Consider the following 72089-nt stretch of genomic DNA (forward strand, 5'->3'; position numbering starts at 1 on the left):
ATCCTTTACATTTAACTTCAAACCTTGTCCAGGCTTTTCTAACTCTGACCACAGTAACATATGATCTATATTTATCTGCAAAAAATAAACTTTCCAATGAGAACCAAGACAAATGTTGCTAGTTTGGGCATTTAGAAGAAAAAGGCCTCCTTTCTTCAGTGGGAGATTTTAAAAATATAGATATATTTAAGTACTGTTTTTGCATCCTGATTAATTCTTGAATGTGTGTAATTTGACATTTTAGGATAAAGAATAAGTATTAGAATCCACAATGAAAACAACAGTAGATGAGCAGACCAATGAAGACCATTAAATCAGAAGACACCTTAATAAGCCCTGACATTGGGTCTATCATTTGTACTCTATACTTGTACTTAAATGTTTGTAAAACATTAGTTTTGGACTTTCATTATTGACAAATAACTATCTGCAGTAACAAATACACTAGAGAACCAATAGTTGGCCCCAACAGTGGAGGAGTTGTTATATGCTATCTTGGGCTAAGACTTTCAAAACTTTTAAGGAACTTGGATGTTCAGTTCTGATTAAATCTAGAAAATGTGACCAGGTTCCTCAGGCAGCTTAAAAACGGTAATCTCAGTAATAATATCTGAATTTTCCTTTCTATTTTTTTTTTTACTTTATCTAATAGAAAAGCAATACAGTTGTAACCGCCTGGCTGAATATTTGGCTGAAATATTTTTCTCAAGGTAGTCAATCATAAACAAAGTTGCACTTTCCCTGATCACCTGTCATAAACCTTGTGTGGTGACATGTCATGTTATTGAGACTTCAGCATTTATCTCCAATTACATTCCACAAACTGTTTTCTGTACAGTGATGTGGGGGTTATTTTTGTTTTTTTGTGTTTACATTCATGCCATAAAGGAAGTAAGTAAAGAAGATTATTTTGTCCACTATATAGGAAGATCACAGGAAATCTAGTGCTAAATTATTTGCAGGCAATCTGATTTGGGTGACTGTAACAGATAGAAGCTAAGCCTGTCCTGAAATTCTCTTGTTCAATTTAGATTCTTACTATAAATTCTGATATACATTTTAGGTTGTAAACAGGAATTTTCTCCTACTCATTTCACAAGTCATGGTCAAATAAATTTACAATGCAACAAAAAGCAACACACTGTAAGGAGTTGGAGTTTTTTGTGTAACCAGTAAAAAAAGATTGAAAATAAAACTTATGTTCTCAACCATGCTGAAGAAAAATTGCAACATATCCATTTATGTGAAATGAACTATAAAACACATTGAAATTTTTCATTCAGATTACCTAGTTTCATATCACATAGTTTGTTTGCCTTAAAAAAATCCTACTCCACGCATGTGATTATTCAGGTTGTACCTTCCTAAACTAGTGTGATTTACATTTGAATGAAGTTTCCAATTTTACTGAGTGACATGGAATCTAATTAGATTCTGTAAGAGAAGAGTGTCAATTATAAAAAGTAAGGCTCTGGAAAATTAGCCTAAATAAAATTTTACTGAACAGAACATGCAATTACAATATACATCAGAGTGCTTCGGTTGTTACTTGTAGATTATTATTATTTTATTTTCTCATGAAGAAATGAAGAGTCAACCTCTGGAATATTAGCAGTGTGTTATTGATGACACTAGAACAACTTCTTATATAGTGCAAAATAATGTGCAGTTTTAGCGGTATCAAATCTGAAACATCCCTCTGCAAGGACTTATTAATAGAACCTGAAATATACAGGATTTGATCAATAAAGTTAATATATAACATGTGCAATACTATTGTGGGTGTCTGCTACAGACTGCCTGATTGGGAAGAAGTAAATGAGACCTTTATACAATTGGAAGAAGTCTCACAGTTGTAGGTCCCAGTCCTTATGGAGGACTTGAACCTCCCGAGTATATGCTAGAAGGACAAAACAACAAGGCAGCAGTAACACAGGAGGTTTCTGATGTGTATTGATGACACCTTCCTAACACAGGTGATAAAGATGAAGAGGGGAGATGCTCTACTGAACATGATACAAACAAAGAAGAAATTCTCAGAATGTGTAGACTGAGAGCAGCCTTGGCTGCAGTGACCATGGACTAGTGGAGTCGAGATCCGGAGAGGAAAGCACAAGGCTAAAAGCAGTATCACAACTATGGACTTCTTTAGAGATTTTGGCCTTTTCAAAGATCTGCTTGGAAAAATCCCATGGTATACGATCCTGTAGAGAAAAAGAGGCCAGAAGTGTTGGTTGATTTTTAAGGGTCACCTCCTCCAAGCTCAAGAATGATCCATCTTGAAGTCTGCAGTGCTGAACAAGGAGCTGCTGATATCTCAAATATAAAGAAGTGTATGAGATATGTAAACATGGTCAGGTGATCTACAAGGGATATAGAGACACTGTCCTATGTGAGAACTGGAAAAAAGAACATGTCACTGCTGTCTTCAAGAGGGTTAAGACAGAAAATCCTGGGAGCTACAGGTTGATCATTTCAATCCCTGGGAAGATGAGGGAGGAAATATTCCTGGTAACCATTTCCAGATATATGAAGCATAGGAGGTTGACTGGAGAAGTCAGCAAAAATTTATGAAGGGTAAATCATGCTTAACCAACCTAAGAGCCTTCTGTAATTAGGTAACTAGCTTGATACATGACAAAAGAACAGCAGGCTTTTTTTTTTATTTTAGTATGGCTTTCAACCATCTCCCATAACATCCTCATTGACAAACAGTGAAGTATGGAATAGATAAGTGAACAGGTAAGTGAATTGAAAATTAGCTAAACTGTGAGGCTCAAAGGTTTGTAATCAATACCAAAAAGTCCTTAGCCATCTGGAGAAATGGGACAACTGGAACCTAGCAAACTTCTGCAAGGCCACATACCAAGACCTGCACTTGGGAAGAAATAATCTAACAACACTGGGGATGGACCAATTAGAGAGCAGCTTTTCAGAAAATGAACAGTAAGTCAGCGATATGCTCATGGTATCTTTTCTGTTTCTGGGGGAAAAAACAAACAAACAAATAAACAAACAAAAAAAAAAATCAAAACCCAACAACAACCAGTGTGCCTTCATGGTAAAGAAGGCCAACAGTATCCTGCATTAGGTTGCATTTGGAAGAGCATTCCCATCAGGTTATTAATGTGCAGAAGTGTATTACAGTCTTACTACATGCATCTAGTACCTGCCTGTGCAACCTGTTCCAGTATTTTACCACCATCATCATAAAAGCTTCTTCCTTATGTGACAACTTCTTCCTTATATCTAATCTAAATCAGCCCTTCTTCAGTTTAAAACCTTAACCCCTTGTCCTAACGCAACAGTCCCTGCTAAAATATTTGCCCCCATCTTTCTTGTAAGCCTCCTTTAAATATTGAAAAGCCTTCAAGAAGGTCTCCCTAGAGCCCTCTCTTGTCAAGGCTGAACAACCTCAAGTCTCTCAACCTTTTCTCATTAGAGTGGTGCTCCATCCCATCTAATCATCTTCCCTCCTCTGGATTTGCTCCAACGGGTCCATGTCCTTCCTGTGCTGAGGACCCCAGTGCTGGATGAAGCATTCCAGATAGGATCTCATCACAGCAGGGTAGAGGGGCAGAACCCCCTCCCTCACCCTGCTGGCAACACTGCTTTTGGTGCAGCCAAGGGTACAATTGGCTTTCTGGGCTACAAGTGCACATTTTTGGCTCAAGTCCAACCCCCGATCTACCAGCATTCTGAAGTCTTTCTTTGAAGGGCTGTTCATTTCCATTTACAAAAGAAGTGCTAGGTGTTAGTATTTTCTCTGTTCCTTATTTGAGTGATGTCACCATGAGACTGCTATCAGCTTTTAAAGGCCATGGTGACTGGGAAAGGTTTCTGGTGACTAGAAAAGTCACATCCATCTTGAAGAAGCAGAGGAGAAGAACCAAGGAAATGTAGTCTGGTTGGCCTCACATCAGTCCCTGTGAAGTCTGTCCATCAAAATCCTCTTTGAATTTATTTCTAATACGAAGAGCAAAATGTGCCTGAGAACCAGATAGAATGGATTTAACAAGGGATGTCTCACATGGTCAGCCTAATTGTTTTCTATTATAAAATGACAGGATCTGTAGTCAATGGGATGTCAGTGGATTTTATTTACTTTGACTTCAGCAAGTCTTTTGGTATGGTTTTCTGTAAAATGAGATGAGATATAGACATGATAAGGCACTGAAAATTTGACTACATTTTCAGGCTCCAAGGCTTATGTTCAGCAATACAATGTCCAAGTTTCAGCCATTTACTGGTATCTGTCCTAAAGAATCAGTAATAGGTCAATATAGAGGTACTTCAGTATCTTTATATTACATAGACCTATCGATTTATGAAGACATCTGCAAATACAGTTATTGATATCATCCGTCTCTCTCACTTTCTCTTGCTATATGTAGTTCCTCCATGAAATTGCTGAAAGCACACTCTAGCCCATTATCCATGTATCAGACATAAATATATGTCCATAGATACAGATACATCTTTAAAAATATCTGTAGACACAGATACAGAGTCAGCAAAGTGCCCTTGCTGCAGAGGAGGCTGTCTGTGTACTGTGATGGATCTGCATTTATCTGGTCTCACCTCTATCTGACACTTGGGAGACCACGTTTAGAGTTTCATGCCCAGGTCTGGACTTCCCAGTACCAAAAAGACGTTGACATACTGGAGTGAGCCCAACAAAGGTCCAATAAGATTGTTTGGTTCTGGAGTACTTGACATATGAGCAAAGCCTGAGAAAGCTGGTTCATTCATCCTGGAGATGAGACAAGACTAGAGGGACTCTAACGAGGGATACCTATTGGAACAGAGTAGAAAACTTGAAACAGAGTCTTCCTGAAGATGTATAACAATATGACGAGCAAAAGAAAACTTGTTTCAGGAAAACCTCTGTCTGTATGTAAGAGTAAAAAGATCTTAACTCTGAGGACAATTGAACAGTGGGATAGGCTGCCCAGAGAAGTGATGGAATTTTTCTTGTTGAAAGTATTCATGACTCAGCCAGACAAGGCTAAGATCTAATCTATGACCCCCCTCTCAACAGAGAGGTGAAGTAGCTGTTATCCAGAGGCTCCCTTCCAAAGTAGACTCATATGAATCTAGGATTCTAAGATGTAATATAAGAAATTCCTCTTAAACATAAAAAAGAAAATTTTTCTCTATGAGTCTGATTAAACACTGGCAAAGATGTCCATAGAGTCTGTGAGATGTGTACAAAACTCAGTTGGATAACAACCTGAGAAAGACCTCTAACAGGACCTAGTTCAAGTGGGAGGTTGGACTAAATGACTTCCAGAGGCCCTCCTAACTTAAATGGTCTTGTGATTCCAATATTCCTCACATGATGATTACTTATTGTGATATTTCCTCTCTGACTTTCCATAAATATTCAGGTTGAAGTCAGATGTATTGAATTTTCTGGACCTTTACAGTGTAGCTATAGCTGTTCAGTTCAAGGATATGTGAATAGAAAGGTGATGTACTTCAGGGGCAAACACAAATTAATTTGGTATTTCCTCTATGTTCTCCATACAAGCCTTAATGTGAAATGATACAATAATTTGTAATTATAGAGATTATTAAATTAAGAAGTTGAAGACATTTGCTTTCAATCCTTATCAGTAGAATGTGCCATTAAATTTGACATGTCTTGCATTTCAAACATAAATTGCCAAACAAAACAGAATTAATTGCTCAATTCCTTAATAAAGTATATAAGTCCAAGGTCAATATGCTGCTATGTTTATTCATATTTTTAAGAATTACATATTCATTATTGCCTAATATAAGAGATTCATCATCTTACAATGAAATAGAGAAGGGGAAAAGTCAGGTTAAAGTTGAAGCATTAATTTAGAAATTTCTAATAAAACTTTATATTGTCATCACTTTCAGTTGCTTACTTTGTAGTCACAGCAAATTTTTCAGGAACTACCTCTTTGTGCTTATACACCACACAGAGTCAAATGAAAGGCAGCAGGATTTTTACACATCTTGTTTACAAAGTAGCCCCAAACATAATGATGTTGATACAAAGTTGCATTTATAATGAATAATTTGAGTGTTATATTACTGCAAAAATAAACTGTTTAACTAGCTTAATAGGAGCCTGTCCAAATGCAGAGAGGCAAACTCAGAATTGTTTCTTTGGGCTTTTTTTTCATTTTTTTTCCCATCCACAATGCGATATTACAACACCCTGCAGACAGTAAACTCTCTCTTGCTGTGACAAGTTATTGATCTTGTTTTCCTCTGAGAACCCTAACAAGTCAAACTGCAGCTTCCTGAAAGCTATAGCTGGAGCTGTACTTTGCAAGGATTTTGAGAAGAAATCTTCTCTCTAGTATTTAGCAGAAAAACGAAATTACCTTAGTATAAAACTGTGCAGTTCTCTCTGGGAAGAGTAAGGATTGTCTGAAGCTTAGCAAGCCTATTCAGTCCATCAGTGATGATAGGACCTACTCTTCTCCCAAGGGTTATCCTGACCAAAATCCTAAATTCTGAGAGTGAAGGGGATGGTAAGGGAACACTGGGATATTACTCGATTGTCTCAAGATGAGGACAGGAGAAGGTCTCTCCTGGTCTAATAGAGAGTTAAAATTACTCTGAATGCTGTTGTAGCCCATGTTTATTCCCTCAGATCACAATCAGCTGTAATCAACACAGAAAATGTGACAGTATCATGTAAATGTGATATTAAAGGTGAAAGAAAAATTTTCTTTGAGTTCAAGTTGCCTTTTTGGCTGTTAAAAACCTCATAAACCTTGCAGGTAAATTATCTTAAGCAACAGTCAAGATAGATTGGCTTTTAAAACGGCTAGTAGATTATAATTTTCAGTCTACATATAAAGTCTTAAAACTTAGCATAATTGACATTTCTATTTAGTCCTTACGGTAGCAAATAAACTGTATTGTCTTTGCAAATACAGTGCTGTATTATATGTATGCTCAGCTAAGCATATGTACACTTTGCACAGCTTTTATCAGATTTTAGTTTGTGAGACTAAAGTTCTAATGTTCTCTTATTATTAGTATCAGTACACAGCTGCATATTGTCTTGTCTTTATAATGTAGTAAAAACATTTTTGTAGATCTGGGAACCTCATCATGTGAGAAAAGGTGCAAGCAAAAAGGACCCCAACTATCACAAATATCTCACAGTTCCCTTTAGTGACACGATGCCACAGATTGATGATACAAGCACTTAGAAAGCTTGATATATAAAGATCACAGAAAAGACTGTGAAACAAATATTCTTCACACAATCAGCTAAACCATATCCTCAACTTGCCTCTGTCTGACTGTACTAAATTATTTTGAAGGCATTGCCACAGTGTAGAATCTGAAGTAAAGATAGGAGGCAGAATAACACACTTATGTTTTGCATCTGTAAGAAGCTTTGGAAGCGAAAGTGTTTAGGGTTCTCTGACAGAGACACTTTCTGATGTATTTTAAGGCTGGAGAGGTTCTTTTTACAGGGATATGTAGTGATAGGACAAGGGGAAACGGCTGTAAGTGAAAGTGGGTAGGTTCAGATTAAATATTAGGTAAATATTTTTTACTGTAAGGGTGTTGAAGCACTGGAGCAGGATGCCCAGAGTGTGGTGATGCGATGTTTTTATTGTGGTTTTATATGTTCTTTGTATATTCTTTGTACCCCAATGGTCCATCCCTACCTTCCGCACTTCCATTCCCAGTTGGTTTGTCCCAGACCCAAGCCGCTCCCCCAGTGCTCCCTATATGGTTGTTCTCCTCCCCTTGTTCTAGTTGGTTCCCCATCAATCACCCAACCCCCTCCTGTTATTCCCGAAGGTTCAGTGTCTATCACCTAAGCCCTCCCTAATTACCCTTATATGGTCCTTGTCAATCCCCTGAGATCCTGCCCCTTCTGATACCGCCCCTCTGGAAATCCCCTAAACCTCGACGCCCCATTGGAGCATGTGACCCCTCTCCCTCCACCCACCAAGACCATTGGACCAGATGTGAGTCCATCCCTCCAGCGTCCCTCCCTCCTAATCCGCTTATTGGTCCCTGGTTGGTGTACTCCCCTTGTTCAACCCCCCTTTGTAAGGCATGGGCGCGCGGCAGGCGGGGCTTGTCCTCTGTGGATACCCTTCAATAAAGTTGGATTATGTCCCAGGGCAAGCCTCCTCGCTACTTTTTATCTCTCCCTTCCTCCAGGGCTGCTGACTGCTACAGCGCCTGGAGCCGGTGCTCCCCTGGGTAGAGCAGAGGCTTCAGAAGAGCAGCTTTAAAGCTCCGTGCCTCCGGCTGCTCCCCACTCCTGCCGCACACCGCTGGAGCCAGCCTGGGCAGTGGACAGTAGCGGTCACTAGTGGTCACTGCGACACCAGAGAAGTTGTGGATGCCCCAACCTTGGAAGTGTTCCAGGACAGGTTGAACAGGACTTTGAGCAACCTGGTCTAGTGAAAGGTGTCCCTGCCCATGGAGGGGGTTGGAACTAGATGATCTTTAAAGTCCCTTCCAACCCAAACCATTCTATGATTCTGTGATCTATAGGCACGGTAATTTTGAGTTTTGGACAGCATTTAACTCTGTTAATCTGCAGTATGATTCATATTTTCCTGCTAGGAACAGATTCTTTCACTTTCTTTGGTAATTAGGATTCAGGTTAGCTTCTCTTATTTTTTCCCTGTATACTTGTCATAATCTCCCCAAAATACATTACAACATAGCACTGTATTCTAAAAGACTAATTATGTAGCAGAATAGTGATTATCTGTGCTATAGATACAAAAAATCTAAATGATGACTTTGTTCACTCAAGTTTTTGTGGTTTTTATTCTTATAATCAAGTGCATATTTCCAGAATTATTCTTCTCCTAAAAATATCATAAGCCTAAGGAAAAGAAATAGAAGAATAAAAATATTTTTAGAGAGAAGGGAAATTTCCTATTCCTATCTAAATTGGTGGGAAAAGTACTCAAGAAATTGTATTTTTGAATATCTTTTAAATGTTTCGTTGTTTTCTAGGAGGCTGAGGCATAAATCTGAGTGAGATTAGAGGAGGCTAAAACAATTACTCCCCACCCCTACGTAAATCAGAGCTGTAGCCAGGTAATGTGTTCACGTCAGTGAAATAGAGAAGCTTTGGGACATGTGGAGGAACAAAACTTTTGGTACTAAATAGTGTATTCACCTTGAATTTCACTTGAAATTATATGGCCATATTTAGTCCTTTCGGTACACTTCAGAATAAGAAGGCATGAGATTCTAAAATGGCTAAGACACCCAGATGTTTAAAAGCACAAACTTTTCTGCAGAAACTCATGTCAGGATTGTGAACAAACCAAAGTAGCAGAAATTCTAACCAGTGTGAAAGAGAAGTAAAAAGGGGAAAAGTAGCTAGCAATTAAATAAATATTAGGAAATTACCTTCTAAGATTTGAAATGTGTTTGCATTGATGAAGTACAGATAAAATAGGCAAGGGATAAAATGAAGTAATGCTGCAAACACCTACTTCACAAGCATTCCTGTAATGATAAAGCACCTACTACCAAATCATACAATGTGGAGCTCATTGATGGCAACAGAGCTCTGAATGTTAACAAAGGGAAAAATGTTAACACAAAGAGGAACGTTTGTCATTTTGTGGGAATCAGACATTTTATCAGTGTAATAATTAAAGGTACAAAAAACCCTGAAGCAGATTATAACCAAAGAACGTTTTTTATAAACTTGATAATTTGTGCTACTAAGAATTCAAAACTTGAGTTCAAACTTGACTAGAAAGGATGTAATAGACATTTCTATTTTTTTCATTGAAATGTCCAATGTGGGACAACGGAAAAAGACTCTGAAGAACAGGTGCACATAATAATATGCTTGTCAGCATACACAATAAACAAATGGAAAAATGAGAAAAAAAGGAGAATGATGATGCAAGGGCTCTTATGAATCAGTCAATCAAATAAAGTCATCCTGCAGAGAAATGACACGTTCTTTACATTTTTAATTCCTAATATCTCAGAGGACAAACAAAAGCAATTGAAACCAAGGAAGATATTAATTTGAAAAGAAGAAACATTTTCATGGATGCAGGGAGTCTAAAAAATATATGGAAAGATTTAAAGGTATGGCAGAACAATAAAGCAAGATTAGGGATTAATTTTGTTGGTTAAACATGAACAGGCAACCTGAAAAATAATTAAAGAAAAAGATCAAAGATTATTGTATTTGAATGAAGCACCTGATACAGAGCTGTGAAAAAGAGATGATAATTCATGATGCATTTAGTCATTCCAGACAGCAGTTTGAAACTAATTTATTCACACAGATGTGTCCAGTAGTCACCAGTAGCTGATAATTATAGTTAAGTGTTTTGTTTTGTTTTCCAATAACTTTACTAAGCAACATATTAACTGTCAATCTATCACATTACTCTCATACAATTTTTACTTACACAGGTTTTGCAGTGAGATTTTTGTGAGTAACAGAAGACATGTCTGAAAAACTGTGAAAGTTTGAAAAGGATTGATTTCTGGCTATAACGAGCAGTCTGTGCTATCAGCAATCCAACAATCAGAGGAGCTGAAAAAAACATGCACAACTAACCAGATAACAACCAAGTCAAAAAAAGAGTCACAGCACTTCTTTTTATTTATTTTGCTGTTGGATCACACTATTCAAGACTTCATTTGTGTAATTAATGAATGGATAGTATAATTCAAAAATCAAAACCACCTACAAAAATGGGGGTTTGTTTGTTTGTTTGTTTTTTATATCCACACTTATATATCCAGTAGACTGGACAATAGAAAGCAGAAAGAGAAGGAATAAAAGCATAAAACAGTGTTGAAATAGCTGATGATACCGTGGCACAGTAACTGAAGAAGAAAGGACACAGGCATTACAGTATGGAATGCTCTTGGTCACTGTTTTTATTTTCTCCTTTTTGTGTTCAGCTGCTGAAACAGAATATGTGTGTTCTAGTGCTCTGAGCAGCTTAACCCTGCTCCTCTTCCCCTCTGCCAACACAGGCTGGGACAAAGAGAGAAAGAGAGAGAGAGAGATTGATCCTCTCAGATCACATAAAGAATTGAAAGGGCATCTGAGCACAACTAAAACATTTACATGGCAGATTCTAATTTGGTGGAAATCAACTGAAAGCTGAAATGGCAATTTCCAGTAGCTAAGCACCCAAGCCTTAATACATTCATCACAGTTTAGAGTAAAAAAGTGTCTTAACTGTAGGGAAAAAAACTTTTTCAACTTAAATAAACCAGTTCTGCAGAAATATTTTTAATAGATAGATTCCATACTAGAAATTAGATACAAGCAGAAATAACTCTCATTTGGGAAACAGGAAAAACCTTATTTCCCAATATTTTACAGTTAATGGTCAACTAGTTAGGCTGGTCATTTGGTAGAGTTGCTAAACCTGAATGTGCTGCAAAAATATTAGAATGTTTCCTTTAGATATTTCTTCCTTAAATAATGAAACAGGCCCTCTGACTAAGAAATATTGTCATGTCAGTTGTACATGTTATGTTTTCTGCTTAAAGCACTTTAACACTAAATGTAAAAGAAATATTTTGTAGACTATAAATGTGTTCATGTGTTTGAATGTTTATATATATTGAGGATTTTAGTCACAGAGCTACTTGCGTAGATAAACCAGTTAATAGTAATAAATCAATATATTGGTCTAATGAACTTAGAGCATCTACATTATTTTAATAACTGAACTTGTGACCCTTCACATGTAAAAGGCTTGCAGCCTTCTGGCAGCAGAGTTAGACATAGGACAGCTCAGCTGCTGCCCTCCTGAGCGTGAGGAGCCTGTCTGGAGGTTGTGTCTGCACTGCCAGTGCACCTCTGGGCCGCTGCTGTTGCGGGAGCAAGAAGGCCATTAATGAGGTGAGTAGGTGTGTAACAAACAGTCCTTATGAAGCAAAGAACAGTATCAACAGGACAGATCCAGACAATAATAAACACGATACCATGTGCTATCCACACTATTTCTCAGCTGTCATATTATGTAAATCAATACAGTAGTTCTGTGCATAAATGAACTACCAGATGTCAGGACATAGAGGATTTGTTCCTGCTCCCTTTCAAAATTGTGGATTTGTGATCTCTCCTCCAGGCTGAACAAGCCCAGGTCCCTCAGCCCCTCCTCACAGAGAGGCTCACATATCCCATCCATCTCAGAAGCTTTCTGCTGGACATGTTCCAGCATTTGTTCACTATTTTGCCTGTACTGAGGGAGCTTAAAATTTGGGCAAAGAATCCAGATGGGATGTCATGAATGTTGCGCAGAGGGGTATAATCCTTCCTCTCCATGTCCTGACTGTGTCCCTGTGAATACTGCCCAGGGTGCTTTCAGCCATTCCTGTAACTGGGACATGCTGCTGTCTCACACTCAGCTTCCATCTGCCAAGATCCTCAGGCAGGAGGATCTCTTATCTCTTCCCAGAGAGCTGCTCCCCATCAGGCAAAAGCCAGTGCTTTCTTCCCCAGAGTAATCCTTGGTGTTTTTCCTTGCTGAATTGAATATCCTGTTGGCCTGTTCCTCCAAACTGTGTAGGTCTCTTTGCATGATAGCCCTGCCCTCAGGTTTGCAGCTCTCCTTCCAAATGGATGTCATCTGCAACTGTGACAACAGTGCACTTTCATTGCCTCCTCCAGGTTACTGACATAGGTGTCAAACAGATATGGTGTGTTGATCCTGACTGGATGCCAAATGCCCACCAAAGCTGGTCTATCACTCCCCTTCTCAGATGGACAACGGAGAGAAAATATGTAATGAAATGTTCGTGAGTGGAGATAAGGAGAGATTGTCACAGGCAAAGCAGAGTAGATTTTATTACCAAACAAATCAGAGCAGGTAATGAGGAGTAAGCCCAAATCTTAAAAGAAGTACTTCCCCCACCCCTCCCACTTTATGGGCTTAACTTTATCCTTCATTCTCTACCTCCTTCCCTCCCATGGTGCAGGGGAAAAGGAACGGTGTTTGTGGTCAGTCATCTCACATTGTCTCTGCCTCTCCTTCCTCAGGGAGAGCAGTCCTTTCCCTCCTCTAATGTAGGGTCCCTCCCACCAGAGACAGTCCTCCATGAACTTCTCCAAAGTGAATACTTCCCACAGGCTGCAGTTGTTCATGAACTGCTCCAGTGTGTGTCTCCCATGGGATGACAAGTCCTGCCAGAAAACCTACTCTGGTGTGAGCTCCTCTCTCCATGGGTCCACAGGTCCTGCCAGGAGCCTGCTCCAACATGAGTTTCTACCGGGTTCACAGTCTCCTTTAGGCATCCACTTGCTCAAGTGCGGGGTTCTCCATAGGCTGCAGGGGGATCTCTGCTCCTCTGTGGACCTTCATGGGCTGCAGGGAGACAGCCTGTCTCACTATGGTCTTCACTCAAGCTGGAGAGGAACCTCTGCTCCAGAACCTGGAGCACCTCTTCCACCTCCTTCTACAGTGACCTTGGTGTCTGCAGAGTTGTTTCAAGTTTTCTCACTCTCTTCAATGGCTACCATTTGCTTCTGCACAATAACCCTGTTTTCCTTCTTAAATATGTTATCACAAAGATGTTACTACCATCACTGATGGGCTTGGCCTTGGCCAGCAGTAGATCTGTCTTGGAGACAGCTGACATTGGTTCTATCAGGTGAAGAGGAAGGTTCTAGCTTCTTCTTCATGATGATCTTTTCAAGTATAAATAGTAAATTTTCATGTCCTGATACTGTTTCTTTGAAATCTCTTTTGGCTTGTCTAATCCTGTTGTCAAGATCACAGTTATTTATCATCTGCTCTCTCTCTCTCTCATACATGTTACTAGAAAATATATGCAACTATGGATAGGTTCTTTATAACAATGTTTTTAAAACTGAAAAAACATGATTTTCAGTTCAATAATACTCAATATGGCCCTGCATTTGTAATGGTACAATTCAATCCAATTATGATCCACACTCCACATGAGTGTTTAAAGTTTCTCAAGTACAATTATCTGGTTCCACTACAATTGCTTGTATTTTTCAGGCACCTGAATTACTTCCCATAATGACCCGGCCTATTTGTCTGTAGTATATTACCCAGCAGAGGAAAACATATCTAACTTTGACTAATGTTACCAGAATTTCTAAAAATAATCCTCTGTTTTTTCTAAAAAATGTTCTCTAAAAATACTTTGTCAGAATAATGAGTACAGACATTATTTTTTTTCTGCTGATATTTCTTCAGTGATGTCCCATCATTCCTCACTGCTTCCACATTGCTTTAAATTTATTCTTAGAATAACTTTTCTTCATCTACATTTTCAGTTGCATTTTCAGCAAATGCCTTGTGGATCCCAACACTGCAAGCCTGCAGTGTGACAAAGCTATATGCTTGAGCCCTAGCTGATGAACAGATGGGCAGAGAAGAGACGATTTCTCTGACTTCTCACACGATCTCCAGAGATACTCCCTCTCTGACTTCCTTCTGCTATTTCTCCTTCTCTGAGGATGGAAGTGTCACTCAGAGATACCACATACAATTGCTGTGAAGACACCAAGTTCTAAAAAATGTGCTCTCAGAAGACAAAGACAGAATAGTAAGCTGACTGCTACTTAGAAGTCTGCATATAAGAACAGATTCCAACCCAAAGTGTAGAGGTTAGCTTAATTTTGAAGCACATTATATCCATGATCCAGGAGAAATGTTCTCAACAGAGACAAATTCCCCTGAGCAATTTTTAGTTGAGATAATTTGGTCAACGATACATTACAAATAGGACACTGTTGAGTCACTCTTCCAAAGCTAGGAATGTAGGCAGGTTTCTTCAGCACAAGCTGAAATCTCTCTATTATTTGTGATACATGATTAGAGCTAAGGAATTCTTAAACTCAGGGATTTTTGCCTGTTTAAAAGAAACATAGACTACTGACGTGGGAAGTCACTCAGCAGATAGTAAAGATCATTTGAATGGAGTAGCTTTGAAGCAGGTGGCAAAAGCTCAGCAAGTTCCTGTGGGGCACAAATAGTTTCACCAGAAGGCTGAAGAAAGTTTTTGTTGTTCCACATAAGTCTGCTTCAATGCTCCAAGTTCATGAATAATAATGTAGGCAGTGTCAAACACAACAGCTGTTCTTTGTTCATTGGTTTCACACACACTGAAGAAAAATAACCCCAAACAAACCAGAAACAAAAGAAAAAACTCCACCTCCTCCCCACAACAGAAAAAAAAAAATTGCAAAACACAGTGGAATCTGGAATGCTTGGAATCAGAAGAAATTTTAATCTCGTTTTGAGAACATATCACTGAATATATGCATGGTAACCATAATGTGAATAATATGTAAGTTTTGAAAACTTTTTCTTTTGTTGCAAATGTAATGGTTCTGTTTTATCTCTTGCACTGTTTGGAATGAAGTATTTAAGACAACACTGTGCATGGAATTTTTTCAGAGAAGAACTTTTAGAGATACATGACCATTTGAAATGAATGCTACCTGTCAGGCTTGAATTAAACCAAAAATTAAGAAATTATCTTGGATTCAGGAGATATTTCATAGCTATATATACATATTTCATCAGGAATAGTCCCAAGATACCTTCTTTTGTGTGTGTGTTTGTGTGTGTTTGTTACCATAGTAACAATATTACTTTTGTTAATAAGAAATAAAGCTGAAAACCTCTGTATTGGCTTGAATGGCCAGACTCCTTAGAGACAATTACTACGTTGAAATCCCCTCTCTAAAAAGTGTTTTGTGGTCCCTCTATGAAATTTTTTCTCTAAATTTATTTTACAGACAGTATTTTAATTGAATAGATTTTGTTCAATCATGTTTTAAATACACATTGCTAGAACACAAACTGCATTGCATCAGATTAGACTGCATTGCACTTTGACCACCTAATAGAAAACCTGAAAATAAACAAAAGGAAAAATTAAACCAACTGTTGATATTTGTGTAATAGGTCTCAAGTCAGCCCCAGTTTTGAGGCTTGTGCATCTACGTATTCTGGTCTGATATCTTTCCAAAAAGAAGTATAATAAAATTCAGGACTCTAATTTCTTACATAGAGAAAATGCAAAGTGGCTATGTTGGACAAGTAAAAAAAAATGGACTTATATAGAAGTCTCCCTGGCCTATTGTGTTCTTGCCAGTAAATCCTTGCTACTGCCTTTAGCCTTTTAATTTAGCACAAAACATTAAAAGTTCCCCGTTTCCAAGGAATCTTGTGTTTCAATAAGTGCTGAGACGTGTCACTGATCCTTGCTACTTTCAGTAATCCCTCTCTTCTACCTGACATCCTCCTTCTTTCCATGTTTCTTTCAGTGCTGTCTTCTGTCTGCTATATCCTGCAAGGTCTAGAAACACTTCTCCTGCATGCTCAATTGTTAGCAAGGAAAGTAAAAATATCTTTCTCTCCAGAGAGTTTCCCCAGAGCCACAATTGTATTGCAAGGAACAGCATGAAGCCAGAAACAAATAGCTCAACCTTACAGAATTTCACACTTCTTTACATCTGACCAGAGGCATATGTTTCCTCCACTTGAATGTCACCATTTACTCAAGTTCATGTTCAAGTACAAATCATGAACATAACTGCTCCAACAAGGACAAGAAAGAATTTTCCAGATTAGCTTGCTAAAACTTCACTCGTCCTCTCCCATTGTCTATAAGTCTTTCTTTACACTGTCCCTGCTTGTATGTTATTCATACTGTACCTGATTAATTTCTTCAGTTCCTGAACTGAACATATGGTTTATATGGTTTGCTTGTCAGCAAGCTGGTGGATGACACAAAGCTGGGAGGAGTGGTCAATACCCTGGAGGGCTGTACAGCCTTTCAGAAGGACCTTGACAGGTTGGAGAGAGAGGCAGAGCTCAACTGTCTGAAATTCAACAAAGGCAATTGCAGGGTCCTCAGCCTGGAGTAGAATAAATCTGTACAGCAACACAAGCCAGAGGAAGGTATGTGCTGGAAAGCAGCTCTGCGGAGAAAGACCTGGGGTCCTGGTGGACAACAAGTTGTCCATGAGCCAGCAGTGTGTCCTTGTGACCAAGAAGGTCATGGTTATCCTGGGCTGCATTAGGAAGAGCATTGCCAGCAGGTTGAGGGAGGTGATCCTGCCCTCTACTCAGCCCTGGTGAGGCCACATCTGGAGAGCTGTGTCCAGTTCTGGGCTCTGCAGTACAAGAGAGACATGGAGCTCCTGGAGCTGGTCCAGTGGAGGGCTGTGAAGATGATTAAGGGACTGGAACAATGGTTTTATGAGGAAAGGCTGAGGGAATTGTGCCTGTTCAGCCTTGAGAAGAGATGACTGGGAAGGTACCTCATCAATGTATATAAATATCTGAAGGAAGGGTGTCATGCCAGACTAAGGGAGCTGGGTCTGTTTAGTCTAGAGAAGAGCAGACTGAGAGGGGACCTCATTAATACATATAAATATCTCAAATACATTTGTCAAGAGGAAGGTGCCAGACTCTTTTCAGTGGTGCACAGTGACATGACAAGGAACGACGGCTATAAACTAAAACACAAGAAGTTCCACTCCAACATCAGGAAGTACTTCTTTACCTTGAGGGTGGCAGAACAGTGGAAAAGGCTGCCTAGGCAGGTTGTGGAATCTCCCCCTCTGGAGACATTCAAACCTCACTTGGACATGTTCCTATGTAATCTGCTTAAGGTGACCCAGACTTGGCAGAGGGGTTGGACTAGATGATCTCCAGAGGTCCCTTCCAACCCAAACTAATCTGTGATTCTGTCGCTCTGTGAAGAGGATGAAGCCAGGCACTTCTAGGTGGTGCCAATCAGTAGAACAAAAGGTGACAGGCAGGCAGAAACTGATGCACAGGAAGTCCCACCTGAATATGAAGAACTTTCCTGTGTGTGTGACAGAGCACTGAAACAGATTGCCCAGAGAGATTGTGGACTCTCTGTCATGAATGATCAGAATTGTACAGTGTTGTTTTAAGACAGTGAAGAATTATTGAGGCAGGTTGAGAAAAACCTGAAGTGAGCCCCTTGCTGATCTTGTACCTGCTCGAGCAAGGGCTGACAAATGAATGGTGTCTGGGGTGAAGCAGAGGCCCAATGTTATTTCAGTGAGGCACAGAAGAGCATCCACATACCTGTACCAGCCATTAGACTCACTCCCTTCGCTGTGCAAAAAAAGCATTGCTAAAAATCTGGTTCATTAAGGAAACAAGGGAGCACACAAAGACTCTCCAATGAAGGTCAGACAGCCTTTATCGCTGCTTCCGTGCATGAGGAAAGACCAAAGTGTTTATTGTACCTTTTTTGTCAACTATAAATTCTCACCAAATGTAACCAAGACCCTCATTAAGCCCCATTAACATTATTCACCTTATTCACTCTTCAAGATGTGAATAAAGGAGAATGTGGGACATGTAATACGTGTATGACCAAAATCACCAAACCTCATCTAGAATATTCAGTTGTTGCATCCCACTGGGACAGACCCAAATTAATACATAAAAGTGGAACTTTGGGTCAGAAACGGCTGGAGAGGAAAACCACTTCTGTCTGCTTGGAATTGGTAGATGGACTGTGTCTCCGCTTCTCTCCCAGTGACTTCTCCTGAAGCCTTTAGATGAACTTCACACCTCCAACTGTGTTGGAGAACACCTGGGAATATTTATTTATATATATATATATATGTATAAATATCTCGCTATTAGATATGTGTTACTATACTTTCTGTCACAACACGTGTAACACTGTAGTTAGTGCATTTATCATGGGCAATCCTGAACCTGCTTTCCTATTTTTTCAAAAAGCCATATTAATCATGAATCTGGACCATGCTAGTCCTTACTGAATGTAATCAGACCTGATCAATAAATTTCATTATTTGTGCATCTGTCCTCGTGCCAGGTCCTTTGAACATGACCAGACTTATAGTGCTGAATTGGCTATAATCAGAACTTAAACCAGGCCACACTCAGCCCTTCTGATCTCTCAGGACCAGCTGTAATACATGGAGCAGAAGATATTTTCTGCTAAATTCCTGTAAACTTAATGCAACAGTCTCTCTCAGTGGAGATATTCAAAAGCCATCTGGACATACTGAGTAACATGCTCCAAGGAACCCTGCTTAATCAAAGAGGTTGGGCTAGAAGATTTCCAGTGGTCTCTTCCAATATTAACCATCATGGGATTCTGTGAATTATAACAGAAGGAAACAACAAGATTAAAGTGAACAACAAAAAAGCCCTTATCACAACCATTAAAAAAAAAAAAAATCCTTAGTTACAATTGATAAGTCATTACCATTATTTGTTACAAGGAAAAAAATAAAAAGCTGACTTACCAAATAGTCACAGTTAAAGAAAGATACTTCTGTGGAAACACAGTGCAAAAGTAAAATCCGTTTATGACAGGATAGGTAGGCATGCTGTGAAGAACCCAGCTACAGATGAATGTGGAGAGGTTTTAGTTCAGGTAGCCCACAGAAAGCAATAATGTTCTTTCTAGTGAAAAGTGGGAGGACTGTGACAGAAAGAGAAACAGAGAAAAAGTGAGCTTTTATTGCTGAGGATATGACTTAAGCATGTTTTGCTCTTAAGGCTACAAGGCAAGGCAAAGATGGTTTTTATATTGTGATACCTTTTCTCTGCTGCCTATTGAAGTCCATACACTAACTCCTGGTATGCATGATGAACTACCACATTTTAGATGGGTAGTATTCATGTATTACAGCTGGTGATGGGGTCAGTGGCTCTGACCCAGGAAGAGGCGACCGGTCTGGGGAGATGGTCCCAAAAGGAATCGCCTTCCCGAGGCCCGGTGTCTTCCCTCAGCTGCTGGCAGAGGGGCCCTTGCAGAGACTGTCAGCTCTTTAGTGATTATCAGCTCGTGATTCCAGCTCAGCTCTGCAGGGCAGCCTCCAGGCCAAGCTAGACCAGAGAGAGAGACGAGAGGTTCGTGTGACTGGTTCCGCACGAAGGGAGCTTTATTGTGGGTCCCCTCCAGCGAAGGGGAGAGCCAGGGACGAGAACTCTCCCTGCACAGGGGCAGAGGGCTAGCTTTTATAGGGATACAGGGGATGGGTGAAGGCCAATGGGTTACAAAGGATCTGCATAGGGTCTCCTAAAGGATTGTGGGTCTGTCTTTTCTCGCTGTGACCAAAGAAGTGGTTGCCTTTCCAGGGAGTTCTGCTGGGCGATTGCAAAATCTCTTATCTCAGCAGAGATCCCTCCAGGGCAGGGGCTGGGCATACCCCACATTCATGGGCTGTAAATCTGTTCTCTAGCCCATCTAATGATACTTCAGGAGGAATATGGCTGTGGCTAAGCATGTTGTAACAGGAACAATAGAAGCAAACTCAACAAAAAAATAGAGACAAAAACCTTTTATTGTGGTACAAAGGTGCGGACTGATTACATCTCAGTGAATACAAATATTCTCCAGGAATATTTTATTTTTCTAAAAAATAAAAAAGCAGATTAAAGTCAAATGAAAGAAATCACAAAATTATTTTCATAGACTAAAATTTTCTCAGTTAAAACGAAGGGTTATATGGTCATGCTCACAGATCTAAACAGGCTACACAAAGTACATAGGCAAGTCATTTTTTCTGTTAGACATAGGGGAAGGTAATATCAAATGAAAGTGTATCAGTCTGGAAGTGCTGCTATTAACCATTAAGGGCAAACACAAACACATGAAGAATATCACACAGCTACTCTGTGTAAACTCTCTGAATCACTGGTACATCACTGAAATAATGAAAACAATTGCTTGAGATATTACAACAGCATCTCTAGAGTATCTCAATGCCATTTCTACATTACAGTCTAGGCACAAAACCCCATGACATCCTGAAACATGAATAATTCCCATTCTGGGCAGTTGAGCTCAGGTGAGTTACAGCAGTTCAGACAGGCTGAACTAGTGAGAAAAGCAATTACACTGCAAGCCCAAAGTAGTCCGTACATGATACAATGAACATTTTATAGCCCTGTATGTTGGTTTTTTGGTCTTTATAAAGAGTCCTCACTGATTTCAAGTATTAATACTGTACTTATGCCATGATTTGCTATTAATACATTATTTTTAAAACATTTTCTTTACATTCAGTTTCTGTATTACGAATTTAAAGTCCTTTAGAGAGCACTTCTGTGCCACAGTGTTTTGAGGTTTTTTAAACCTGTAAGAGTAAGAAAATCTAGTTGTTCACCTATAATTTTTTGCTTGTGAAACAAGCCAGGTCACTTCCAATCTTTCCTACATTTTCTAAGCCTTTTATAAAATAGCAATGACTAATTTTATCAGTATTTATTCTATTTTCTGTCTAAATTGGAAACTCTTTGTTGGTATTAATGACCACTTATAGGGTGGGAGTTTTTTTCACTACTTTTACAAAGAAATAACTCACACTTTCAGATCAATGGGACTACCCACGCGGGCAATTGCATCCCAGTTGGGAATAAAGCTGCACCATTTATTTCTAACAGTGTAATAGAAGTCATAAACAGTGTTTTTGCTCTCCACAAGATTTGTTTCATTGGAGAAGTTGAAGCCTATAGTGTAAATAGGAATGAGCCATTTCATTGCTCTGAAATCCAAATTATTCTCAGAGCAGAGACAGACCATATAACGAATTATGAGAACATACTTCCTTTATGCACTGTTTTCTACTGGCAATCTCTAAAACAAAATTTGGGGTACACTTTTTGGTCTTGTACTATTTCATTAAATTTAATGAAATGTTAAAATTTATTCTGTGCATCAGAATCAGTAGAGAGCTTTTTTCCTGTATACCTTGCAAAATTTCACAATGTGAATTTGATGAATTGCAGGCTAATATTAGTAATATGATGAATGGAAAATTTACATGAAAAAATACAGAACTACAGACAGACGGAATTAAAGGAATACTTTTCCTCAATTTTTCTGTAAGAATTACAATGTTACACAAGGCAACTATCATTAAAAATGGAATTTGCTTTCTGACAGTGTAACAAAACCATTTACCACTGCAATAAGGACATATCAATGCTTTCTTGGGCAATTTTATAATTTAATCACAATTATATGATTAAAATGTTATGTGCAGCTGTAGTTATTCAGGTTGATGAGGAATCATTTCCGATGGGAGCCACCTGTATCAAAAGGTGAGTGGATGTTAAGAAGCAAAATGAGCCTAAATGATGGTGAGTGTGTGTGTGATAATTCTTCATTCTTCACATCTATACTCTCACAGACTAGGGGCTGAGAGAGGATAAAGTAATTTTTATAAGTACACAAGGGAATAACAATAAAGAGGTTACAGGAAAAGAAGAATTTGAGTAAATTGGGCTGTGGGTTAAGGAGGAAATTGAATAATTTGCATCTAGGAAAGTGAGTATACACTCTGGGAGAAGAGCAGTGCTTGGTGTCTGCATAGACTTCCAGAATCTGGCAGACAAATGCTGTAATGAGATCGGTACTGTAAGACATACAAGGCTGGAAAGTAGGCTAGAAATCAGAAGAGAAGTTTCAGACCAGCCACTCTAGATGCAATAGGGCAAGGAAATCTAACCAGTTTTAAGATAACACTCTGAAAAAGGGTTATATGAGGGAGCTGTATTGCACTCAAAAATCTCATTATGGTCTAAAGCAGATGCATAAGGTATACAGACCTAAAACTTTGTCCAGGTAAAATCTTTACAGACAAAATACAATGAAAAGGTATTATTAGTCCAGCTACAACACTACTATCACAGTCTAAAATAATGAGGAAATATAGAATTAATAATACCATTTAAACCCTGGTACACAAACCCCATTTCTAGTTCTTTGCCCATTTTCCTTGGAGAGGTGCTCATTCTTTCAGGGATCTGTGTGGGTTGTCCAAGTCCTGAACTCTTCTTGAGCAGCTCCATGCTGGTTCTGGTGCTCCCTTCCTTCTTTGTACGAGGGTCTGCTTCTTCTTTTATTTGCACAATTTTTTAACACTTTCTTCTTCCCTGGTTGCTAGCTTACAGTTTGAAAGTAGAACACTGACTTTCCCAGACTCGACATAAAGGAGTAGTACTTGTTCTACAATAACTACTGAGGTTGGTCAGACCTTTGAGATATGTATAGTGGTCACGGATTTACATAAAAACAAGTTAAGCGATAACAAGTTGGTCATTAGACAGTTGTTATCACAGCCAAAACAAGGGGAAACCTCTGCAGTCCCAGACAGGACAAGATAAATCCAGAAACTCCATGGTACAGGTTTAGTACAACTACCGTGGTCTAATGGCAAAACCATATTCCTTGCAATAATAGGGGACTGAATTCCCCGCATGAAACAGATGGATGTAGCTTTGTCCTTATGCATGGAGACACATCCAGTTTACTAGCATAAATGAAATAATTTTTAGCCCTTCTTGGTCCATCACCATAATAAAAAAAAAATTAGTTTTCTGGTTATAGCAGGTGGGATTGTCCACTGTCATAAATAATATTAAGACACACACTGAGCAGGCTAATATGCAAGGTTTTTAATCCCTTTGAAGGGACATGCTTCTGTTTGCATCACAAGAATTTCTACACTTCCATCAAAAGTCCATCTAATGACATCCCCTCTTCAACAGTAGACAACACTTTCATGTTTTCAATAAACACTGTACTGTTTCTTTCTCTGTCTGTGTAGATTCAGTCTTTATTTTACAAATACCACAGCCTTTCCCAACACAGGGATGCAGAGGAGAATTCTGCACATTATCTCTAACAAAAGACCTGAAGAATTAGAAAATAAAATGTCTGATAGGCATTGGTTTTGATTCTGCCCCCTAGCAAAGAGTGGTCATATGTGGTGTCTAAAAGCTAAAGAAATACAGAAATCTCATTGTATTCCAGTTTCAGATAAAGCCACATCTCAGAATAACGTGTAGCACAGACAGTATCTGAGAAGCGCTTCAAAGCATGCTTCTAAACCTGATTACTTTAAAATTGGATGGCCAGTTTTAGTTGATTCTGCAGTTTGTTGCAATTTGGGTAGGAAAATTTTCTCCTTCACATTTTGGAAAGGATTAAAATAAATAGTACGAATTAAAAATAAAAATATTGAATGAACAAAAGGTCATTTACAAATTGGGGATTTTTGTCATTCTCTTATCCATTTCTGAGGCATTCTGTGCCAACATAGAATAAAAAGGAAACAACATAGGATAAAACCAGTTTTTTTAGATTCAGATAGTTCAAAATAATTACAGTAAGAAATAGTTAATAGTGCAAATATTTCTGCTAATATGTGTAGGAGTTTTATTATTAGTTTTGAATTCAAAAAGGTTATAATCAACAAATGTAAAATTTTTAATCTAAGGAATCATCCCCAGAATGAATAGTTCCATGTGAGTCAGTCCCCGGAAACATGTCATACTGTAGTGTTAGGTACATTGTGACCAGCAAATACCAGAGCTTGAATCAAAGTGGCAAATATTTTAACTTTTTCAAATGCTGAAAACTGCATTGATGAAGGGTAATAAAAGCATTCTTATTTACTGAGGAGAAAATAATATAAACCTTAGAAAGTTTTGTTCATCCTCAACAAAATATCAAAATATGATGAAGAATAAATGTGGTCTGTTGAAAGATTTAAACAAGAAAAACTGCCTGTCAATATCGTTTGAGAAAAATGTGCTGGGAAAGGGGAGGGTTTGAGGAATTTTTATAATACAGGCTTTTCTAAAGTCACTGTTTAAGAACCTAGTAATGACTAAGAGTAAATGAAAAGAAATATCTAAAGATTTTGAGAATCTTCTGAAAATATGCATGAAAAATGTCAGACCTGAGGAAAAGAGAGGGAAAGAGAAAAAGAGGGAAAAGAAGAATTTACTGGACATTAATTAGGGTTGTAATTTGAACTAATATTCAAAAATTTTGAGATTATCTAATAGTTTTGGAAACTAGTCATTTATTAAACATTTCTTCTTTCTGTGATTCTGTTTTTTCTCACTTTTTTTCTGCTCTGCAGAATTCCTTGAATATGATGAGAAGTCTAGTAACACCAAAGCTTTTATTCTGTTGTAAAGTAACATGGGCAGCACAGAGACCATAAACCAGAATTAAGGATTGATTACAAAATGCTTCTGTAAGCATTACTCAAAGCAAAACATTTTGGTGCTTCTCCAGCTCTGGTAAATGGCTGTGAGAGGGAAAAAAGCAGAATGGATGGCAACACTATGGGAGCACAGTGGACCATCCAGGTCAGCATGAATACAAGCACAGGAATGCCATGGAGATATCAGTTTCCATTGTTTGGCATGATTTACATCCCCACACTGCCATGGTATCTCTGTGACACCCATCAGTAATGCTGGAACACTGAAAAGATCTCCCAAACTGCAGTGAGGAATTTGTTTCTTTTCTTGGAATACATTCTCTGTGGGCAACCTTATTGTTATGATTTCATTTAGTTTCCAGAGATTTATGCTGACTATAAAATGAACCAAATGCCTTTGTGTGTCAGTGTCTGTTACATACTTTATGAGTCTTTATAGAGTGATAGGTATTGCATATTTCAATCAGAGGAAACAAATTAAAATAATCATTAGAATTTGAGACACAAAGATGTAACATGTGAACAACTAATTAGCAATTAATTTTTTAATGGATTTTTTCCTAAGTTCTTTTTGTGTACAAAAGAAGTTGCTTCCAGACATTAAAAGTTAAGGACGAAATTTTAATTTAAAAGGAAACTTATTTAGCTAAGGTTTCTAGTTTATTATCTGTTTAAATAAAATGGTACGGTATTTGTTAGAGCCAATCTTTGTGGCTAGGTGAGTCAACAGCCAGAAATTTGCTTACTTACTATGGATAACTGCGAAGAAAACCCTTTTATTTTCTTGCAAGATAGGATTGACCTAAGACAAGGAATGATAAAAATGAGTTAATATAATTGGAAAGAGAAAATGCATTCATTTTGATAACTGAAAATCATTTTGAAAGTGAGAAAAATTATTTAAAAACACTCTGTGAAATTCCAGTGAGGAAAACGGTTCAGATTTCACTTTTCCCCCCATTGTAGACACTTAGTTTGTAGCTCAAAATTCAGCTGTGGTCAGTGATAGACATAATACTATCTCTGAGAGTTGGATAGGTCTCTGTACATTTGCAGCATTCTTTATGTACTTTTAATAGTGTCTGCTACTTTAAAATGTAGCCAGTGAAATATATATGTTTTTTATAGAAGAAATGTGAGGATAGGGTTGGTAAAAGAGGCAAAGAAGGCAGCTTGCTGAGTCTCTGGGATGCTAAAGCCCTGAAAGGTAAGAACAAAAATATGTAGATTGAAGTACAACAATCTGATGGTGAGATTTATATGTAACAAAGAGATGCAAACTAGAAGGAGCAAAGGAACCACAGAGAGTTCCTTACATCCCATAGGGACATAGCCCATATTTAATTTGCAGACAGGCCAGAGAATGGGAAACTGAGGGAACTTTGAAGTTTCACACTTGCTGGATGCTTTAAAAAGCATAAAACTTAGTAGAGAGCAGATTATGCAGATACTAAGGGTATTAATATGCATATATATACACATATGTTTTCTTTGGTTCTAGTTTGCATGTCTATTACCACATTATATACATAAATATATATTTATAATGTAATTTGTTTAAGAAAGCTCCATGTGTATAAAAATATATAAATTGATAAATAAATTAAAGGTTTGTGTACTTTACATCAATAACTTCTTCTTTTGTTGTATCTGTGTTAGCTTGAAAAAGACCACATATTTGGCTCATCTGATTGCTCATCCTGAATATAGATAATGTTGCAGAGGATCTTCTGTTCTAATGTACTACGTAAATAAGAACTTTTTCTATGCTGGGATGGCAGCAAGAGTGCAACCTCTCTGCAGAAAAACTCCCAATATTTTTTCTGCTGGTGTCAGCTCCTTTAAAACCTATAGGAAACAAAAAGTAACCATTTTCTCAGAGGCCAATCTCAAACTACTATTTTCTAAAGTAATGTGCTTCTTATTTTCCAAAATAAAAGTGACATAGTTGTTACTGAGAAAAAAAAAAAGATCAATAGAGGCAGATATGAAACAGCTATTGTTGAATCAAAAGATTATAATATCTTTCACTGTTCAATAACGGAAGGATATTAAAAAAGGAAATTTCAGGAAGGATGGGCCTTTAGGTGGAGCAGTGCTTCAAACATTCAGATGAAAACACATTTTGAGTTGGCTAAACTCTGCTCATTTAAGTATTGGTTTGTGAATGCAAACTCAGTAGTGTTTGCAATTGTTGCCAAATTAGCTGTGTGCTTAAAACACAAGAAAATTCTGTCTTTGCAGGAGTCAGTATGCAATTGCTGTAAAGAGCAGTAAATAATAAGAGTTAAATTTCATTCCCAGAGAAGTAAATACATGTTTAATAAATTGCTATTAGCAGCAAACAGCCACCCCAGTAGAAATCCTTCTGCTGATACCCCTGAGAGTTCAAGTAGAACTCTCTCAATTAGAGTTGTCACGTTACCACATAATTTTTCTAGTCATACATAAGAGATTTCTAGGAAGACTATCTAGTCTTCTGAGGTTTGCTTTTAATTTTTAAGGGGAAAAAGTCAGGATTAATTCCACAGATTTGCACATGTGCAGCAATTAAAGGTTAAGATCATTAGTGTCATTGACACTGTGGAAGCTGGAGTTAAGGATATTAACACTGAGGAAGAAGATTAACATCTTGCTGCTAAATGCTATTTACTTCTGATTTCTTGTTCTTGCTTTACACACTTTGCTTTTTGTTTGAGATGGTGAACTTTACAATCATGATGCATTTAGTCATTGTCAGGACACATTAAGAACTGGCTGCTCCTAGAAGAGAGGGAGCCGAGAATCCAGAGTGATCCCAGGGAATCCAGTGCCCTCACTGGTGGACTGACTGTCCCTCAGGTCTGACCAGAGCGGATAGAGCTGTGGCTATGATGGGGTCTTATCAACAGCTCCAGGCATGGCAAGTGACATACCAGGTCCTATTAATGAGCAGGACACCAGGATAGGGCTGGAGGCTTGGCTGCAGCCAGGGTCTGAGTCCTATGCAGGGGAAAGGGACATAGATGGCACTTAGCCCAGGCACTCCTACTGCATCATTGGGGCAGGGGACCAGCTTGAGCTGAAATGGGGCTCCTAGTGGAGGGGTAGAGGAGGTCTCAGAGGTTTCTGCGCAGGGACAGTAAGGGCTGGTATCTCTCCCAGGGCCCTGACAATACTCCTCAAAGGGATGGGCTCACCTCTTCTTCTATTTAAAATACGAGTTTCCTTCTAACCACTCCAGGGTGGAGGAAATTTGCCATTCTTATTCCAAAACTAGACAGCATTTGCTATGAGCAGGTCATACAGATAGATCAACTACTGACAGGAGTGGTACAGAGCAATTGCAGTTACACCCAGGTTCTTCTGTCCTTCCTTTCTTTATTTTTACCTGGACACTTACTCTGAGTGTGAGAAGACCAGACAGTTATGAATAGAAGTTTATGATTTCCAGTTCTTCACCATCACTGAAAATCAGAGCCTGTATTTTGTGACAGAAGTGTCTGTGAATATGTAACATAAATGGGAGTTGAACTGAGCATGAAGAACAAAGGCATCACTGCAGAACCAGGAAGAACCTTGCATTTTGCTTTATGAATTTAAACCTTTTTGCCTACAGAGGTTTAGGTACACAAGAAAATATTGACATAGGAGTATAATTTGAACTGCACGTAATCCACTGTAGAAGCAGATTACGCCAAATTGTAAATAAAGATACTTGTCCTTGAGAAAGCGTGTTCACATTGGGAATTGTATTGCAAAGCTAATAGTACTGATTTGATACAGTTGAAGTCATTGTTTAGACTACAGCTCAAGCAACTACTTTAGTGAATATCCTGATGTAGAAAAGCCCTTCATGAAGCACAGTTTAGGAATGAAAATAAACAGGACAAAACCAAAATTAAAATAAAGTATATCAGAAATAAACTTGCAGTGATACAGCATAATGGTTGCATAGAGATTTTCTATGTTCTGAGCTGCATTTTCTTTGCCAAGCAGACCAGACAGCACAGCACAGCAGCTGGCAAAGCACTGAGAAACTGGTATGTTAGCTCAGAGCAATATTGTTGTAAGACTTGGTCAGCTTGGACAATGGGTACAATGAAATATAAATTCATAAATATAAGCCCATGTGGACATTTACACTCAGTTGCACCAGGACTATTGCTAGTAGCAGTGAACTCAAGAACACAAGAAGGGGCAGAAAACCCTATAAATATTTAGAGACACTTGCATGGAAATATCTCCTGCTCTCCTATTCTAAAAGCACAATTTTCTCCCTCACTCATAACCATTCCAGTATATGAAAGACAATGCAAAGGTGACATATCTGTAGTATACTTGCTAGAATATTACCTCTTTTTAGACATGTTTAACATCTATGTGGGGATTATGTAATATTCATCATTTACACTAAAGAAGCCAGGGCTGTAGTATGAAAGTTGAGGGTAGGAAGAAGGTTTCTCTGTTTTCTCCCCTACTTCTCCATGTAGATTTTGAATCCCACTGGATTATATTTGTGGGATTCTCCCCTGATACTGTATACATGACTTGAAAATTAATATACTCTCACACCTTCAAAATGTCATCTAGGTTGCAGAAAGATGACTAAAACAGTTGTAATAATTGTTAGTGTTTTTAAAGATAAAATTGTGAGATAGTAAAACATCAGTGGATGTCTATAAAACACCAGGAAAACATGGGGGAGCAGAAAAGGAGAGGAAGCTTTCTGCTTCTCCACAGTATATTGTGTCACAAAAGACAAAGCTCTCAGATGAACTTTCAAAGGCTGTACCATTACATAAAATTGCAAGGTCTCTGCTAGAAGCTAATTTTGACACCTGCAAATGTTGGTGAGAGGAGACAGACACAAACTAACAAGCACATACATAACTAACCAAAGATTTTGTTTTTTTTTTTTTTTTTTTTTTTTTTTATTTGAGCTAAACTTTAGAGGACTTTGTACGGTAATATCACTGTAAACCACCAGTAATCAATGGAGTTACTTCAGCATAAAATTGCTGCAAAATCAGAATTGAGAACAAGGTGTTTATAGACCATTAATTTATAAAAAACCAACCATCTCCTCTTTTAGGTGTGAAATGTTTACCTGAAAGCTGTCTGAAATTTTGCCAACTATTTGAGTCATTTAACATACACTTTTTAAAAATACACACCTACAGGATTCAAGTAGTTCTGAGATCTGCACAAGAGAGCTGCACTACTTATGTGAGGGTGGCAGGCTGACATTGATATGGCTCAGGAAGGACTGATCCTTTCAGAAACATCAGTATTTCAAAGTCCCCACCTTAATCACCACACACACATACACCAAAAACCACATTTTCTCCTCTCTGTGCTATTTCCAGACTAAAAAAAATGTATGAATTTACCAAAGTGACCCAGACTAACACCCCAGATGGTTGGGGTCAATACATAGAGAAGAACTGAGTGGGCTTTCTATGTGCACGAACTTAATGAAACTTCATTCTGCATTCACTTCAATTATTTTCACAACAGAAATAAATCAGACTAAGTTTTGCACAAAAAAAATTGAGGCCTGCCAACATTCTACTGAAAATTACTTCTTTATGTCTCTAAGGAATCAACTTATATTTTTTGTTCTTAAAGCAACAAGTGGAATTGTGTCAAATTGGCAGCTTTCCTAGGTTCATTCTTAATTTTTACTTAGAGATTCTTTCATGTCACAAAAATTTTGGCCTCCCTTCTTAGGGCCTTACATTTACCTGTAAGAATGTATTTTACAAGCATTCTGCAGCGTGGCTTGAGGAACCCTTTTCCCCTTCACGGCCATTGCAAGTGGCACAGTAAAGAGACTAGTATTGAACCTGTGACCTGAATGATAAAGTCTTATTTTTATAGTAAGTAAAAAAGTTTTAGAGAGACATAGAACAAGGCTTTAAATATTTAGTGTTCTTAGGGATCATTCTGAGTGTAATTTTTATATTACAAAGGCTCTTACATATGATTATTCTACACTGATCATAAGTATGAAAAAAGTAATTCATGTCAGACAGAATTATAGAATTCAATGCTTTGTTTAATGTCTAAATAGACACAGTAGGGGAGATGAAAAAAAAATACAGAGAGAGGCAAAATGACTGAATAAAACAATATGTAAAAAATATATGGAATAATAAGTCTTAGAATTGCTGAGGTCTTACTGTAATATCCTGGCAAATATTCTTTCAATACAGCTTTAATAATGTGTGCATTTATAGCTCTCTACAGTGGCTCATACTTACTTTCCTATTTACCTCAAGATTCTCTGTAGTTTTCTTACTCAAAGAGCAATGACAACCTTCTACATTGACACAAATTTAAATTTGACCATTTAAAAGTTGACAAAACACCTGCATTTTGTAAAATGAAACATATCCTTTTTATCTATCAAGATTTCCTTTTTCTAAATTTTCAGTAGTAATCCAGATGAGGTAAACAAAGGAAAACCAGAAAATATTTCTTAGTTATATTTTCTACTTAAATGCATGTGTTAATAGCAACAGTATAGTCAAAGGTGATTGAAAAGGTGTGATGGTAAGGGACATGGTTTAATGGCGGACTTAGTAGCGTTAGGTTTATAATTGGACTTAAAGATCTTTTCCAGCTGGAATGACTTTATGAAAATGTCCTAATGTCTTTGAAAAGCTTACTGTTACAAAACAGGTCAATCTAGCTTTCTTTTAATATTTCAGAATTTAATTGTCGAGGGAAATAACATTTTTCAGAACAACTTCTAGAAGAGTAGGTTGTGCCTAGCTTATTGAGAGGATGTGTTTTATATAGCTGGTGAATGACTATAAATTAGGACAAAAGAAAATCTGGACCAGTATTAAAGCTGTGGCAGACAACATGCTGTTGTTACTGTTCCACAGGCTTTTGAAGAAAACTGTACAAATAGTCCTGTGCTTCTAATAAAGTACCAAGTATCAGTTGTTGCATCCATATTCCTGAAGACCAATTGATCTGTGTTTCCTCTTTGTGTTCCTTCATGCCCTGCTCTCACACAATATTGGCCAATAGCAATAGCTCCTTTTGCTGTATTTTTTGAGCAATAGATGTCATAGCTAAAATTTTAAAATTCCTTTAAAGTATAAACAATGCCTGGCCATGACAAGCTAAGATGATTTTGAAGATGACTCCATTTAGTCAGCAACTTGTTGCATCTGGTTTGATTTGTTTAATACCAGCCTCATACAGTCTAGGCTAAGAATGGTTTTTTTCTGGAAGACATCTCAGTGCATACTGCAATACATCGAACAGTTGAATACAGATTTTTATATCTACTGTTAATTCAGATGAGAATTAACAAATTCTTAGATTCCTTATTTCCTTATTGTTTTCTGGGCTACTGAGTTTTTATTTGTTGATAACTGTTGCAGAATTTTACTGTGTATTTCCTCACACTTCTTTTTTTATGTTTTCAGGGTACAAAATTTTCTGTCATCCAAAAGGACTTTTTCTTTTATTACTGCTAAACTAATACTCCTTATAATCTGCTGAAACAAATAAATCAGCTAGGACTATTAATTTTGACAAGTAATTTTTTGCATTATGCTAAATATAATATAAAACTTTTTATGTATGTTTAAGTATTGTGTAAAATTCTTAGATTGCTTTCGTACAAGAGAATGTAGCTTGAGTTGTGAATGAGAACAAGCAGCAGATAATCCTCTGTGTGTGTCTGATGTGGGGAAAGACAGGTGTCTGAACCCAAGCATTTGAGCTCTCAAGAAGGCTGTTGTTTGCTAGCTGAAACCAGAAAGGGTTTGCTGTAAATTGTGACAGTGACTCGTTTAAACCAAAATGGTACCTACTTAAGCAGACATGAGATGGAAGCATTGAATAGGAGATGGAGCAGGATTGTTCTTCTTCACTCAGACTTTTGGCTAGAAGACTGAGGGACTGAAAAAAATGGAGTCCTACAGGTACAACTGATCCTAAGAAGATGCAGAAGATTTGCCTTTGGTGAAGGCACCTTGACTGTCTTTAATCACTTCCCTTCCTTCCATAAGATTTGATATGTCTTTCAGGAAGATTGGTCCATGATCTTACTTGGAATGGATTTGAGGCTGATTGGTCAGCAGTTCTCAGAATCCATTCTGGCTTTTTAAAAACAGGTGTGATATTTCCTTTTCTTTCCAGTCTCTGGGGACACCACCCAATTGCCACAACTTTTCAAATAAAATAGAGATTGGATGGACAGCAACACTGGCCAGTTCCTTCTGGACCCATCTCCTTGGGTCCCATGGGACCACTGGGAATTTTTGAAAAGGAGAGGTGCTAGCAAAAATAAAAGCCAGTGTCAGTCAGATGGACTTCTGTGTTCTGTAATTGCTGATATCATTTCTCATCTTTTTTTCAGATCAAAACACATGCAAGTGTGATTCATCTAGGAAAGAGAATTACTTAAAAAGAGGAAACAAATTGGATTTGAAATTTTATCATTTCAACAAGCCTGTTGGAAATAGCTCTTCAAATAAAGAAATAAAGTAATTTACTTTTAAATAAGAATGAATTTTGGACTGCAATTTTTACATTTTCTGAATTTTTTTACCCATAGTTGTCAAATATTTTATGACAGGAAAAATGTTTGAGTTTTTTAAAGAATTTTTCTGGTTTTTCTCTGCACATTTGAAAGCATTTGGATATAACCCTTTTCATTGCATCACTTCCTAGAGTATGACTTAAACTTTTTTCAGATCTTTCCAAAGACTGCTGTTGAAACCTCTAGTCTATCCATTCTACGGCCAGTGAAAAAGTCCTGTAAATATCAACTGTTAAGTAGGAGACCCTTTATAACATATTTAAGGATTTAAAATACCAGTAGGTCTGACTACTTGGAAGAGGAGACTACTGTCTATCAGAAATGGGATTATAAACAAAATAGTCGATTACAAAATTCAAGTTGATTAGGTTGCTTTAATCTTATAACTTTAGCCTAGACATGATCCATTCAATTGAGTCTTTTAGATGCTGTGTATAAATACTTTCTTTTGATATCCAAAAGGATTTTTTTTTGTTCCCTGAGGTTTTATAAAAATACATGGATGAATCACATTTAAATAAAATAATCCTGGGTTTTTTCCAGACTTCGTTCACTATTTCTAAAATGATTTTTCTGGCTTTACAGCTTTCTAGTTAATACTAAAATTTATAAAATATGATTAGTAACTCCGGCCCAAAGAAGTAACTATATTAAATACATTGAGCAATATCGTGTGTCCACTGTATCTTTATGAGCTATATCTTTCCACAAGCTTGGCTTTTGAGTTTGAGCCTGATCCTAAAAATCTTTGAGTGGTTTGTGGTATGTCATGCTTCAAGGCTGAATTCTTATTGTTCACACATAAGTGTATTAAGAAGAGGTATAAATTCCTTAGTGACTTTCTGGCTTGCTGATGTTTCTCAGGCTGCAATCTTGTTGCAATTACCCAGGAGAGAATTTCTTGCATAGGAAAACTCTGAAAAATGTAGGTTTTTGTCAGACACTTCTTCACAAGTCAGGGATCTGTGCCTGGATGAGTGTTTGCCACTTCTTAATACTAGGATACACCATTTTTTTTTCAGTCACAGAGTTTGGTCAAGTTCCTTTGAAAACAAGAACACTCTACTAATATTAATGGAAACAGCATATAAGGCCCTAGACCGTTTTATCTTGGGACACATCCAAGCTCACCAGCCCCTGTGCTTGGAAGTTATTAATAATGACGGCACAGTAATAACATATCTTAGGAAATGTTACAACTAAAGGAAAAAAATGCTATCTGTGTATGATATTTTCTATTATGAAAACTCACACTGTTTTCTTTAGTTGGGGATGTCATGTTAAAAATATCACTTCATTACTGTGCTTCTCAGTGCATCTGAGGCCATAGTTTTCAAATGTAAATATTATACTCATTGAATATAAAATAAGTATCAAAACTAGATTTTTAAAAGACAAACTGTACTTGCATCTGTGCTTGAATTCCCTTTTTCATGCAAAGAAAGTTCAATTAAGTATGTGCCATTGTGAAAAGTATGTGGCAATGTGATTGCAATCATCACAAAGGATGTCTTTTCTGCTTTTTTTTCCCTCTCTTTTGGGCAGGTACATTTTTTTCAGGATTTTTAGTTGGTTGATTCTTTCTTTTGTTTCTTGGAAAAGAGCAGAATTTCCTTGGTCATAAAATATATTTAGAAAACCTTGTGATCACACTAAAAAGGCAAACATCTATCAATGGAATTATTTCTGATAATGTATAACAATTTGAAATATTTTTTCCCCCTAGAACAGGTTCTGCCTTGACCTTTTTACTTGATCCTTAGAAAAAGGGGCTTTTAGATGAGAAGCTACTAAGGAATAAGTACTATAATTCAAATTTCAGCCTTGATTTTTTTTTTTTTTTAATGTTTATACATCTCTCTTTGTTTAGAACAAGACAAGGAATATTTTTTTAAATATTTTATGTTTTGTCTCCATTGAGTGCTCTGTGATGGCTAAAAAATCTACATACCATATAACTCTTTTGTACCATTTGCTTTCCAAATATTAAACTAGTTTTGCAAGGGCTTGTAGATAAAATTCAATGTCACTCTCCACCTTGCAGGAAGTAGTTGCTACAGTCATTCAAGGATATATTATCTGACTACCAGGTCTGATGAAATTTCTTTAAATGTCACATATACTAGATGTCAGCTGTCTCTGGTTCATGTCAGGTAGAACAGAAGTATGAGCTGAAAACTGGCTTTTCTCATTCTAACACAAAATCTTAATGTCTTAGAGTGCTCTTTCAACAGAAGAAACATAAGAAGCCTTTGAAATGCTTGTGTAAGGCTTTGTAACTTGTTTGCTTTCTCTTAGCCTGCTTGTGATCTAAAACTTAGGAGGCCAATATAAAAGTCCTGATCAAAGTTCCTTGTTTTCCCTTGAGGAGAAGTGACAATTCACATAACCGCACCCTACAGCTTTGATGGAGGGAGGATCTTATTTAGGCTATTAACACACAGGTTAATCTTACACCCACTGAGCAACAGGGTGGATAAAATATCTTAGAAGTTATTTTTTTCCTCTTAAGCTGGTGACAAGACAATCATGCTGGCATGAAAAAGGAAACAGGAAGGGAACAGAAACAACCTGGTGTGATGAGAGTAATTGCATGAAGGGAATTAGCAGTGAGAAATAACACCATTTGATTTGATGCTTCAGAAAAAACCTCAGAGAAAAATGAAATTAAGCATGAACATGTAATGCACAAAACAAGAATAAAAAAAGTATAGTCTGGTGTCAGTTTGGCTCACTGAAAGAATGCAGTATTTTTAAGAATCCGTGTTGTTTGTGAATCAGATTGCCAACTCCACAGCTAGCACAGGATACTGAAGTGGATACAGTCCTGTTCTATGTCCTACTCTAAAAAACAAACTACTTTGGCATGGCTACTATGGTATGTACACACATAATAGTTCTATAATACAGACACTTGCTAATGATCTCCTAGTGAGACATAGAGTCCTGAAGCAGATTCTTTCATTGAACAACCATTCTAGTATCTGTATCCAGTTATCAATCTAGGCTGAAGAATAATTTGTGAAAGCTTTTCTCCTTGATTCCCTATTCACAAGGATTTTTTTTAATCTTTATGAAAGTTCCTGCCTGTTACTTGCCAAAGTAAACATATTTGGAACTGAATTGCAAAGCGTTGCTATTTTTGTCTCTTATCAATTGAGCACTTCTTTATTAATACGAGAGCAACAATTTGTGATAATTTAAAATCTGCAAATCTCTGTTTACATGCTACATGCATCTCCAGGAGAACAACAAAATTGTTTATTGATGCTATTTAAGCTGGAAATATGTAATGACAAGTGCTATAAATACAAGCAATAATATGTTAATAAAATTATTCAGCATGTGGGTATATAATGATTATACAGTGAAAAATTTTCTTTGCTCTTTTAGAATAAAGGAACTAGAAAAAATGCAATAAAAAAGTAATATTAGAAAGCCTAAAATTGTTTGATAATTATATTATTAAGCAAGTTATCTAAGGTTTCATAGATTTTTTCGTGAGATTAAGGGTCTTAAACTGTGCTGAGAAAACCCCCCAGAAAAAAGTTTTCAAGAAATCGTGTCAAAAAGTATATTCCTTACTCAATCTCTTGCCCTCCTTATGCAAATGTGTTTACACTTGTCCACTGTTAAGCTTAAAACACAGGAAACAAAGCTTAACAATGTAAAAGAATTAATAAATGCAATGGATGCGCTCAGAAAAGAGTTCTGTTCTCAATGTTAAAAATAATACAGTTTGTACACGTAAGAACTTTAAAAAACTGGAATTGGTCCCTACTGATACAAATCACTGTTCAACATCTCTTATTGAGCCAACTCCCTAGACTAAGAGTTGTGAAGATATTTCAGCTACTTCAGTAGTTCAGAAAGTTCATTCAATAATAGATCCCTGCTAAGTTTGGGGACATTCCTTTAAATGTACACTCTCAAAACTGAGCCAAGGTGTACAACTGGCTTTTTTTTTTTCTAGGAATAAAAACTCCTGAAAATCTCCTCAGTCAAGTTTTGGTGTTTTCCCCAAAACTTCTTGACTTAATTGAAACTCCTTGGTGTAAAGAATTGGCTGCTACAGTGAAGAAATCCCCTGTAGCCTGGCCCAGTTTTACTGATATTTAATGAACAACATTTAAATGTAATGTAAATGTGTGTATTTTCAATCATTTCAGTAATGCATACGCATACTTCCTCTTGAAGGCTGTGCAAAGTGCTCTGCTTAATGGGGATTTATAATTACCCTTTTGGAGTATTGGTCCATGTCTTATTTTTCAACAGAACATTCCTTAACACCAAAGTTGTTTCATTATAGAATTGGTGTTGTAAATCCATGTAAGGGATGAACAGTCAATGAAAAATAGCTGCTGTGCATTTGCAGCTATTGTTTCAAACAAAATTATAGGGGAATCTGAAGCCAATGGATATCTTTGTATAGCGTCTGCACATTTTTGTTTGAGATCTGACAACTAACTAGCTACCTAAGAGAACCCAATACTATTCTGTAGTCAGCAGCTGTTGAAAAATAGCCATTATGTTCTATCATGTGGGAAATTTGTGTACTTAAGGACAGTTTCCAAGGTAGCTTTCACACAAAAGTCGTTAGCCAGCAAGTCCCCAACCATGGATTTCTGTGATAGAATGCAGCTTTTCTGAAGAAGCCGTTATGCCCTATTGGGCCAATAATTTGCATTTTTACCAGGGTCTAAATAGGTATTTCTCTGACAGACTGGAGCTGTTATGGCTTACTAGGTCAATAACGTATTTTGTAAATACTCCCTAAATAGTAATTTACATAATTTGTATATTTAAAACTCTGTAATTGAGTATCTACACGACAGACCATAATGTCTCCATTAGAACTACTATGATCTATTTTCATGTTGCTTGGGGAAAAAAAAGAGATGAAAAAGAGTAAATTATAATATTAATGAATCCATATACAGATATAAAAAATATTGGAAAATTGAATTCACTAAAGACTTGTATTTTTCAAGATCTTTTCAAGATCTGTTCTCTTTGATTTACTGTACTGTAATAGCACTGTATATTAATTAACTCTCATTGTCTGTTTTTTGTTGGATGGAAAACACATTCTTTGGTAGGTCAAGGGTCAAGGAACACATGAAAAATATACTTTTGTGCAATAGACCCATTTTACTTGTTGCTTTGGCTACCATTATGAAATATTTTTTTAAAAAGTTCTCTAAAATAGATGTAGAATTAACCAGCAGACTGTTACGCCTGAGTAGATCTCATCTTTTGCTTTCTTGACAATTTGGCTTCTAATCCATGTTATTATCTAAAATACCTCTACAGTCAGAGAAATGAATGCAGGCATCCTTGAAGGTAGTTCACACTATCTCTTTTGGGCTGTCCCAATAAAGATGATGACTTATTCTCAAGACATATACATAGTTTGTTCTCTCTTTGATTGTAGAATGACCTCAACTGCTACTTTAGAGACGAGACCTACTCTTTAGCTGGCTACCACTAAGTGATATTAAGCCTGTCCTTACAGAAACCCATTAGGTGAACATATGTCCTAATCTTGTATGATTTAGGTCAAGAAGAAAACAATTGGGTAATTTTCACAGGAAATTTCAATACTTTTTCCTCTACTATTACTTGAAAAGTCCTTAGGGCCATATTGCAGTTACCATGAAAACTCTGACATAATATTTTTTTCTATAAATAAATCAAAAACCTTATACAAAACCTTGTTAGCCACTTTTTTCTGCAAAATATTTAAATTTTTATTACTCATTTTAGTTGCATAGAGGAAGAAATTATATATTTAACATTAAATTCCTTTCAAAGATTGAAACAATCTCAAAAGTACATGCTATTTCAAACTGTCACTTTCTCTCTTCAAGCATTTACAAACAGTTCAGTAAAAACTTTGAAGATGTAGGCTGATGTAGATTGGTGACAAGTGTCACGTGGGCTTTTTGGATTTAATAGCTTCTGCCACAAAAAGGAGTTTCAATTCAAATTCAATGGAAGTATAAAATTCAAATTGAACAGTCATTGTAAGTCAGCTAAGCAGTTCAGCATCTTTTTTTTAGCTGATGTATGAGTAATTCAGATTCAAACTAAGGATTCATGGTGTTAATACTGCTCATGAAAGATAAATCCATTCTCCATGAAGAAGGTCAGCACAAACTCTAATTATCCTTCAATATGAGATTAAGCAAATCTTAAATAAAATATAGATCTTCTTTGGGTTTCCGTATAGACGATAGTTTCACCTTCAAAACTGGGTGGAAAATAAATCCGGAAAGGAATCACAGAATCACAGAATCTATGTTTGTTTGTAGTCACTTTCTCCATATCACTGAAACACATTGGGGCAAATTCTTTCCATCTCTGATTCCTATGTTTCAATGAATAAAAAGAGTGAATGCATTTCAGCCATTTCTTCTTTGAGAATGGAAAAGTAATTACAGGTTCATATTGCTCAGGTTCATATTGTATTTTTTGTCCTTTTTATGCATCAAAATAATTACAAAATTAAACTACTGAAAATTAACAATCACAATTATGCAGTGAAAAATTGTATGACATGGCTGTGTCATTGGAGAAACATGCCCAGAGCAGTATTTTCTAGATTTTAGCTACTTTTTGTTTCTATTTTGGCAGAAAAAACCCAGACAATGTCTCATAAAACTGTCCAATTAGAACTTCCCTGGAGTGATAATCCAAAATGAAATATAAAGGTTGGTTAATGCTGAGCTTGCCGGAACTGTCATTGACGATAATAGATATGGGCAGCTCTGTCACATTTGAGGAAATAAGTGATTTTTGGTTCCTTCAGATTTTCTGTGGGAATATGCACTGGTGTGTTATGTGCTAGAATTTCCATTGACTATCTTAAGTAGCTTACTTATAAGCTTGAAATCTTGGGAGATAAAGTTTGAACTCAGATTAACAAATAGTGATGTTGGAGGTATGCCAAACAAGAGACAGCTGATTGTGGATCGATCCAGTTAGAGAAGGTGCATTTGCAGATAATGCAAAAATGTTTGATTCCACACTGCTGATAGAGTTTTGTACTATACCAGCTGGCCTGTGATGAGACTCTACTTCTCTTCAACCTGGCCAATGGGTAGGACTGTGTAGAATTTTTTACATGATAAATGAAAATGTTGGGTATCAAATAAAATTAAATAAAAGAAAGCCTATAATTCTGTCCCTTTGATTAAATTATAATATAAAAACTTATATGGATAAGTTTTAGTTTCTTTTTCAGAAACGTGAAGGAACTCTTAGCAATCTGTCTTTTATGAGGTAGATTTATTCACTTGTGCAAATGGAAGTTTTAAGCAGTGTATATATTTCTATATTCCAGTCATCAATTTATTTTCTCTCTTGTGCTTACTTTTACTGAAACAATCTTCTCTAGATGTCTCAAGAATCTGAAGTATTACCCTATCTTTTGTTTTTCTTCTACCTTCTGCTAACTACCACTTTCGCTGATCACAGTTTTCACCATTAAAGTATCTGGATCTTCTGTTATAGAAATAAATTTCATTATAATGATTAAAATATCTTACACCTTCCATCAAGAAATCTCCTTTTCTCCACTGAACTGGATTTGTTTAAAATACACAGATCAAAGAGATACATCTGATTTTAAAAACATGTGGAAACTTTTGAAAGTCTGTAATATGGAAAGTCTAATACATTCTTTTTAGAGAAAAGTTACAAAAAGTTAATCTCATGTCACCTGGATGCCAGAAAGAGATGCAGCCCAACTATGGGGCAAATTTAATCTTGATGGTTAAAGAATTTATGTATAAATACACTTCTTCTTAAAATGCTCCACAGAACATTCCTCTGCAGCTGTCATGAGTAGTATTCCTGATCCTAGCAAAGGCAATGAGTAAAACTTATTCTGGCAGCAAAGAGGTCTGCCTGGAAGTTTGCTTGCTTTATTTTGCAGTACTGCCATTTATCTTACAGCAAAGTTCCAGGCTATTTTAAAAGAGTAAGAAAAGAAAAGAAATAAGCCAGTCTTACTTTTCTTAGAATAATTGCATAGTAAGGCCAAAAAATACTTGCAGTTTTGTTACTTTTTATGTACAATCTGTATTTTCATGAGCGAGATTCTTTAGAGAATGGAACATGAAAAGACAAGTGGTGTTACTAAATATACATATATTCATGCTAGCAAAGCAAAGCAAAGTAATCAAAACTCCAGAATTAGTATGCTGCCTAAAATATCTAAAGAAAGGCAATAACTCAGTTAACTCTTCCCTTTAGCAAAAGATCTCCTTTGGCACCTCTCATATGTGAGTATAACTTCTCTCAGCTCTGTATTCTACATCGTCCCAAACAACTTTCCTGAACATTCTTATGTTTTTGTTTGGCACCTGGTGCTGTAAAATAATTTATATTAAATGAAAAAAATACATAATAAAAGTCATTCAAACACCTCAAACCTTTGGGCTTTTTTTGAGTTGTGCTTAAGGAAGCAAAACATCTACTTGTAAATAATTGTACCAAACACAACATTCTTATACTCACCAAGAATTAATACTGCTTCTGAAGACTTAACATCTATCTAGCAGTCACACCATTGTTTTATGTTGGTCTTCAAAGGCTTAGAATTTGCCATAAGCAGCAATTTTGGTGTCTTACAATATGTGACATCAATTTGGGCAATTCATACGCAGCTAGCAAAAAAACCAGATGAGCAACTTATTGTCTTCCAGGGAAAGAGTGGATGGGGATAGTGGGTTGTGGAAGAAGAGAATTGTGAATGAAAGTAAATCAAGTCGGTAATTATGTAGGCTCCTGTATATCATATTTGAACTTCTAACTTAAGCGTGAAGTTCTCATGGCTTGAGTCCAGTAGTATTACACAGATACGATTTTTAACTCCTTATCAGTGTGTAATCATAACTAAGAAATGTTCTTCTACAGCCTTCACTTCAATGCCTCTGGGACGCAGAAATTTGAACAATCACAGTGACACCATATTTAATAGCTATTTTAAATGAGTTTTAAAATCTTCAGTCAAATGAATGCTTCAGCAGTGAATTATTTTTCCAGAACTTATTTTCATAAGATAACATAATTTATGATAACTCTCTATGAAGAAATAACGTGAGCTTCTAACTTTCCAATGTTGTGCTCAGAATGTCTGAGTCCTTGCTCAGATGCAGTTGCAGAGGAAAGAAATTTCAAACTTAGAAACATCAAATACAAACCTTTATTTGGAACAATACTTCAATTTCTTATTCTTTGGCAGTAGCTTCTTATTGTTATTAAGATAGCCTTTTCCAAAGAGTAACTAAATGGTGGCAGAAAGAAATTCCATATTTATTGCTCCTTACTGTTTTCCTTGTAACTACAGTCTATGAGTTACACAAAAGCTATTCAATTTCCAGGTCTGGAAATTCATTTAAATGCAGTCAGGAATGGAAAAAACATGTCATATCTTTTATTCATGCTGTCTCCTTGTATGACTAGTCCTTGGAAAAAAAGTCACGATGCAAAAAAAAAAATTTAAAAAAATTAATCGGAAAAAGAACATCCAGGACACTTTTGCTTTTAAAAAGTAGAAGTGTGATTCAAAGAGTTCAGTATCGATGCATACTTTACTCTCAAGCATTTGTGATTGTTCATTTCACCCTGAAAGTAGGGACTTTAATAGTGCTCTTTCAAATGACTACAATAGAATTCCTATTTCCTCACAAATTTAGCTTACCAGCATGACTTTTATTTCTTTCCCCTCAGTAATATTGGAGTCCTTTTTTAATTTACATCAATGCCTTTAAATTATCATTCAATAAAGTAACTAATTATTTTATAATGCTCTGGTTTTTCTCATGTTCAAATAGGTGGAGAACAATCCTGCCAAATGGAAAGTGATCACAGTGGTAATGGGTAAAAAGAAATGCATTTTCAAGGTTACCCTATAAATCCTTAGACAAATTTAGGGTGAGGGTTTTTTCAAATATTTTAAGTACGTAGGAATACAAATAAATGCTTTATAAAACACTGAGTAGCTCCTAGCATCTTTTCAATTTAATATCAATTGCTCGTTTTTGCTTTGAACAACTAACAGTTTTCTATATGCCTCTTTAGAGACCTAAAAATTTGGGACACTCATGAAATTTTGGAAATAACAGTCATTACTTAGTAGTCATGGACTCCCAACAAGTCAAAGCTACAACTGCATCTCAGGATGACACAAATGGGCTGGTTGTATAAGTAGGTTTTCGGTATGGTTTAGGGTTTGGACTGTTGTACATAACTACATTTGGAATACTTTAAACGCGACACATTTGTATTGCCCAAAATCTTAATTGCACATCTTAGTTGCTATATAAACATGATTTGTAAAAACTTTTTTGGTGTACTTACAGAATTTCCCTCATAAAAGGTGTTTTCCAGAACACGGACTAGTTGTTTTTGGTTCATGTTAACAATTCATGACAAATATGATCCAAAATATCTTATTATACCTATATTCTTGTAATGTTTCTAATTCATTTCAGTGAGCAGAGGCTCTTGGCTATTTATACTGGGGTCAGTTGTCAAGAAATGAAAAAAAATGCAGTCTCTTTGAAGACAGAAACTATTTTTATTGCATTTATGCATACAATTTTTTTCCTAAAAGAGCTGATAGAGAATGCTATTAAGTAAGAATGAATCTTCTGATATACCCAGTTTATTATGAAACTATTTCAGGTTTTTTTCCAACATATGACTGACAGGGGTATTAGCCAACCAATGAGAAATTAAGACAGGTATTGAGATACCAGACTTTGCTTCATTTTCTCAATAATATTTAGGTTAATTTTAATACTATTGCACTTAGTTTATCAAGTTCTTATGGAACCTCTCATCCCCTAAGAGTGGAATATAAGACAGTCTTTTTACTGCTCAGTTTTCACTGAAGTGCCATCAATCAGAAGGTAAGTTTTGAAAGAGAGGAACAGTTTATCTTGACCTCTAAGTGACTAAAGAAATCCCTATGCACTATCAAAGGTTGTCACAAAACTGACATTGACAAAGAGTGCAGTGCCAGCCTCAAAATGTGCTCCCTCTTCAACTGCATATATTTGCATTGATTTTACTGTTTTGCCTACATTGCAATATGCATGTATAGTGAAGTGTGTGCTGAAAAATATGCTTTTCTCTATAGAGTACAAACTCCCAGCAAAGAGCCACATTCTGTACATCTGTATTCTTTGCACTTTAGCCTTTTTTTTTTATCTTGGCCCTCAAGATAATAATAAAATGGTAATTTCATGCCATGTATTTTTCAGTTTACCCAAGCCAGCACTTCATGCTTGCTGCTGCAAGAGTTCCTTCAAGCAGCAGTGAAAGATCATGCTGCACTGCTGTAAGCATAGCATAGATAAACATCCCATGCTGATAGAATATACCACCTAAGGGACAGCAGAAAGACAAACAAAACCAAATTAACTGAAATCAAGGACTAGATCAGAGAATCTTTTGGTGAAATTATATGTTTTATATTATACATGGGTCCTAACAGACCCTCTGGGCATGAACTCTAAATTTATGAGAAGGATACAAAATGTCAGCAGAGAACAAGGTAATAGATTTATGACATTAGGAACATAAACTGAGTTTTTTTGAAGGAAATAATCACTGATGTTTTACAGTTCTGCTCTCCACAGTGGCTTTTGATAGGCAGTTTTTTATTAAAAAAAGGGTGGGAAAAAAATTCTTTATTTCAAGTTTATTTTGTCCTTTTTTACTCTTCCAACCTCTTTTCCATATCTCTTTCCATCAACTTAAATAAATCAGATATTCTAATTTACCCTCCCCTTCTGTTAACCATTTATATACAGACAGAGCACTATTCAAAAGGATGCTTTAATATGGGAATGCTCAGACACTTTTCAGTTCTTCTGACGCCTTCTTTATTCCTCTTCTTTTCTTTCTCTCTCTCTACTTCGGCAGGAAAGCTTTCATATGAGTCTACAGTAAAATATAGATTAGAAACTTTGCTGGGAAGGATGTTATTGTCCTTATTTAATTTATTTTCTTGGTATTTATTAATAAAATTCTTCAAATAAATGGGAAGGAAGAAGCTCTCAAAACTTTCACTGATAAGTAGGCAAAGAATAGCCTTAAGAACAGCCTTATCAGCTTTGGTGTGTATATTGGTCACAGCAATGCAGTTTATGCCCAAATATAAATTTTTCAGGTTAAATTCTACATTTTTCCTTAGCTCGATTTGGTGTTTTGGTTTTTTCCTCTATTTATCAATTCACTCATCTTTTTTCTCCCTTATTCTTACTTTAGAAGGAATAACAGCAATAATACCAAAAGGAACATCTTAAAATTTTTGTGGCAGAGATATGTAGTGATTGCTAGACATGGGTTTCCATGAAGGCTGTGCTCCTAGAGGAATGAAATTTCTCCTGATTTTGAAAGATCTGACCAATAGCTTGTGAAAGGACTAAACTTTATTTACATCTAGATTGTGAAAAATCACATCTGCTAAAAAAATTACCACAACTTTGTTCTTGGTTTTTGTATGCCACAGTAAGCTTTCATGTTGTTGCCATACTAGAAGATGACTCTATAACACATGGCAAATAGCTACTTCTATGTTATATTCTGCAGGTTTATAAAGTTTTAATGATACAATTTATGAGCACTACCACTGACAACCCACAAAGCAATATCTTCAGGAAAGTCACTCTTCTGCCTGACCACAAACACTTGCTTGATTTTAGTTCTAGAATTCATACCCCTAAAATTCAGGGTATGCATTACCATAAATCAAGTTTTAAAATAACCATCACCTTTTCACAGATTCCCTTTAGTGTGCAAGTCTTAAAATAAAATGTTTCATTTTCTTTTTAATACTATAAATGGTACTAAGTCTTTATAACATACTCTCACCATCTAGTTGTGTGCTAGGTAGCAATACATCACAGGAATGATGATGTTCTGATAATATATTACACTAATATATCATTGGTGTGACAATACTCTATGATGGATGAGTAATACATCTTCCAGACAAAGACGTCAAATACAGATCTGCTTGGAAAAGGAACAACTCCCTTCCCTGTGTGTTATTCTAACTTTATTATCTCAAAACTTTATAAAATGCTCTTAAAATTCTACTCAAATTATTCATTTGGGCAGCCAACACATTCCCACATAGACAGGGAGGTTTGTCACAGATCTGAGATCTGTTGATTCGACAGAACTTTTCTTCACTTTCAGTGTGAGAGATGATAGAAAGTAGCTTCCTTTACATGCAACATATGGTGTTGCATAAGGTAATGAATGTCACCATATAGAAGCTCATTACTAGATTAGAAAAAGAACTCACTCTTTAGACAGTCTGTAATTGCTATTGCTCTTATTCATCCTCCTCAACTCAATTTTTCTCTTCTTTATGATAAATAGAATTGAAACAGTGTTTTCCTATAAGAAAACAGACATGGAAGTAATTTTACCTTTGGTTTGTCTCTTCTGTTTAATTTCATTGCAAGAGATATGATTTAACTGAGACAATCTACATCTTTTTAATGTAATTCCTGTACATTTAATTTCTAGACTACCATAACTACATGTCTGTTGAAAGATACACCTTTGCTCTTTTTTAACTTTGGTACGGAATTAGGAGTTTGTACAAAATGAGGTTATACAATTACACCAGAAAACGTTCTGTCATTAGATTTTAAGCCAGCAACATGACTAATAGTAAACCTTATTTCTGCTAAAAAAAATGGTGACATATAAACTTTGGAAACCTTGGGTTTACTGTAGGCTGTAGTATTAATAAAGAAAACACTTATGAAAGGCCCAAACTTTCTCCTCTTGTTAGTCCAGCAACATCAGTGAGAAAAACAGCGTAAATTAGTTGTATCAGACATTAAATAATATTATATGAACAAATATTTTGAAGGAAAGATTAATTTCTGCCTAGTTATAGTCCTCAGTGAGTCTTTAGTCCATTTGGTTCCAATTCCTAATTCTGCTATGTATTGCTTCCTTTGTAGTCTTACTCAAACACGATTTTAATAAGGGACTCAGATAGAGTAATGATGGCCATGATAAAATAAAAAAAAAAATTATATTAAATAAGACAACCAGGATATCTAAGTAACTTCTTTGTGAATCTAGCTAATATGGGACCAAGAGCCATAGGAGACTCTGTAGAGTCAAGTAGGAGGCAGCAGCAAGGAGAGAACATAGAGGAATACCTAGATTACTTGCATTCCCTATCTTAACAACACAATTTTCTCCTCACTATGATAATCTCCTCTGAATTTCTCAGAAGTACGGTTGTTGCGGTTGTTATCAGTGTGAAGTAGACATATAAGATTCAATATATAAGAAGAAAATGTGATTATGGTATATCTGAGAAAGAAAATAGTAGTGGCTGTAGAAAATAGGAATTGTTTATTATGTTCTTTGTGTCCATTAATGGACACAAATAATGCCCATTATGTGATTGTCAGGATACTCGCTCTTTATATTCTTATGTACAGGAATGAATCCTAATTTTTTGGTCTGCTTTGTCTTTCCACATTGAAAATCAAGGAGAATTGTGTTATATAAAATATTTTGTTCATTAAATCATACTGAGAATAAAGGAATAATTAAAATGGAACTGAGAAAATTATATATTTCAAAGTTCAGTAGGCTCCTAAAGTAAAAATATATTTAAAAAATAAGTCCATGTTTCAGATTATAAATATAGAAAAAAAAATATTAATTAACTTTAGAGATCAAATATATCTTTATTAAGGCATAGTCTCTTAGAAAAATAGAATTTTAGTAGAGCCTAAATGAAAAGTTACACCATATGAGTAGAAAACAGTCCTTGCCAATTTTCTTAACTAAAAAGACATTTAATCTATAATTATATTCTCTTATGTTATCCGGTGGTATTATATACTAAACTTATTAAATTTGTATAATTGCAGCAAGTTTAAATTATTTAAGAGAATCCGTATTTCATTCAGTTTAACATTATTATTAAATTTAGAATCTCTTTAGCAGAACTGAGATCAGATGTAAAAATTCTCCCAGGAAAGTGACACCTCCTTTGAGAAATGGTTCTTAGAGCTTGTCATGAATAAGGACAATTAATCTGCTCTTTTAAAATGAACTCAGATCTTAAATCTTAACTTTTACTTTGTATCAAAACACCAAAAGTTTTCATCACATTTCAAATTTTATGAGATTTGGATTTAGATATCTAGTGTCAATATAAGGGTTTAATTATGTTATATTTATATATTGTTGATCTTGCAAGATAATGAGTGTCTACAAGAAATATTGAACAAATTTTAGTCTCATAAGAAGTTAATGAAATTTGTGCTCTTTTCTCAGCAATTTCAGGGCCAGACCCATAATGTTAGAAGTTTATTTCTCACATTAGTCTATCAAAGATTTTGTATTAAAATTTAGTTGAGATATACATTTAAAGAAATAGGTTTTCATTTGAGTTAGGATTGCCTAAGCAGTCAATTTTGATTTGCAAAATTGTAAAATTAAAGGTGATTATTTGTATTATTATTTATATGATTTATATATCCCTATATTTACCAGTGACTTCTCGCATAAACCTCAATTCATCTGGAGTTCAGGCCCAAGGGAAAAAACAAAACAACAAACCAAACCAAACCAACCAAACAAAAAAAAACCCACACCAAAGAAACCCCAATATATGTATTTTTTCATGATCTAAGTTTTGAAAATTTACTGCTCTATTTTAGATTATAATAATTTTAAAATATATGAAGACTGGATAGAGGTGAAGGGAATTCTTCCAAATCCTTTTCAGAATTCCTGCCATACCTTTCTCAATCAGTTTTAAAGAAGTTTTTTACCATACATTAAGAACTCTTTTAAAATTATTACACCTTGGGATGTACTCATTCATCACTCTATATGTGCAATCTGTAAACATAAATCGATGCTGCTGTAGAAAAAAAAGTATAATTATTATCAAGCCATATTTTAGAACTATAATACAGAAAAGCCCATTTATTCTATATCTAAAAAAAGTTCTCAATGTCAAGATCTTTTCTGCCTAATGTAATTTTAAAGAAGCTTGATTAACTAAATTTAGAAAAATGTGGACACATTTTCATAAATAATCTTAAAATAGAGAGACTATCCTGTCCTTAAAATCTAGAATTATTTATCTTTAACCCTACGTCTTCCACAAATAGATAACAGTAAAACAACCAGAGATAAATTGAAGCACTGTTTACTTGAGAAGGCAGTAGGTGGTTTTTATTTAAGTTTTAATGACTGGCAATTGTCTTATTCTTTTAAATCTCTCTTCTACCTATGAGAACTCTCCTTTTATTTTAATGGGTGTACATCCACATCATTTACCTTCTGAGTGTTTATATGTGCTTTTTTGAGAAACTGTATGAGTAGAAGTTCCTAATTCCAAATGACTTAATTCACATACAGTATAAATAAAACATTGTTATATCCTAATTTGAAGCAGGTGACTTATAAAAATATTCACTATGGGAAATAACATTAACTAGAATAATTATATATAATGTATAAATAAATAAACATTTGTGTTGAATATTACACAGTAATATAGATCTCATTTAGAAAACCAGCAAAAAAAGTGCTATGACTGTGGAAGATTAAAATACAGATCAAAATTACATAAAACATCTGAAAAAAAATAGATTCATAGTTCCCAAAGAATAGAGAATTAGAATTAATATTTAGAGTCAGTTTAAGGGCCATAGATTGGAATATACACAGGAGGTTCAACTAGTAACTCAGAGTACGAGGCAGTTTCATCTTTGCCCTGTCACCTGAACAAAAGTTTAGGTGCCTATACTTTATCATGTAGATAACTGCAAGGATTTCAATGTATGATTAAAGGGTAGCAATTGGGTACTGGTAAGATGTGGGTGAAATTGTCATTGATCTGGAAATTTCCCTTCTGGACAACAAAGCCACTCGAACTACTTTCCCAGGCTGATGATTATTATAAATATAGACAATGCATTAGGAACTTATAGTGGAAAGTAGATCACAAAGTTGTTTGCAGAGCATAAATTAGGACAAAAATCTTTAGGTCTAGAGAACAGTGAATTTTTTATAATAGAAAGCATTCCATATACAGTTTTGGGAATTGCATACAAAATGCAAAAAATGCATAGAAGTCTGCATGTGTGTATCAACACTGTTTTCTATGTATAAAAACTTGAAATTTAGTGGCACAATCCAAATAGTTCAGTGAAAGAAATGAGAATCTTACTACGTCTGAAAATATGGAAAACTATTCTTCTTATTAGTATTGATATTTTTAAAAATAAGAATCTGAAAATGGGATTACTGATAAATAAACTGATTATTCAATCACAACCTTTTTGGAATGTTATTTACTTTGAATACACTTTCAAAGTTATGCAAGGCAGAAATACCGTATAATTCCCAAGGTATTTAAGGCTACTTTTTTTTGCCTACATGCTCGCTTGGTGTTTCTTTTCAGCACAGCTAAATGACAAAGACCTCCCCATTGTAGGATGCACTTAGCAAAGTCAGGGTTATTTACAGGGAAAAAAGTCAAGGGAAATGTCCCAAAAGACAAAGCCAATGTCCTTTGAAGTATATGAGGTGTGAATGGTTGAAGAGCTCTACATAAGGCCTCAGAAACAGAAAACGCAAAAAATATATGTTTATATAGATAAAAAATAGCAAGGAGTAGTAGAAGAGTGCAAAGAGGTTGGCTTTTATTTTTTCTAATCTCACTGGTGAAATAACATTTAGACAGTCTGAAGAGTTTAATAATTTTTAGTTTTTGAAAATATAATTGGGCAAAAAAAGAAATAAAGAGAGATTGCAGAAAAAAAAATAAAAGAAGAGCCATGTATTGTAACTAATCAATGGAGGATAAGATTCCTGGTAAGCAGTACTCTGAGGTCTTGATGTGTTTATTTTATCAAAGAAACGATTCAGTTTGATGTCTGTGCATAAGTATTTTTTTACAAGAACAAAAGTACAGAGTGCTATGTAGTTCTACTACTACCAGAGAAAGTAGCCAAAATAATTAATTTCTGCAAGTTGAAATCAAGTGATCTCAAATGCAAAGAACATCTTTCTTTTCCTTTTGAATGAGCAACCTTTTAAAAAAGTCGTCATTTCCTGACCTGCAAAGGTTAGGCATACAGGTTTAAGCTTGTAACTTTGTAACCTTGCTGAGATGTGAACAGAAGGAGAATTTGTGTTCAAACTCCTAGCCTTTCAATTTGTATATACTCACTTTTTTGTTTCTGTTGTTGTTGTTTTTTGGATTTTGGGGTTTTTTTGTTCAGCTTGTCCAGCCTACCTGTACTTGTTTCAACTTTGCTCCACAACATCTCCTCTTTCTCCTGGGGACAGTCGGCAAATGAGTTTCGCTTCGTTCCTGAGTTAGGACCCTGAATTCCTCCATTCCCTACCTTGTGCCCTGTTCTTTAAAGACCTGTTTCTTTAAGAGACAAATGATCATGGGAATGAGGTATACCTTCCCCACATGGAACAGTGTTACACTGTTAAACCTAAAACAAGCTTTGCCCTGTAAACATTTCCATTCATGCATTTATGCAATTATTTTCAAAGAAACAATATTACTGAAGTACCAAAAAGCTCCAAGTGCAACACCATAAAAATACATACATTGATGTGACAATTTCTCGTCACGCAAGCAAAAACAACTAGATACTTATTATGGGTTTTTAAAAAAAAAAAATATAAAATGAGCTGTCACCATGAACTGTGAATTTGTCTTTTTTGTGTTTCTGTGAAGGTTTTTTTTTGGTATGCACAGCTATCCTCAGTTTTTCTGCTTTGCATTACGGTTATGACATCCTCTACTGCATTGCTTTTTGATAGAAATTCGCAATAATAGTCCTGAGGCCCAATAGCATACTTTGTACTTAAAAAATACGCACTAGATTTCAGGATGGGTCTCGTATTACAAGTCTAGACAAAGTAACAGTTAACCAAATAGCCCTCTCATTTCCTTAAGAACGTGTTTACCTGAGCAGGTGGAGATTGATTTAAACTCTTCTGTGCAGATTCCGAACAGGTCAGAAAAAAAAAGATCACCTAAAGTCTGGGGTCTGTATAACTTGATTATTGAGATATTTTGCTATGAAAATTTTCAGGAAGTCAGACACAGCACTAACACAACCATCGGGCTTCCAGGCTTACAACTTGGAGTATGGGCCCACCTTTTTGGGAGGAGAAAGAGACGAACAATCAACACTGTCCGTGAACACTATCGTGAGGAAAAAATCCCAAACAAAAAAAAATAAACAAGCAAAACCCCCTAAAACAACAACACCTAAAAACCTCAGCAAAACAGAAAAGAAGCTAAAGAACTCCCTAAAAACTTTAGTGTTACAACTGATGTCCCTTAATGTTTTGATACAGGCAGCCATCATTAGGAAGATAGGGAATGAGTAATAGGGCAATGATAATGAAACAGTCTTTTTCTCATTCTTTCTACAGCTTTTCTACATATGCCTTAAGGAAGATAAAATGTAATGCAGTTAAGACATTATAAAATAAAAATGAAAAGTCAGTGTAAGCAGTCTGTTATGGAAATTGCCAGACTACCTAAAAATCACCACAACAAGGCGGGAAAATGTATTGAAAAGAATTTTTCTGTGAAAGCAAAGAGGCAAATTTCTACAGATCTTCATTCTACAAGTTATCACTGTAAATGTTCATGGATTTACCAATTTACCCAGCATCTCTTACACTTTATCACCAAAAATTTAATTCCTCTCAAATTAAAGAAATGAGAAATATTGTAGTATGCTATTGATGGGTCCTATAGTACCTATTGTGTTATAGTTACTATCATCACCATATATCTCTCTTTTTAGTTTGCATTGCAATAAATTACTTGATTTTTATCTTTTCAAAATAATTCTGGGAAAAAATTTCACACTTGAACAATTTGCAATGATTTCTATAATTCTACATGGCTTTCTTGGGGTCATTCTGGCTCAGTTTTCCATAATATCACATTTTATCACACGTATAAGTCCAATGAGAACTCTTGTTGGTATTATCGTATGAAGTAAGTGATAGACACCTTTGATGTCATCTCTGATAAAAGTAGTTTAATAATGTGCTATTAAAAGGTACACAGAAAAAATTGTGATATAATTTAATGTTCTCCCATCACAGCTTGTAAATGCCTTAATCTTCAAAATTACCACCAGTTTAAACAGTTTGATTCATTTTACAGTTTAGCAGCATTTATGGCTGTAATTTACATGTAGGAACATTTAACATATTTAACAGATTCTTGTTTCCCCCCTCCCGCATATCTCTTATTTTTCTTTGAAAAACCTGTATCTTATGAAAAACACATATCAACGCTTTCACTTATCTTTACTTGCCTTTCAGGTTGTACAATAAAGCTGTGCAGGTTTTCTGCTACATACAGTAATTCCCTATGTTAGAAACTGAATGTTCCTCCCACACCAAATCCTGAACAAATGCAGTAGTAAAATTTCTCCCCATAATGCTGCAATATGTCAGCTGTCATGCAAAACGTATTTGGAATTTTTTACAGGACAAAAGGTCACAACTCAAACATACTTTATACAGCAGATCTGTTAAGTCTGACACAACCAAACAGGAAAAACTGAACTTACCTTTATCTTACACCTCTTTCCCCTCATGATTCATCCCTTGACAACTCTGTTTATGCAGTCCCTGGTGTAGGCTCACCATGTGTGTAGCCCTAAGCACAGCTCAGAACTAAATGTGTACCACAGGACATCCAGGTAAAAGTAATAGGGGTTTAAGAAAACTTGTGTCTCCCCTTCATCTCTTCAAATGTTAGTTGTCATCCCATTCCTTTAACATGTGATCCATCCCACACACTAGCACTCTATTTCAGTCTAGCTACCAAGAAAAAACAAGGAGACATGCAAACAAACTGTCCCCTCCAGCCCCAACAGACCATCAAATGATTAAAAATAGTGCTAGAAGTACTGAATGGTAGAAAATTACCCTCAATATCAAACATTTCCAAGATAATACCATACCACCATAAAAATATTTACCAGCTCTACCATATTTCCAGTATTTTAGACTCATGAATTCATTGGGATTTTGATGATTATTGCAGAGAAGGAAAATTATCGCAAAATTCAATGTACAAGAGAATACAGTACATGACTTTAGACTGCATTATTGTAGTTTCCTGTTTGGGCTCACAGAATTTCTCAGCTGCCCTAGTATGCTGTCATGACCCTTCTTCAGGTAAACAGGATAGAGTGCCAGCACAAGCAGATATAAAAGGCTTGAATTCTTGCACCAGTGTGCTAACCAATACAGCTAATCTGAAAATAGTGCAAAAGGTAAGAAACCAGTTTCTCCTTAAGCTCAAAAGGTTTGGAAGTCTATATAAGGATACCTGTATTGGAGCATACATAACAAAAAAATATCAGTGTAAATCACTGTGAAGATCTTGTCTTTTGCTTTCTCTCACTGTAGGGTTTAAACAAAAGTAGCCAGAAAAAGACTGTGGATATTGTCCAAGAGGACAAGAGGAAATGACCTCAAGAAGCAGCAGGGGAGGTTAAGATTGGGTATTGGGAAGAATTTCTTCACTGAAATGTTGGTTAAGCATTGGAACGGATTGCCCAGGGAAGTGGTAGAGTCACCAGACCTGGAGGTGCTCAAGAAGTGACTGGGCGTAGCACTTGGTGCTGGGGTTTAGCTGACAAGGTGGTGTTCAGTCAAGGGTTGGACTCAAAGATCTTTGAGGTCTTTTCCAACTTTGAAGATTTTATGACTCTATGAAGGGAGGAGGGCAGGGAGGGAAATGTCATCATTTATTCATGACTTTGCAAAATAACTCAAAGCTGATATTCTGACTTAAATATCAGAATCTCAAGTTCAAAGTTTTTACTCTTTGTGCTTAACATCATGCTCATAGTGTGAAGGACGGAAGTTGACATTATTCATTCAGTAGGTAAAAACTAGAAAAATTTACTGGAGAAAGCTTTTCCTTGTTTTTCCATCAGATAAAGCAGAGGACATGATGCATTTTATAAGATTTGTCTCTTCTGTACCACAGTAGAGCCAGAGTAATTTCGCTCTCTCTAAATAAAAGTGACTCTATATATTTAATAGATTTCTGGTTGATCTGATTTGGGGCAAAAGGTTACCCTGTGCTTCTGGCTGGCAAGATGAACTCTTGTTTTCACTTCACTAGAATCTTGTTCAGAGGACATGCCTCAATTGAACTGAACTAAAGGGTTATGATCATGCATACTACAGGCACTCTCTGATAGTAACAGAGAGGTGATCTGAAACTGTTTCTTCTGCAGCTTCGACCTTAATATTGTGCAATAACATTCTGAATTTCTATAAATCTCAAAAATTCATTATTATTCATACAAGACCTTCACACGGACTTTGAATCATACAGTGTGTTTTAATACTAGCTCGTGGTTTTAATTAAGATATGCATGATATACGAAATTTCACTAAGTGTCTTTCAAGGAGCTTTGATGATAATACAAAATTCACAATGAAAAGGCTTTGCTTTTAATAACTCCAAAATGGTATTATTCTGGGATATATTTCTAAGGCCTTTTTTGTTTTGTGGGGGTTCTTAGAAATGCCTCTGCCCAAATTAAGGTGCAAACGAGACCGTATGCCAGTGACAATAGTAAGAGTTTTATTTGATGGTAAATATGAGAGAGAGAGAAAGAAAGAAAGAAAAAAGAAAGAAAGCGAGCAGTAGAAGATAGGTGGGGGGGACAGAAAGAGTGACAGGGACAGAATAAGGAAAATATCACCACTCTGTGGATCCCAACGATGTTCACTGATCCTCTCCAGCTGGTCTTCTTGGTGGTGAAGGTCCCCTGGAAGGCACAGAGTCCCATGCTCAGGCTAGGTAGGAATGTGCAGGTATGTCCCCCTGGGGTGGGGGGTCAGTCTCTCACAGCAGACTCTGGGCCTGTTGCACCACGTGCAGCCCTGTGGGGCCAAGCCTCTCACGTGAAAGTCCCGTGGATGTGGCCTGTGGGGCTGGGGGTTCCACAGCTGGATCAGTTTGTGTAATCGGAGGATGGGTGTTTATTGCCTCTCACCAGAGGTTGCACCATGCACCCAAATCCTCCTCCTTCCCGCTCGGCTGGGGGGAGTCTGTGTAAACCTGGCTTCTGTGAGCTGTGCTCTCCCCGACCCCAAACTCAGCCGGGGATAGTTGCAGCTTTGACCTTTTGTGGATGCCTACCTTTCCCTCAGCCTGAGATGATTGAACCCTTTATCTAATCAACAGTTTGGCTTTCAGTTCAAAGTCCCACTCTTCAGGGAGGCTTCTTTGGTTGTAGCTTCTTTATAATGAGCAAAACTTTATATCAATGTTTGAGGCATGAACTATTTTCCGTCTCTGACAGGGAGGGAAGGAAAAAGGTCTTTCAGTATTGTTAATTAAGATGAAGATTCTCATTAACCAGAGCAAATGTTAAATGGCCCACGGGAGTGCGTAAATAATAGGCTTACTAATAAACTGTAGTATATTGAAGCTGAGGAAAATAACTTTAACAATGCTTTTGCAAATTTACTAATTACAATAGCTTCCAGCAGTGGCAGTTCAACCTGCAAAGAACTTAAACTGCACTTGTTCTGTTTTCAGAAGTGCTTCAGAATAATTAAACTATTTTGAATCAAAGTTAAAATAAAAATAGGCAAAATAGTTGTTAAAATATTGTGGACTCCTGGTGGCTATATATCCCATAATTGAAATAGCTCTTTCCTAAAAGGACAGTACTTCTGGAATTGAAATACATTAATACACTTACATTTTATTCTAATTAACTGTAGTGGTTAGTAAGTGCTTTACTCTTGCAGGAAGATGATGTTGCTGTTATGAAAGCTATCATGTGGGAAACAGTGACACTTATGAGTAGTTCTAGTTCAGAATGACAGCTCTATAAAAAGTCAGTGTTAGGCATGGATCTCCTTTACACAAGAAACTAAAGGATGGTACGTGTTTCATAGGGGTTTTTTTCTGGAATGTAAAAATATATCGTTATTGTGGGCTAACCCGGTAGGCAGCTGAGCCCCACACAGCTACTTGCTCACCCCCCACCCGCAATAGGAAGGGGGAGAGAATCAGAAGGGTAAAAGTGAGAAAACTTGTGGGTTGAGATAAAGACAGTTTCATGGGGAAAGCAAATGTTGTGCTTGCAAGCAAAGCAAAATGAGGAAGTCATTCACCACTTCCCATCATCAGGCAGGTCTTCAGCCATCTCAGGGAAAAAGGGCTTCAGCATGGGTAATGGTGGCTTAGGAAGACAGATGTCCTAACTCCAAATGTCCCCCCTTCCTACTTCTTGTCCCCAGGTTTTATTGCTGTGCATGATGCCATATGGTCTGGAATGTCCCTTGGGGCAGTTAGGGTCAGCTGTCTCAGATGTGCCTCCTTCCAAATTCTTGTGTACTCTTCAGCCTAATCACTGCCAGAAAAGTTCTTGATGCTGTGCAAACACTGTTCAGCAATAACGAAAACATTCATATCATCAGGTCACAAATGCCAAACAGCACCCTATGAGCTTCTGTCAAGAAAATTAACCCCATGCCAGCAAAAACCAGTGAAACTATAAAAAATAATTTAGCATTGAAAATTCAACCAAGTTCCAACAGGCTTAAGAACACCAAAAATGGTAGAATCCAGTATAATTTTGTTTGAAAATATCTCTGTGAAGATTGTCTGTTTTAACCACTTCCTCAAAGCAGGGTCAGCTCAAAGTTAGATCAGGTTCCTTCAGGCTTTATCCAGGAGAGTTTTGAAAACCTCCACAGACAGGAGTTTTCAGAGTCTCTTTTACAAACTTGATGCAGTGTTTACCACTCTCATCATGAACACTATTTCAGCATATGGATAAATTGATGGATTTCCTAGATGGAATTTCCTTTTTCACAACTTATGACTATAACCTCTTGGCTATGGCTTTTTACTCTGGGAAGAGCCTTTTCTATCACTCACCATTACAAAGTTTAAACCAGCAGTTAGATCTCCCACATCCGTCTCATCTCCAGGCTTAAAAAAAGTCACATCTCTCACTCTTTCCTCATGTATCATGTTTTCCATGCCCTTAACCACTTTAGTGCTACTCTATGACTCTTTCCGTGTTTGTCAAAATCCCTCCAGTTCTGGCAGAATACCAGAGGTCCACTTGAATTTCTTTCTTTCCTTCTGCCTTCCTGTCTTCCTTCCTACCTTGTAACTATGAATTAATTGTTTGTTTATGTCTGGTTGAGAGTACAAGAACAAGCTTCTCTACATATGAGCTTACTGTCAGGGCAATGGAAAAACAAAGGGAAAGAAATTCCTTTTTTACTTATTTTCCTTATGTTGTTTTGAAACACAATCATCCGTAATCATCAGCTAGCTAACCTGGTTTTTTTAGCTTCCTATTACCAAATTAGTAATACAGTTGTGTTTCCTCATCTCTCTTCCCAAAAACTTTAAAATAACATCTGCTGCTGCAAATTTTTGGACATCTACCTACAAGATGAATAAGAAAGAACAAAAAGAGTAGAGACATTTTTATTCTTTCTCTCTCCATATGATTGAAGCCATCTTGAACACTGTCTTCTGCAAACATGAAGTGATTTTCAGTGTTTTGTGTCTTTGATTCTTCTCACACTTTCCCTACATTGAGTAAGAAATATATGTCATTAATCTACTGCTCCTTTGGTAGTTCATTTTGTCTTACGATTTCAGCATCAACAGGGCATAAAAAATCATGAACAGACACTCTCTGGAAATAAATACCCTCTCAGAACGTCCTGTGGTTCTCAACCATACAAAGGTTCCCTTAATTTGTTATGACACCATCCTGAAGGATCACTCCATTCTCTTGTAGCTGATACATCTGTAAGGCTCAAATACAAACTGTTGTACAAAGAAAGGCCCAGTATTACATAATGTAATTAATATATAAAATTTAACAAAAACTTTTCATTTAGTTGTATATTTGAGAATAATCTCCAACAGCTGAGGAATTAAGAAAAACTTAAGAATGCTGATGAAACCTAAGACAAAATTTTGAAGAAACATCTGAAATAACATTTCCAAGAGCACATGAAAGGTCTACTATCACTTCCAATACATGGACAAATTATTTGGCACAAAATTAGTAGGGAAAAGAGCTAGGTACATAGTTTTTAAGTAAGATCACTTTTCATTTCATGTTTAACACTGTGCAAGTAGTCTGACTGTTTATCCACAGCTTTGTTTTGTTAAAACAAAACTACTTTAAAGATACTTTAAAAAGAGTTTAAAAACTGTGGAAGAGGAGATCAGAACTGGCTTATAAACTTCATGTTAAAATAAATTCACTTCAATACTGGGATATGTCTTTAACTTATATTCCTTGAGGAATTCTGTGTGCATTAGAAAATTGAAAACACCAACAATCACAAAGAATGTAGAGTGCCTAGTTTGGGACTTTTCCTAGGGAAAAAAAGGCCACCAATTCTTAGGCCACCAGCTGACTTTCTACTGTTCTCTATACCTCCTACAACCCCAGTAAAAACCTTCACGTTAACAGGGAAGACTTGGTAGAGAAAGTGTTTTTCCTTATGAGCTTATAGATGGTTACTTTCCCACTAGAAGAAATAATAGTCATAATTGAAGTGCTCAATTAAAAACAGTCATAAACTTCACTACACATGCCTTTGGATACCCTGAAGCAGGAACTTTATCAGTCACTATATTGAGAAATGAAAAAATAATAAACATTAATTTAAGACCAAGTCATCCATTAAAGAGCAGATCTGTTTCCGATAAACCAATCAGACCAAGCTGCATTTCAAATACATGGCTGTATCTCAGTGAGGCAGTAAGAGAAACACATATATAAAGAGAGCACACGGCTAAATACATTCTTGAAGTGGATTGATTGTACTGGATGATCTCTCAAGGACCTATAATAACAAATGCCTTATTTCATGTTCTTTTTTTTAGAAATAAAACATCACTTCATGTAATTAGTTTGCCTTTGCTGCTTTAGTTGTCACTTGTCCTTGTTGACTGCTTTTTATTTTCGGTAAAGGAGGATGTAGAAACAGGATAAACATGCAAAGCCCAGTCATAGGTGTGGATACCCTCATAGTGAGTCATGCTGCATCATAATGTTTAGCCAGTGAGTATAGCAGGATTCAAATTTGCAGCACCTCATCTCCATCAGAGAAAAACAGAAACAAGCCAGAAAGTCAATGACAAAGCAGCTAGACAAATTTCTTGGCATTATGTAAATTACAAATTAGCAATCGGTTTGCAACTATAATCTCAAACAGGTATCTGTAAGCCCCATTCTGTTGGCAAACTCCATTACAGCTAGTTTAATTGCATCTGTGTGCTAACTTCATATCTATATCTAAATGGACTGACTGCAGCTGAATCAACAGCTGTCTCATCTTTTCCACTGAACCTGGTCTTTTTCATTTTCTTAATTGGGAGGAAACTCTGATCCACAAACCTCTACCTTTGTCTGCCCAGTCAATATTTTTTTAGCATGGGATCAAAATTAGACACTCAGGTCTGTCCTAGCCCTGTTTCTTAGCTCGAAACCCTCATATATCAGCAGTCACTGGCATCCTGCATAAATCAGATTCACTTAGTACCCATTGTGACAAGACAAGTTAATTGTAAAATATTGTGTGTTGCTGACTCTTGAAGCAGCAAAGAAAATAATTAATGTAAACTAAGTTGAAGAAGCACCTGCTGTGTGTGTTTAGAGAATGGTCTTTTCCAGGCAATTAATTTACTTGCCCAAAATGTAAATATCTGAGAGGGTAAGCATATCAGCATGTAAAAACACTTGCAGTTCTAACAGCTACTTTTTCTGTCAAATGTTGAAACATGCTGAGGCACATTCCAAGCTGCTGTAAACTCTATCTACTTCACTGACTTCAACTGATAGTTTCCCCATTCAATATGTGGCTGATTTGATTTTCCTTACATGGGTTCTAAGTCAGAATAAAGAAACACAAATAAATGTATATTCCTGTATATAGGAATAGGAGCTGAAGAATTTACCAAACCTATATCTTGTTACCTTTCTCTATCCCTGTATGGACATGAAGCATCAGGGAGCATGGACAACTCTGTGTATCCCCTTTCTTTGCCTTCAGAACCCAGAGCATTCTGTGAAAGTGGAACATCAGGAGACATGGTAGGTCACTTACTCCACCCTCCTGTCAAGACAAGAGCTGTGATAACTACAAATTTCCGAGCAGTTTTTTATCTAACAGGATAAAAACTGTCAGTGATGGAAGCTCCACTGTGCCAAAGGAAATCTAGGGAAGTGACTAACGTATAAGTAAAACAACAAAAGCACTGTAAATTGTGGTTTTACTGTGAAATTAATGTAAGAAGAATACACTGGCCAGAGGACTATCAATCAGGGTGCAAATCAATCCATAATTTAATGACACTGTACACAGTGGAAAACAGCAGGGGATTGCATCTGTATCTCACAGGTATCAATTTCATTTAAACACAACAAAACAAACCAACCAACCAAAAACCAAGGTAAGATGATGATTTCATATTTAACATTTCATTTTCAGAATATCAGTTTGTTCTCTTTCTCCAATAATTGAGTCTTCATAGGCAATTTAAAGCATCCTGTCTTGTCAGTCCACAAGGACACCTGCATGTCTTGCAAAGGGTGCTCCCCTCCAGGGCTTTAGCTGCCAGGGCTCAAAGACAGGGCACCCCTGGCCCACAGCTCTAGCAGCTACTCCTGGACAAGGCTCTGCCACAGAGACTTTTCCACTGCCTGAGTTGGGCTTGGGCTGCCCTGGGATCCCGGGGGTGACCTGCCCCTGTCTGGGGCAGAGAGATGGGCCCAGTCTGCCAGGATCTGCCATCACCCACCCAGAGGAGGCCCCAGAACTGCTGGTGCCCAGCGCCAGGGAGCTGCCAATCCCCTCAGTGCCCGGAGACACCACTGTCAATAAACCACAGGGTTGTGTTTTCAGATTGCAGAGCTCCCCATTGAGTTACACGTACTACAACAGCAGTGTTTGCCTTGCAATTAAAATTACAAAAATACCAACTAAGGAAACCAAAAGCAGAGTCCCAGGGGAGCAAATGAAAGCATGCTAAATAACCTTTAATACTAGCTCTTGGGCAAAAAGCATTTCAATTTGTTTTACATCTCAGCTCTCCAAACTGCCATGAGAACTTATCCTATACCAAACATACAAGAGGGAGTCACAGAGTTAGCTTGACATTCAAGTGGAAAAACCTCTCTTTGAAAGAGCTTTTTGATATTTGACAATTTATTTCTCAGCTACCATCTTTAGTCTCCTTCCTTCCCTGATACTGTCTTGCTGCAAATATTGTACTTACACAAAGTAGTCTGTAAAAGGAACTTTAAAAATTATGTTTTCTGTTGGAGTGAAAGCTTCTCTGGCCCAGAGGAAAGCCAAAGCACAGGGGTTGAATTAAAACTTTTGATAAGCTGAGATACATGAAGTCACACCAAAGTGAAATAGACATATAGATTTTTTAAACTTTTAGTAGAAATATATGCTAAGTGCCTTAAAAAGTGCCTTAAACATTGAAAAGCTGAAGCAGAGACTTTAAACACAGTTCTTACTGCAGCAGTGTTACCTTTTCACAGAATTCTTTAGTTTAGACAAAATATAGATAGATCTATACTGTCCACATTTTTTAGATAGAGTGTTCACATAAACAATAAGAACTGATAGAAACTGTACATGCAAATCTGTGTAATACCTATGTAACACTTGTGTAAGGCTTACGACTGTCAGAATTAGACCAGGATAGTTTAAGAAGAGGAAAACTAGAATCATGTGTTAATCATATTGGTCAATTAACAAATGTAATCCACACTTCTGTAAGAAAAAATATAGACCATAGAGAAGAAACTAGAATTAGAAGAAGAAGCTGTTTTCTGCCTGCTGTTTGGCTTTATCATGAACCCCCTTTGAACTTTGCCTTCAAGAAAGCTACGAGACTATGAAATAAAGAACTTAGCAGAACAGCAGTCTCCTCTGCTCTCTTACCCTGGTCCAAGAAGGAAGGGTATCCCATCCAAGTGTTGTAAAATATTTGAACCTTGATAGTGTGCCCCAGCCAAATCATTTTTAGTTATTTTCACCAGAGCCCTCAGAGTGGGACCAGGCTGGAATTACCCTCACTGGCTTCACGTGGCCTTTCCACCTTCAGCTGCAGCCCCAAGCGGGTTTTCAAGCTCTAGTCTGAAGGTTTGAGGAGAGAGGTGGGACAGGCTTATATCTGCTCCCTGTCCTTTACTGTCTTGTTGTTTGGATTTCCTGGACTAACTTGGCTGCGGATTACTGGATGGGTTTTGTTGCTGTCATTGTTTTGATGCTGCTTGCCTGGATCAGGAGCCCCACCTGTTAGAGCTCTCAGGAATTCATCAAGGACTGAAAGGTAAACTGTGCTAGAGTGGAAAAGAATTGGGAAAGAAGAAGCTGAAAAACTAAACATCAAGACAGAAAGGAAGAGATGAAAAGGACTGTGCTGCACTAAGTTAAAACCAATCATATTGTCAGAAAAGTGCGTGCGGAGCTCATGGACAGAACAGAGAAACCAATCAAGCAATGTGAGATCTCATGCGCAGCAGTTGCAAAATGTATATGTACTGTATTATGGATAAGTTGTAAAATGTATAAGTAGAGTATCATGTAAAGGTTGTAAGATGTACAAGTAAGTAAAATGTATAAGTAGTGTATTAGGTAAAAGTTGTAAAAAGTATAAGTAAGAAAATGTATAAGTAGAGTGATACGTATAAGTAGTATAAGATAAGTAGGTAGAATGTATAAGTAAGCAAAGTGTATAAGTAGGGTATGATGTCAAAGTTGTGAGATGTGTGGAGTGTATTTTAAAGAATAAGAAGCTTCTGCGAAATCATATTGATTCATTGATCAGAAGGCATGAGTTCCCGCATACAAGCTCAACAGTTTTCATTAAATAGATTTGTATGGAACAATCAAATTCTTAGCTTTGGTAAGATTCAGGAAGAAGCAATGGTATAGATTTAGATAAGATTATCTCAGCCCATTCAGAACACAGCTACACTTGTTTGTAGCATAACAGAATAACAGTTTGCAGGAGCATGCCATCAAGATGCTCCAGGTTAGAACAAGTTAGACTCAGAAATTCCCATAAACAGTTGAAAGGCTTTTGTCAGAAATGCTGACTTGAAGGAAGGTGTTGAAGAGGGGTTATATGAGATTTCCTTATGACCTGATTATTTCCTCTTCTTCCTTACATGATTTACATCATTAAAACCATTAATAGGGTCTTTTCAGTATCTTTAATCCATCTAAAGCCCTTCCTTGGTCTCTCCTGCTGACTAGATAATTCAGACTTTCTGTGTTCTTCATAAACAATTTTCTAAAAGTTACCCCCATGGGGAATCATCTGATCACTAATTGGTCCACTGCCTTTGAAGCTACCAGTAAGGCTCTAAACAAGATGAAACATACACAGTGGTGCTGTGGCCTTGCTCTCCTTTTATCCTATACCTTGCTGGTAAGAACAAACCTTTTTGTGTTCAAAGGAGCTGAAATCTGGATTTACTGTCTTTCAAGAGACTGCCTTACCTACCAGACTCCAGGTTCTTTCAAATATTGTTGTCCCACTTGTTTTATCCACTTACTCTGTCACAGTAGAATTAAATACTCTTTAGACAGAGAATGGATGTTTATATATCAGGAATGCCTTTGCAGATGAATGAACGGACAATCACACATCTTAGGATGGTTTTGAAGTTTCATGTAACTGTAGTAAGTGAAGTTTTCTGTGTAGTTTAACTGTATGTCAGCTTTAGCCTTCTCCTGAATTCACCATGTTGAAGCAAACATCTGCTGTACATAAAACACATCAGGAGAACTCTGTTTTTAAACTGATGTCTCAAAGTTCATAATGGGCTGAATTACCAATTTTTTTCACAGCATATGATAAATGAAGTGAACTACATGCAACACCAGTATAAAACAACCTTAAATCACATGTAATAATAATAACAATTATACTAATAATAACTATTATTAATAATAACTATTATCAGTAGTAGTATACTTCATCCTTGCTTCTAAACCTGAGGGACCTGTATTAAAGTGCATTACCAGAAAACAGAAGGCCAATATAGTGCTTTGTTAGTGATGTGATTCATTTACTCTCTACCTTTACTGCCTATTCCCAATATACCTTACGGAAAGGAAAATTTGCAAACATAGCAAATTAGGAAAAGTATAGAATTCTGCTGTAGAGAATATTCCAGAAAGTACTCTACTGATTTGCTGCCTACCAATCATCGTGTGCAAAATCACAGATGACGAAAGCATTGAAATAGACAGCAATTTATTATTACCTTGGTTTTGAAAACAAAACCATTATCTTGAAAGCTTGTGCAAATATGCAAACCAGCCTGCCGGCTTGACTGTGATCCTTCAGTTCCCTGTGAGTGCACAGTCATGCGCAATGAGAATCAGATTATCATGGATCCCAACTATGCCCAAAGGAGTGTTCAATGCTGGGAGCAATTAAATAGAACTTTTCTGTTCCTCGGTACTGTCATCCCACACGTTAACAAGTCTTTGAAAGCAAAAGCTAAAACTCCTCACACATAATTAGCTAGAACAAACTGATGAAAGAATTAAATATAAAGTGTTCTGCTCAAAGACGTGATCATCAATCTACAGTTCATTCCATCCCCACTGATTTGAAAATGGAAAAAGATAGGCAAATTATCCCATTCTCTCAGAAAGCCCTTAAGGAGAAGAGAAAATGGTCTCAGACCCTTCTTAATCCTTTTTTATTTTTTTATAATTTCTATTTTATTTTTGATCTGGTTATCTTAGCTTGATTAGTGCAGTCCCAATTACACTATACAGAAATAAAAGGTCTTCTAAGGCTTAATGATATTGTTCTGAGAAATACAATAAAGCATTTAACCAATCATTTGAGATGTGCTGACCTTTCCTATGGTAAACAATTTTAAGTATCTAAACATCCCAATTTGTGCTCTGATTTATGACAGCTAATACTGGAAACTTTTTAATCGGATCCCTGGCTTACAAAACTTGTTTCTGGTTTCTCATAATAAAGTAAAACTGTTCAGCAGCACAGTTGAATGTTGAGATGTAACTCTGCCCAGTTTTATTCACTGCACTGTTAGCCATTTTCTTCAATGAGGTGAGAATTTTGCCTCTCTGCTTTAACTTCTCACCCAAAAATTTAGACACAAACTGAAATAGAAGGTGAATTTGAATAAAACTTTAAAATTTAAGTGTAATTTTTTTCATAATTTTGCCTCATTTATGCCAAATATAATGAGACTGGACCAGATTCTGTTCACTGTTTCATCAATAAAGCTAAACCAGCAAATTCCAAAGACTGAAGAAGGGTAATTGGAGGTACATTTTGCTGCTAAATGCTTCTATAGCTAATTTGTCAGTTGAAACCTGCATAATTTTCCAATAAATATGCAAGATGAGCAGCACTGGCTGGGTGAATTAGAAAAACAGAAGTGGCACACTCTACAATCAGCTTGTTTTCATCTATTGCACACCTGTAGCAAGAACATTTATAATGTAGATGGTGTATTTTGGTGAAGTGAAAAAAAAATCAGTAGTTAATTTCTGATCCTGAAAGCATGTTTTCTCTTTTCAGGATATATATTCAGTTTCTAGACATTTGTAATTATTTTAGCATGAGATATTTCTCTTTCATTTAAAATAAAAAGTCTTAGCTAAAAAAAAATAAGATGAAGCCCCACAAGATGAGGCTCATAACTCATGCTTTTGGGGAAGGTACCTGAGATCACACCAAGCACAATTAATGTAAACATACATTAATTGTCTCCATAGACTGTGCAGGGACACAGGGTTCATAATTCTTGATAGTGAATTTTAGACTGGAATCTGAAGGATGGATACTACCACATGCATTTCTACTTCTGTATTACTGTCTGGTGTCCATAGAAATATGAGAATATTTGTTTTTTTAGACCATAAAGACCCATAAAGATTTGTTTGTCTCCTTATTTCTCTGTCTCTTTATACGAATAAATGAAAATCTTAAGTTAGAATATACCAGAATGTTCCACAGAAGCAGCTGACAACCTTGGTTGCCCCTCAGGTGTGTCACCTATTTCCACCATTGCAACACTATTTCTACTTTCAGGGAGAAAAGAACACCACAAACAGGTTTCTGAACTTAGGAAGGCACACCAGTTGCAGGCCAGAAACACACTTAGAGAGGATGACCATTCATACATTTCCTTAGCTCACTGAATGAATTTCTCAGAGGAGGTTTGTGTCCTTATCAGGACACAGCTCAGAACTAAGCAGAGCAGAGACTGACTGGGCTGCAGCAAGAAATCAGCTTGATTTTCCATTGTTAAGATATTGTGGTCTGCAAAAATCCATTTAAAGAAATTGAGGGAAAATAGAATAGATGATCACTCTCTTTTCTGAGTAGGAATATACTGTACCTCATCCTGTCACTTCCATTTGGCAGGTACTCTCACCAGACCAATCCACAGATTACTTTCTTTAGCAATCTAGCAGAGTTCAATAGGTTATTTAGCATGAATTTTTCTCATTTATTTTGCTTAGGGAAAGATCCTAGCCATCCAATTTTGACAAACAAAGGATTCCTTTTCCCTTTTTTAAAAAAATTAAAAATCTATCAGCCCAAGTAGGAACACAATTCCTTTGATATAAGTTCCAAAACCACAATGCTGAAAATATATCAAAAACTTTTGACTGCTCAGCTCTATCAAACTCTGTCCCAGAAGAGAGATATTTGGTAAAGAGTCTCCTTGAGGTTACACCAGCGCACTTTAATTAAAAATCTAATGAAATAATGTTCTATCAAATTATGTTGGACCGAAACTTACAGTATGTGCCAATTACAAAAAGTTAATTACAATTTCAAAATTAAATCAAAGTATATTGAATTTTATTGACAAAATAACAAATATAGCTGCTTGTTTGTGACTTTTTATAATTACAATTATAATTAATTTTTATAGAGGAATCAATAGCCGGTTGAAGAATTCTGAAATATTAAAGCTATCAGAGATATTTTGAAATCATGTAAATAAAATTTTGATGACATCAGGTCATGCAAGGAATTTATTAGCACACAGGATAGAAGGTCAATTGTAGATATACTAAGAGTTTGCTTTGGAGACTAATTATATAATGGTTTGGTTTGGAAGGGACTTTTGACTATTATCTACTTCCAACCCCCCTGCCAAGGGCAGGGACATCTTCCACAAGACCGGGCTGCTCATAGCCCCATCCAACCTGGCCTTGAACGCTTTCAAGGGTTGGGTACCCACACCTTCTCCGGGCAACCTGTGCCACTGTCTGACCACCCTCAGAGTGGAGAATTTCTTTCTAATATCTAATCTAAACCAACCTTCTTTCAATGTAAAGCTATTCTCCCTTGTCTGCTACAGGCCCTTGTAAAAAGTCCCTCTCCAGCTTTCTTGTAGGCTCCCTTCAGGTACTAGAAGGTGCTATAAGGTGACCCCAGGGTCTTCTCTTCTCCAGGCTGATCAACCGCATCTCTCTCAGCCTTTCCTCATAGGAGAGGGACTATATCCCTCTAATCATCTTCACAGCCCTTGTCTGGACTCACTCCAACAGGTCCATTTCTTTCCTGTGCTGGGGACCCCAGAGCCGGCAGCAGTACTCCAGGTGGGATCTCACAAGAGCAGTTTAAAAGGACAGAATCACCTCCCTTGACCTGCTGGCTGTGCTCCTTTTGATGTAGCCCAGAATACAGTTTGCTTTCTGGGTTTTCTGCAAGTTCACACTGCTGGCTCACATCCAGCTTCTTGCCCATCAACACGCCAAGGCCTTCCCTTCAAGGCTGTTCTCAATTCATTCTCCATCCAGCCTGATTTGTGATTGGGATTGCCATGACCCATGTGAAGGACCTTGCACTTGGCCTTCTTGAACTTCATGAGGCTCACACAGCCCCCCCCCACCTACAGCCTATCAAGGTCCCTCTGATACCACCTCTTCCCTCCAGCTGTTGACATCACCACACATCTTGGTGTCATCAGTGAACTTGCTGAGCATGCTTTTAATCCCACTATTCATGTCACTGATGAAGTTGTTGAACAGAACTAGTCTGGTTATGTTTCCTCTTTTTCAGTAAATGGGAGCTTCACTGGACTGTCACAGCTTCTCAAATATGATAGTGACCTAACAGCTTCTTCTGACAGCTCCCTCAGGACCCATGAATATATCTCATCATGTCCCATGGAAATGTACACCTTCGGGTTTCTTAGAGGGATCTTCTCCTACATCAGGCAGTTTTTCATTCTCCCAGTTCCTGCCTTTGCTTTTTGCAGCTCACATGGTGTGTCTGAAGCACTTGAAGAGTTTAGCAAAAAAATCACTGAGTACTTCAGCTTTCTTTATATCCTGGGTAACCATGTATCTTCTTTCCTTCCTTCCAGAAAAGACCCACTTCTTCTCTAGGCTTCCTTTTATCAGCAATGCACCTAAAGGAGGTCTTCTTCTTGCTCTTAACATCACTGTCCAGGTTTAATTCTATCAGGACTTTAGCTTTCCTAACCTTATTCCTGGCTGCTCGGACAATTTCTCTGTAATCCTCAGGCTATCTGTCCTCACTTCCACCCTCTACAGGTTTCCTTGTAATGTTAGAGTTTGGCCAGGAATTCCTTGGTCATCCCCACAGGCCTTCTGTCATTTTTGTCTGACCTCCTCTTTGTTGGGATGCATCATTCCTGATGATCCTTGAATGTGACCCAGATTACTTGAGCCCCTCTTCCCCTACAGGGCTTTATCCCTTCAACTACCAAGCACATCCTTGAGGAGGCCAAATTCTGCTCTTCTGAAGTCCAGGTTAGCAAGCTTTCTGTACACCCTTCTCAAAACCTTAAGAATCTTGAACTCCACGGTTCCATTGTCACTGTAGTCAAGGTTGCTTTTGAGCCTCACACTCCCCATCAGTCCCTCCTTGTTGGCAAGAGCAGGATCTATCATAGCATCTCTCCTAATTTGTTCTTCTATCACTTGGAGAAAGAAGTTATCATCAAGCATTCCAACAACCACATGAATTGTTTATGCCCTGCTCTGTTGTCCCTCCAACAAAAAATTGGAGTAGTTGAAATCACACATGAGGACTAGGCTTGTAAATGTGAGGCTGCTTCTATCTGTCTGTAGAGGGTTTCATCAGCTCAGCTTTCTGGTCAGGCAGCAAGTAGCAGACTCCTGCTATAATATCAGCTGTTCCTTCCCTCTCTTTAATCCTGACCCATAAACTCTCATTCAGCTCCTCATCAATCCTCAGGGGGATCTCCATGGACTCCAGCTGCTCATTGACAAAGTTGGTAACCCCTGACCATATTCCCTGCCTGTCCTTCCTAAAGAGCCTGTATCCTTCCATTCCAACACTGTAGTCACAGGAGCCATCCCTCCACATCTTCACAATGCCAATAAGATCATAGCCCTGCAGGTGTGTGCACATAAACTCTCCTTGTTTATTCCCCATGCTACATATGTTTGCTTAGAGACATTTCAGTTGGGTCCCTGATTTACTGGCTCAAGGAGCTGGAATTCCTTTTTGTTTCTCCCCAGGTGCTCTCCTGTTGACCTGTAAACCACCTCCAGGCTCTTGGAATCTCTTCCTGGCCCTGGCATCAAATTGGTGGGAGTGGGATGGATTGAGGTTCCAGTCCCCCAATAACTTTGGTTTAAAGTCCTCTTCATCAGCTTGGCAGTCCTAAGACTAAAGATGCTCTTCCCCTCCTCTTACAGATGGACCCCATCAGCTCCTAGTAGATCAAGTTTCCCAAAGTGAGTTCCATGGTCTAAGTAGCAAATCTCTGGCTTGTAGCACCAGTCCTGTAACCATCTGTTCATTTGCCAGATTCTGCTGTTCATTTTAAGCCTTTTTCTTTTGACCAGGAGGATTGATGAAACTCTACCAGCACTCCAGAGACCATCAACACCATTCCCAGGGTTCTGCAATCCTTCTTGATACTCCTGCAATATACCTACTATGCAAGGTACTATAAAGAGAATTAACACCAGCTCAGTTGAAGCCAGTAAATTACTGTAGTGCAAAAAAAATTACTTAGACATTGTAATTCTATTGCTGAGTACATTTTTTCTGCTTTATAGGGAAGATAAAATTCTTCTCCAGAAAATTCTTTTGTAATTATACTGTGTAAATTTAACTTACAGTCTTTCTTCCTCTTCTTTTATCCGTTACCCCAAATGTACCTCTTCAGTTAGGATACATAAAAATTGTGAAATATGGCTGTAAATTTCAGATACTTTAACATTAAAGACACCTTTGTGCTTATCAGTCAGCACCTTTGCTTTAAGTGACACTGGCAGATAGATGCATGGTAGGACATCTGTCCTGCTGTGGTGTTAATCTGATGAGAAGGATCCTGCTGGGAGTTGTGGTAATTACAGTGGGATAGCTCATCTGTTCCTGAACTCTCTCCA

The 72089-nt window shown here is 36.8% G+C and overlaps 1 long non-coding RNA gene across 1 annotated transcript; it reads right to left on the reverse strand.

The window, feature by feature from the left end:
• Nucleotides 1-20311: 20311 nt before the first annotated feature.
• Nucleotides 20312-54389, reverse strand: LOC116447828. The gene is made up of 3 exons (XR_004241706.1): nt 54206-54389; nt 26634-26857; nt 20312-26209 (listed from the first exon to the last, which is right to left on the reverse strand). It is a non-coding gene; the product is annotated as an uncharacterized LOC116447828 (long non-coding RNA).
• Nucleotides 54390-72089: the final 17700 nt, after the last annotated feature.

The sequence above is a fragment of the Corvus moneduloides genome, chromosome 1 (genome assembly GCF_009650955.1).
Source record: "Corvus moneduloides isolate bCorMon1 chromosome 1, bCorMon1.pri, whole genome shotgun sequence".
NCBI lineage: Eukaryota > Metazoa > Chordata > Aves > Passeriformes > Corvidae > Corvus > Corvus moneduloides.